Source organism: Watersipora subatra, chromosome 6, assembly GCF_963576615.1.
Source record: "Watersipora subatra chromosome 6, tzWatSuba1.1, whole genome shotgun sequence".
Classification (NCBI taxonomy): Eukaryota; Metazoa; Bryozoa; class Gymnolaemata; order Cheilostomatida; family Watersiporidae; genus Watersipora; species Watersipora subatra.
In genome coordinates this window covers 33,723,087-33,785,056 of record NC_088713.1, presented here as the reverse complement: position 1 = coordinate 33,785,056, position 61,970 = coordinate 33,723,087, and the positions used below count along the sequence as shown (strand labels likewise).

Here is a 61,970-nt window from a genome sequence, read left to right as displayed (position 1 = left end):
GAATGATTGTCACAGGTGGTATTGTGGAGGATGAATGATTGGCGCAGGTGATATTGTGGAGGATGAATGATTGACACAGGTGGTATTGTGGAGGATGAATGATTGACACAGGTGATATTGTGGAGGATGAATGATTGACACAGGTGATATTGTGGAGGATGAATGATTGACACAGGTGGTATTGTAGAGGATGAATGATTGACACAGGTGATATTGTTGAGGATGAATGATTGACACAGGTGATATTGTGGAGGATGAATGATTGACACAGGTGGTATCGTGGAGGATGAATGATTGACACAGGTGATATTGTGGAGGATGACTGATTGACACAGGTGATATTGTGGAGGATGAATGATTGACATAGGTGATATTGTGGAGGATGAATGATTGACACAGGTGGTATTGTAGAGGATGAATGATTGACACAGGTGATATTGTTGAGGATGAATGATTGACACAGGTGATATTGTGGAGGATGAATGATTGACACAGGTGATATTGTGGAGGATGAATGATTGACACAGGTGATATTATAGAGGATGAATGATTGACACAGGTGGTATCGTGGAGGATGAATGATTGACACAGGTGATATTGTGGAGGATGACTGATTGACACAGGTGATATTGTGGAGGATGAATGATTGACACAGGTGGTATTATGGAGGATGAATGATTGACACAGGTGGTATTGTGGGTGGCAAGAAAACTGAATGTTGTGGTTCAAATTTCATACAGCGCAATCTTTTTTCGCAACCTCCAACTATGGCTCTGAACAGATGAGGGAACTGACACGGCTCTTATTATAGTAAATATTATGTTTCTATCTAAACAACGCCGGCCTCAATTAAGTGGCTAAATGTGGCTAAAAGCAGCTTGTATTATAATTGATTACACCTGTTATAAGTATTATAACAGGTTGCTTGGCTTTATGACACTATTTGATGGTCTCCATTCTTGAAATGCAAACATTTTACATTTTTCTACAAGCTCTCTTTACTTCAACCTAATGAAATAATTAGGTGTGTGCGGGCCAAATTTGATTGACGACTTAGAAACAGATTTATACATCTCCGAGTTCCATAAAATTACCTCATGATAGCGGCTTCCCTAGTCAATATTTTTATTGTTTCAACTGATCACCATTATTGATCGGTGAGAGAATCTCTTTTATATCACAAATTCAAGAGCAGTACCCATATATTGACACAGTCGCTAACTCTATTGTTTATAGTAGCTCCCCTGATTGCCATGTCAGGTGATGGCAGGCGATGGGACGGTATCGCCTCTACTAATAACTTTGCGTCACTAGTGAAGTCACTCTGGTGATAAGGTGAAGTGCTGCTGATAACTCTACTCTAGGGCTGCTTGTCACACATCAGCGGCTACTCCTAGCTAGTCTGTAACACTCGACTCGGCGCTGACTGAAAGGATACTTTTGTTTTGGTGAGTCAGCAATTCCTGCCACTACTGGCTGTAGAAAATATTTCATAGCTATTTTATGCTAGCTTCCTGTGTTTCAGCTGGTACAATCTCATTACTAAAGTTAGGCAATACCATTAGCAGCTTGAACAAAAGCAGATGTTTTTATCTGTCTTCTGACCAGGAGACAAGGAGTCTTATTCATTCAAATTATGAAGTTTCCGCACGGTAAATAACAAACATAAAGGAAACTCATCAATTCATTAATTCATATAATGATCCAATGAGTGCATAGGATCACTTGATCCTGTTTTCATATTGATCAGAGTTTTGTCTCTGCTAGTTTATCAGATGCAATCTGATTTTGTTCCCAGAAATCCTGTAGCTTCAGAGTTTATAGTGTGAGTTTCGGAGACAAACCTTTTTGTCATTCAAAAACCTAAAGCACATTTTTAATTGGAATAAAAAGACGATAAAGGCCTAAACAAATCGAGTCTGTCAGACACTGTCTTCAGAGTTTTGGTCTGCCAGACACTATGTCTTCAGAGTTTTGGTCTGCCAGACACTATGTCTTCAGAGTTTTGGTCTGCCAGACACTATGTTTTCAAAGTTTTGGTCTGCCAGACACTATGTCTTCAGAGTTTTGGTCTGCCAGACACTATGTCTTCAGAGTTTTAGTCTGCCAGACACTATGTTTTCAGAGTTTTGGTCTGCCAGACACTATGTCTTCAGAGTTTTGGTCTGCAAAGTTTTGGTCGAGCATATTTTCAATAGAGGACTTGTAATTTGTAAACAAATATTGTTTGAGATGATTTTGTGAGACATTCACTGTGGAAGATGTCCACTGTTGAATATGTCATGTCCACTGTTGAAGATGTTCACTGTTGAATATGTCCACTGTTGAATATGTCCACTGTTGAATATGTCCACTGTTGAATATGTCCACTGTTGAAGATGTCCAATGTTGAATATATGTCCAGTGTTGCAGTTGTCCACTGTTGAATATATCCACTGTTGAATATGTTCACTGTTGAATATATCCACTGTTGAAGATGTTCACTGTTGAATATGTCCACTGTTGAAGATGTCCAATGTTGAATATGTCCAGTGTTGAAGTTGTCCACTGTTGAATATATCCATTGTTGAAGATGTCCACTGTTAAATATGTACACTGTTGAATATGTACACTGTTGAATATGTCCGCCCTTGAATATGTCCACTGTTGAATATGTCAACTGTTGATGATGTCCACTGTTGAAGATGACCACTGTTGAAGATGTCCACTGTTGAAGATGTTCATTGTTGAAGATGTTCACTGTTGAATATGTCCACTGTTGAAGATGTCCACTGTTGAAGATGTCCACTGTTGAATATGTCCAGTGTTGAAGTTGTCCACTGTTGAATATGTACACTGTTGAATATGTACACTGTTGAATATGTCCACTGTTGAATATGTCCACTGTTGAATATGTCCACTGTTGAAGATGTCCACTGTTGAAGATGTCCACTGTTGAATATGTCCACTGTTGAATATGTGCACTGTTGAAGATGACCACTGTTGAAGATGACCACTGTTGAAGATGTCCACTGTTGAAGATGTTCACTGTTGAAGATGTTCACTGTTGAATATGTCCACTGTTGAAGATGTCCACTGTTGAAGATGTCCACTGTTGAATATGTCCAGTGTTGAAGTTGTCCACTGTTGAATATGTACACTGTTGAATATGTCCACTGTTGAAAATCTATTTAATCTCTGATTAATCTATTAATTAAACTGTTCAAGCAAAGCACTTTCTGTTGATTCCCTTTGTATGAGTCCCTGTAGGTCATCTATTGCGCATCGACACCCCTTCCTCTCTCCTCCACATTCAACCTGGCTACGTCTTCACATCTCTACATAGCAATCTGACATCTGACAGATGTTTATGACATCACTAGCTCGTGATAATACTGCCGCGCCAGCTATATTTCGGACAAACAGGAATGAGCTGAGATGATGCTTTTTTTATTTTAGAGCTAATATGATTAAGATTTTTTATTATGAGACATTCGCATGATAAGGAATTTTTGAAAAATGTTCTCAAATTTTAGTGTCATAATATAGCATCTTAGCTATCGAAAACTGCACAAAAGTGTTTTAAAATCAGCTTATCGGTCCGTGATATATGGCCGATTTTGTGACGCTTCGTTGGGTTGGAAATGCATGTAAGAAAAGGACAACATGATAGTCATGAGACACTGATCAACTACTGAGGAACTTGATAGCACACATCCTATGTGACGTAACAGCCTACGTTTACCTTAGTGCACTGTGCTGGTGTTTTGTCTATTTCATTCTTCATCTCTTTTACTTTGGTCTCTTCTCCTCAGTTATATTGCGGATATAATGCATATAACGGACATATTGTATAATGCATCATTCACTAACATGCTATACACGAGTTAGTGTGACGTTCACCTTACAAACATTACTAAAGCGCTGTGATTAATCTATTTAGTGATTCTAGCAGGTCCGACATTTTACAGCATATAGTAGCTAAATCTGTCAAAAACAAAACAGTTATAGACCGACTTCGATTAAACTTGTGCGCCCATAATTAGAAACCTTTTGGAAGATATGTGACACTATTAAATTTTAAATGAGTTACACATATGTGGAATATAGAAAACTATTTTAGTTGTAAAAATTTGACATATTGAATTGATATCTTATCTTGTTTTCTAATGCAATAAATAATAGTTTTGTTATTTATACAGATACTAGTTGAAGGCCCGGCGTTGCCCAGGTAGTAAAGAAGTCTGCGCAGAATCTTGTTTTTATTTAACAACATTTACCAATCCAACTCTTAAACTTCACACCATGAAAAAAGTGTTTCTGTGCAGTTCAAATAAATTAGGTGAAAAAATAAACATTGAGTACATGGAAGTGTGAGTATACAAAAGTTTACTGTTGCAGCAGAAGCTTGTGTATTGTATTGTTGTATTCAAAGTTTGGATAGATGAGACTGGCACCTGTCAATACTGGTACAAATATTAAAATGAGGTATCGGGTTGTCTTTGTCTAATACTTTGTCTGACTGAATGGAGAGAGAACGTAGAGGCAATTCCTACTCCAAGTAATACATTTGTCTGACTGAATGGAGAGAGAATGTAGAGGCAATTCCTACTTCAAGTAATACATTTGTTCACGAGAATATTATTTAGCTTTAATAGATTTACCAAAACAGAAAATAGGATCAAGCAAATTTATAAAAGATAATATTAAAGGTAATATAAAAGGTAATATTAATTATTAATGATAAGTGCATATTTAGCGTGTGCAATTGTAATAAAGATATACCTAGAGTGCTAGTAATGATAAGAAGGGCATACGGTTATACTTAGCGTACTGGTTGTGCGCTTGAATTTGCGATTTGAATGTCGCGAGTTTAAATCCAAATTGCAAAACGGATTTTTAATTGCTAAACTCCAATCGTTATAACTGAACACATGATGAAAACAAAAAGACAAACAAAAGCTCAGAATTATATAGATATTCATAAGATTTCTGGGAAATATGTATTATGTAATGCATGTTCTAGCAGTTCAAGTGTGCTGCTGAAGTATATTTTACCCAATCGCCATAAAAGATTGGCAGATGTAATATGTATGTAGGCCCTACACAGTTATTCTATAGTATGGCAAGTTTGCCGTATCTACTTGGTAGTAGCATGCAAAGATCAACAAAAAGACCAACAAACAAGAACTGAGATTTATATATATATATATATATATATAAATATATATATATATATATATATATATAGATGATCAAACCACATACATTTTTATTGCCTTATTTTATGTTATAAACATGTATTTGACAAGAAATAAGTGGAATTAATCAATAAAATAGACAACGAGGAACATTGTGTGATGTAAAAAGTTGAGCCAATACTGAGGACAGCCAGCCACAAAGAACTTGCTCCCGAGTGCACCATAGGCCAGATGTCATCTAACTAAGCAAAAAAGGGGGAGGAGCCTAAGATTCTTAATTAAAGGTTGACTTGCAACAAAATTCACATTACAGTTATTTGGTATCAAAAGATTCACCATGTCTTACTCTGTTGTGTTGTAGGTACCAAATGTGTGGAAATGTGATTACAAGCTCTTAAAAGCTCAAAAACGAAAAGCCGCCGTAGATTGGAATCTCTTTATTTCTCTGACGTAGTCATTACAGTTTGGTTAGTGCCTTGTCGCGTGATGTTCTCACAGTAATTGAAAGGCCAAGAAAAAGCTCAATATAAAACTTATCATAGCACTAGTTTATGACAAACACTTGGGGTTTTACCAAAGACCCAGTACCAAATATAGATGCTCGCTACTTGACAGTTTTGTTTCGGCTTGGTCTAATCGGCAAGTGGTAATCTGATCATGTGACCCAATACTTCGCAAATGATTTCTGCACCACTTTTCGATTATCACAAGTGACCAATAGGCTCGTCATGATTATCAGACAATGATATGTACTCCTTCGAGCTAAGGTTAAAACATTAAACGAGTTTTTACAGTAAGTTATAAGATATCAGTGCTAAAAGTGACAGCATTACAATGACGATAAAACAGACGCGTAACAACAATAGACATGGTTTTATTAAATGCGTGAAGTATAATTGTGAAAATATTTCGACGAATAAGGTCGCATGAAAGTGTAAACAGAAACCATCTCTCACAGCTACGTCACATTTGAGCCGTTTTGGAAAGAGAATCCAAACTACGGTGGTCTCGTGTGGCTGCAATTAACTGTTCGTTTTTTAGCTTTTAAGAGCTTGTAATCACATTTCCACATATTTTGCACCTTCAACACAACAGAGTAAGACATGGTGAATCCTTTGATATCAAATAACTGTAATGTGAATTTTGTTGCAAGTCAACCTATGGCATCCGCTCATCTATGGACAGGCAGAGTAGCTGCGCTCATGTTTTACACCAGTCAGTACCCTAATTACTAAATAGAAGATTCATAAATCTTAACAAAAGTGAAAATCTGTGTGGAAACTAATGAACTACTATTTGATAAAATCTCTTTTTCCTCAAGCATAGGCATTTTTCTCTGACCCTTAAATTCAATAGATGGTTTTGAGGGTCAAGGCCATTTAAGAGGCATGATGAAGGGTGGCACAAGCACTTTGTTATTTTACATTTTGCAAAGTGTAACAGGAAAGCAATAAACCGCCTTGACTGCTATAACAGTTTTACTTGTGAAGGTACTTGACTGCTATAACAGTTTTACTTGTGAAGGTACTTGACTGCTATAACAGTGGTACTTGTGAAAGTACTTAACTGCTATAACAGTGATACTTGTGAAGGTACTTGACTGCTATAACAGTGATACTTGTGAAGGTACTTAACTGCTATAACAGTGGTACTTGTGAAGGTACTTAACTGCTATAACAGTGGTACTTGTGAAGGTACTTGACTGCTATAACAGTGGTACTTGTGAAGGTACTTGACTGCTATAACAGTGGTACTTGTGAAGGTACTTGACTGCTATAACAGTGGTACTTGTGAAGGTACTTAACTGCTATAACAGTGGTACTTGTGAAGGTACTTGACTGCTATAACAGTGGTACTTGTGAAGGTACTTGACTGCTATAACAGTGGTACTTGTGAAGGTACTTGACTGCTATAACAGTGGTACTTGTGAAGGTACTTGACTGCTATAACAGTGGTACTTGTGAAGGTACTTGACTGCTATAACAGTGGTATTTGTGAAGGTACTTGACTGCTCTAACAGTAACAGTGGTACTTGTGAAGGTACTTGACTGCTATAACAGTGGTACTTGTGAAGGGGTCTCATTGCGCCTGAGAATGAGAAAAATTTATGTATTCTAGTTTTTTTCATTTACTGATGAAGTTCTAGTTTTTACTCATTTACTGTTAGATTTTTTATTTTGAAGTAATATTTTTACCCCACAAAATGCTAAAGCCACGATAGGCGCACCCTGAAATAGAGAGAGATTGTTGTATTCATTGTTTGCGTTAGTAATTGTCTAATTCACTCAATAATTCCTGATTTTTCTGTTTTTTCCCTTTTTCCTTTCTTTTGGCATGTGACGGCATGTGGCGGCATGTGATGGCATGTGACGGCATGTGAAGGCATGTGACGGCATGTGAAGGCATGTGACGGCACGTGACGGCACGTGGCGGCATGTGACGAAAAACATCATTTTGTTGAAGATTACTGATTACTGAAGATTTGCAATAAAAACCCATACATATAACATGATAGACCCATACATATGACATGATAGACCCATACATATAACATGATAGACCCATACATATAACATGATAGACCCATACATATAACATGATAGATCCATACATATAACATGATAGACCCATACATATAACATGATAGAAGTATTATTATTATGATTATTGCATATACTTATCTTGGATCTTATCTTGAACTTTTAGGCTTACAAGTTCAAAGTCATTGACACAGTCCAGTTACTAAACAAGGTTTGTTACTCAGAGCAGGCCCTCACAGAATAAGGAACGCAATATTAGCTTCTGTTCCTTAAAATACTTCAGATATTATGTCAGTTAGAGAGAATTCACCATCAGAGTGTCTCGTGTCATCATCATCATTGTCACCCACAGGTAACCGCCTTCAGTCATCGTTGTTTCTTGTGATTCTACGTGAACTTTCTATGACAAAACATTATTTGATGGCTATGTGTAAAGTTTATTACCCAGATCTCATCTATAGTTCACGTTGTGTGATGTCACTGAGTAGGTAATTGGGAGGTTTGATGATGCTCTAAAAGGTTGCTATCATGCCAGCAATGCCTACTAAAGGACCTTGACCTTGAGCTGTTCAGGAGCTGTTAATATAAGTAATATAAGTTTGCACAAAGGAAGAGTTCACACTCCATGTACACCAGGCAATAATCAGACAGGTTTTACTAAATGCTTGATTATCGAACAATCAAAAACTCTCTAAGCAATTGATCAAAAATTGATTTTGGAATTCAATTTTTTATTGAACTTCAAATAAACAATTAAAATGATACATAAACCTGCTTTCTGCAACTTGTAAAACTAGGTTTTTCAAATAGCATTAAATTAAAACTGTCGGTGTTGTTTCATGTTTTTTGTATCATAACCTACAGGCTCCGATGAATTAGGCTGCTAAGAAATTCTATCAAATGGCTACATGCCATTCGATAGAATTTCCCATTGTCCTTCGTTCTGCAACAGGGCACTAGAAATCAGCAAAACGCAAATAGCAGTAAAAACATATATAATACAAGGGTTAGTGGTGTATGGTGGTCCTGCAGGCATTTACAGTACAAGGGTTAGTGGTGTATGGTGGTCCTGCAGGCATTTACAGTACAAGGGTTAGTGGTGTATGGTGGTCCTGCAAGCATTTACAGTACATGGGTTAGTGGTGTATGGTTGTCCTGCAAGCATTTACAGTACAAGGGTTAGTGGTGTATGGTGGTCCTGCAGGCATTTTCCTTACAGTACTTCAGAGTTTTGGTCATCAATTATTAGTAGGGCAAACTTTTTATTGACCTCAAAATCAGAAAAATTGACCTAATTGTTTTGGGAATTTCACTTTATTGACTTTAAATTTAAAATACATAGTTTTCTAATTAATTAACAAATCGAGCTGTCCATGTGGAGTTTGAAAATAAGATTAATACATGTAGCTACATATTGGATGCATTGCATGCTGCTGGTAAGAACTTTTGCGTTGAATGGTTTGGCTGTTCCACTTGTTTCTTGTGCTTGACAGTTTTCTGATGGCTTTCCACAAAAAATCGTTTTGAAGACTTTACCACACAACTGGAAAGTTTACAATACAGCTCATTGCTGGTGTCTTGGTGAACTCGAGAGGGAACTCTTTTATAATCTGAAGAACCTTCCCATGAGCTGATTGCTTAGGTTTTGGCATATTTGTTAAGTGTAAAACTGACTGCATACTAGTCATATAATTGGGCAGCGCACGCTATAAATATTAATCAGTGGCTTGAGCAGAATTCATCATGCCATGCTGACTCATCCTATACATAACGAATAAAGTGAGAGGAAAAACCCATCAAATTTCCATTAGGAAAGAGAAATACCCAATTACCTTAATAAGGGAAAGTTATGAATTCCCAGTATGCATAAAGAGTGAAAATTGACTCAAAAATATAAAAATTGACCTAAAAGTTCAAAATTGACAATTTATTGACCTTATAACTTGACCATTAATGTACCTAGGGTGCTCATATGTGGTATTTTTGTGTTTTAAAGTTATCCAAACATGTAAAAAAATTGACTTCATTGACAAAAGTTTGCTCTAAATTTATTAGCTTCATGTTGAAACTCGTTTGCTAATAATATTCTTTACCTGTGAATTTAGTGTCCAAAGTGCCTCAAGCCTTCTAGAGCCTTTTTATTACAATACTAGCTGCACTACCCGGCGTTGCCCTGGTAATAAAAAATTCTTTGATCAGAAAATTGACTTGTCTTTAACATATAACAAAATTTGCCATTCTAACTTTCAAACTACATATCATGAGAGAAGCGTTTTGTGTAGTTGAAATAAATTAAAAGAAAAATAAAAACAACTGTGAAGGTTTTCAAACTTTGTCAAGCAACTTTAAAACTTTATATCATGAGGGAAATGTTTCGTGCAGGTAAAATAAATTAAAAAAGTAAAATAACTATAAAAGGGTTTAAATGTAAATGTGAAATAATTAGTAAGTAATAGTTAACGTAAGTCTGTTTTGTTACGATTACAATATGAGATGATTCGGTAATGATACAATTAATACGAACTGAGAAAACAAAATAAAAATCCTGAATATGTAGAACTAATAATAACAATTCTTGCATAGAAGTGTGCGTGTATAAAAAAGTTTACTGTTCCACCAGAAGTTATCCATCAAATCTTTGAATACGGAGACACTCCTACTCTATGGAGAATTTTCCCACGGAGACAATGTAATTGTCAGCGCGGAAATATTTGGCCTTAACCCCAGATATAGTAATTGAACACGAAAAATATTTCTTAACAGGACCTTCGTAAGTGTGGCCGCATTGGTAAAATAATCAGCGTGCGCTATATCTATAGCGGGAATGCGCACAGATCCACATACGGACATACTTTGAGAAATATATATATGGATAAAGATAATAGATAATAATTGTTTGGGCAATGATAAGTACTAGCTGCATATAATCAGGAACATATGTTAGATGCTGGTTTTTCTAGCTTCCCAGTTGATTAATTAAGTGAACATTGTTATGAAAGATAGTTTCCCTGTAGTCACACAAGAATATAGTTGACAAATATATGAAAGTTTAAATTTTTAATTTAGATTTATTGTTTTTTTTTAACAATGGTAAGTTACCAGAGAACATCTTATTATGCTTCTCATCCTTCACATCAAATAATTGCTTTGAATGTTTTTTATGGCGAAAAAATGTTATGTTTAGCTCGTAATCCGTGTTATGGATTTGCTAAACTCAGCTATTTTTAATAGACTTATGCATCAAGCTATTCCGGGATTAGCGTAGTAATAAGCAAGCCAGCTTTCATGGAAAGCCAATGGTCTATTACATAACACTGTATATAAGGATATGTAAGCCAGTGTAGAACAGGATGGGTAAGAATAAGTAAAGAAGTAAGATACACTAATGAGACAGAAGAACAAAGAGCACAGAGCATGAGATACTGTCTACAAGCAATGAAACTATATATGGACATTTGTGGATTATTTGAACATTAATTCATCTTTGTGCAGCTTTAGCTTGCGTAATAAAGAGCCATACTCATTCACCAGTCACCTTGCTTACAACAATTATAGTTGTGCATGAGAGCTAATAATCCTTCGGTATAAGACAACTTGTAACCAGAATCCATTTTGACTAGGTTTCGTCATGAAACATCAATGTAAACTTAAAATTTTTCACTATCAGCCAACTAGTTATGTTTGTGAGTGATACAGGAGCTATGTTTATCCTTCTTCCCTTACAGCTCCAACTTGATTGTAATCCAAAGGGTGTTAGACCTGGCCTACCCACACTAGCTGGTGAAGGGAGAATAACTCCAACTTTAGTGGGACGCCCAAGTTCATAAAAAGTATTTTAGGTCGGGTAGTATCAGTGATATCTCCTGTTGCTAGCTGGTGACACTAATAGCAAGGTATTCGCTGCTTAGTTGAAATAAAAGTAGAGCTTGCACAGAGTATATGCAAAGAAAATAGATGTTTTACTTGCGCTTTGTCTCGAGTGGAAACTGAAACACGAATGGCTTACGTAAGAAAGGTTGTCTGTAAGACAAACAGATTTGGAACTTTTTATGGCAGTCATGTTTACGGTGTAATTGACATGAAATGTAGTCTTTTCTCTGTTGTAGATTTGAGTGAGCAGCCCGCCAAGAAGGCAAAACTGCTGCCACCATGCAGGGTGTGTGGAAACAGCTCGAGCGGTCTTCACTACGGTGTCAACACCTGTGAGGCTTGTAAGGTCAGTAAAAGCATCGATACATACTTCTCTTTAGTCTAGGGTCAAGGTTAAAATTATTTATGAAAGCTTCTGCAAACAAGTTTTCCCTTTCCACTTGCCGCTAATGTGGTGTCGAGTATTCTATCTCAGCTGGTCTGTTAATTACTTTTATCAACGTCACCAGCTAACTAAATGTATTTGATTAAAGCTATATTAGTAGTTGCTACCCGTTATCGAAGCACAAACTGAGGCTTTTCACAAAGATTTTAGACTACAGTCTGTGTGGGTGCAGCAAAAGGTATGGAAGACCAGCGCGCCATTAGTTAATATTTGCCATTTGCGATTTGCCAATGGCAGGGGAGATAATGAGGAATAGAAGAGTATAGTTCGTAATGGAAAAACCTTGTTTCCTATTACAACGGTTCCTTAGTTGACTCGCTGGTCATCCTCGTTGTTATAGATACATGTAAACACTATCACCGCAAAAACGCTAGCAGAAAGTAAATTCACCGTTTCTAATATTGTCGTATGGTGTTGATTGATTGTTGTTTTCTTATAGCGGACACTATTCTTGTTACGACTTCTAATTTTAGAATAAGATGTTTGAAAATTAAACCAAAAATATGTGCCTGGCTCCATGTACTGGGCTAAACAATAAGTTTGACAGGTTTCTGAAAGTAAAGGAGCTCCCTTTATTTTGTAACACAAAACTATTATGTATGTAGTACTTCCTGCAGTAGTTGGTAACTTATTACTAAAAAGTAGTAGGTGTAAAACAATACAAAGTATGTGATAACTATTCACAATTGTGTTTCAACACACAAAAGCAACATTTTGTAACGCAAAAATACTATGTGATACTCATTAATAACAGTAGGCGAACAACAAAACAGAGTATGTGTTATATGTTCATTGTCCACTCTATGTGTATTGTATGTAATGTGATGTAATGTGTATGTGCAAAGTAATACATGTAGCAATTCTCAATAGGTGTGCATGCACAACACAGAGTATGTCATCATCATTTACAGTAGACATAGAACACAATGGGAACTTATTATCAGTGGGTATATGATACAGAGCATATGTAATCTGTTTCAACAAGAAGATAGGCTTGAAAGTATAGATCAGAAGTAACGACAAGAAATCTGCCAAATGAAATGAAAACAGCTACTGCAAGCACCTGTCCTTGTTAATATGGGCTACAGAAATAATCATCAGTTAATTTGTTAGTGGAAATGTGATGATATCTGTTAGCTTGAGAGTTATACATCTCCTGTGGTATCACTTGTCACAAGTACTGCACTGAACCATAGATATGCTATTCTATGATAGTCATTCTCAAGCTGATGCTTGTTGTATGGCCAGTGATATGTAGTAAATCTACAACAAACCAGGCATAATATCTATGAACCACAATTAATAATCTCTCCATCCAGGTGTTTCCAAATGGATGTCATTGTGAGCTATATGACATGCACGCAATGGGAATAACTGAGCAAAGGCAAACTTGTTAACAGAAATCTAGCCTCTTACAGTGAAGAAATAGTAAGGAAAAATCTTGCAAAATAGATAGTCATTTCAGTCTCCAGTTGTGTTTTATGAAATGTGCCACTTTGACCGAGGACTGTGCTCATGTCATCAAAATGGTGCTGTGATTATTTACTATGATTTATACAACAAAGTCTTACCTTTTCACTGATAGTGTGGGCTCTAATCCGTCTGACCTTTGGCCTATGGACCTCCTGAAAGCAAATTCAAAACGGATAACTATAAATTATATCCTCAACAGAAGGCTGCATTCCTTTTTACCTCACAACAAACTACTCCAGGGGCGAGCAACGTGTGGCCCGTGGGCCACACGTTGCCCTTTACCATTTATTGTGCGGCCCTTCCACCCCTCCCAGTATTTTTGCATATATAGATGCGTTTGAATGAGTACAATGCAGTAAATATAAAAAATGCTACATAGTGGTGAGATTTTGTTGAAAGCATAGTGTAGTGTCCCTCACATTAACTAGAATCTTCAGTTGGCTTTAAACTTTAGCAGAGTAGTCATAGATAGTGCTATATAACGTACATACATGTACTTACTGAAAAGACGCCATCTATTTATCATTCAATCCGTGATCTATGATATTTCTATACACGTATTTAGATCACAGTGACAGGTTTGTCTTACACATAGCATACACTGCAATAATGTAGTTGTTTACAAATAGCCATTCCCTTTCAATGATTGGTTGTTTGTTCTTGCCCGTTATTGGTCAATTTACTTTAACAGTTACCTAACTGTTGATTAATAATTAAGTGCTGTCTAGTCATCATGGCTACTAAAAGAAAAAGAACTGTGGCTGAAAAAAACAGGAAATTCAATACTGAATGGCAGAATAAATACTTGTTTACATCAGTACATAACAAGACTGTATGTTTAATCTGCCAGAATTCAGTAGCTCAAACCAAGGAATACAACATTAGAAGACATTTTGAAACAAATCATGGTGAAAAGTATGGCAGATACAACACAGAGAAGAAAAGACAACTTGCAGAAAAGTTGACAAAAAGCCTGAAAGCGCAGCAGCAAGTGTTAACTCAATCACATGGGTTGACATTGCCAATACTATAGTGAGCTTTGAGATTGCAAAGATTCTCACCAAACACCAAAAGCCATTTTCTGATGGTGAAATAGTAAAAGAGTGCTTACTGAAACTTGCTGAAGTTAAGTGCTCACAAATGCTAAAAAGTGTTTCAGATGCATCTCTTTCACGCCGCACAATAGTCAGACGAGTAGAAGATATGGGCTCAGACATAGCATATCAATTAAAGGTGAAACTGGGTGATATTGAATGCTATGATGAGCTGGGTGATATTGAATGCTATACTTGCATTTGATGAGAGTACAGATATCGGGGACACAGCACAGCTGGCTGTATTTATTGGAGCTGTAGATAAGGATTTCAATGTAACTGAGGAACTTCTCGACTTAAACCCGTTGAAAAGTACTACAAGAGGTGTAGATATATTTGAAGGTGTTCAAGCGTCACTACAGACAACGGGAATTGAGGACTTCAGCAAATGTGTGTCACTGTGTACAGATGGTGCACCATTCATGATAGGGTGTCACAATGGTCTTATAGCCAAAGTACGTGAGCTCCAGCCAGATGTTATTGCAGCTCATTGCATGATACACCAGGAGAACCTGAGCGCAAAAATTATCAATATGGATCATGTCAATTCAGTAGTAGTAAAAACAATAAACTACACATACATACGCTCACGAGGACTAAACCACAGAGAGTTTCAGGAGTTCTTGAGACACCTGGACAGCCAGTCTGAGAATGTTGTTTATTTTGCAGAGGTTCGCTGGCTTAGCAGAGCATCAACATTGCAACGTTTCTGGCTATTACTAGATGAGACCATTTTATTTCTGAAGTTGAAATGAAAGGAGGCTCAAGAACTGTGTGATCCTCTCTGGCGAATGGACTTCGCATTCTTAAATGATATCTCTCAAAAATTATCTCAACTCAACGTGAGGCTTCAAGGACAAGACAAGTTGGCACATGACTTGTTTAAGCAACTCCGAACATTTGAAAGAGATCTTCAGCTCTATGAGCAAAGTCTGCGTGAAGAAAAAGTTGATCACTTTATCACCCTTAAATTTGTCTTTAATGGCAAAAATGAGATCCTGGATAGCTATGCTCAGAGAGTGGCAGTACTTTGAGAGGAGATTTCCTCTTGTTTTACAGAGTTCAGAAGTCTCAGAAGTGAGATGACCATCTTCTTATTGCCTTGTACTTGTGAGATAAGCTCAGCAGCTATCCAGCTCCAGCTTGAACTGAATGCGCTGCAGGAGGATGACATTCTCATCCAAAATTTCAAAGAGATGCACCTAGTTGACTTTTATAAGTTCTTACCAACTGCAGATTACTGTAATTTAAAGCAGTTTGCCAGAAGATTTGTCTGCATGTTTGGAAGTACATATACCTATGAGCAACTGTTTTCCAAAATGAAGCACATCAAAAGCAAACTGAGAAGCAACCTGACTAACAGTCATCTGCTGCATAGTTTGCGTCTGTGCACATCAAGAATAGAATCTAACATTAACGAATTGGCTAAAAACACCAAGCTTCTCACTAACTATGAATATTATAATAATATTCTATTTCGTATCTCCATACTTTATCTACTGTCTACTGTCATTTATAAATCCAATACATACTCGTTTATTCTTGTATTGTATTCAAGTTGTATATTATGTGCTACTTTTTGAAATTCTAACAAAGACAGAAAATACCAAATCAGGGTTGTATGATGCGGCCTTCGACAATAGTTACATTTTGCAAAATGGCCCTTTTTATTGAAAAGGTTGCCCATCCCTGAACTACTCTCTCAAACTGTTTGAGAATGTCTCTGAACATTTACAAATGCGCTCAACTAGTATAGGAGAGAATTTTAGGATAAAACAGGTTGTCTACAAATTTGCTGCGCACTTTCTTTAGGAGATATAATAATAAATGTAGTTCCCACATTAAGTCAAACATTTCCTTATACAATAACACTATAAGCTGATTGATTGTTATATTAAGCATACTATATCAAGCTATATTTTTAGACTTTACTGGGCTTATAATAAAAGTCCAAAAAGTTGACATCACTTCTATTATCTAAATTATTTTTATTCTGATCACACAAAAAATCACTAACGATCGCAGGTTCAAATAATCTTTTATTTTACCGTTTGAAAGTTGAGCCGATGTTGACTGGTTTTTTCAACTTTTATTCTTTTCCAAGGAGGCGCGAGTTCTTTAGCTTTTTGCACAAAGCAACGCCTCTCAGATAATCGTTCCATATTGTAGTTCATTGACTAATATCTTGTTGATGATATTTAAAACTTACCAGCATTCATATCCTTTGTTTAACGTTACTAGACGACAGCTTTATAAACATCTACCGAAAGCGTCATAAATTTCGTTTCCCCATGCAACCGACAAACGACATTTTGGTTGTTTCCCCAGCTTAAGGATTAAAATCAAGCAAAAATGACGTGAATTCCGGGATTTGAGCCTCAAAAAATGGTACTGCCTTGCAGTAACAGCAGTATAGGAGGATATGGCCTTGGTCCAGACATAATGAGACCTTTGGTCTGCTGCAGCTGATAGCCCCGCCGCTGAGTGGTACACTTTCTGGGAGTCTACTCAGACTCTTCGTTCCAGCAGGATTCCAGATAACGGTGCCGGTTTAATTGCCGGCCGATCCATGATGCTAGTTGTAATAGTTGTAATATGGTCTTGCTAGTCTTCATGGTTATCTGATAGCAGATATAAGTAGCTAATAGCTAGTAGGTAGTCTAGTAGATAGTAGCTAATCTGACCAGAGTAACCGCATATTCTTGTCTACTTCACAAAACCATTATAGTCTTTTGCAGTTGGGATGTGTACGCATGATATACACATGCCCTCTATATGTACCCTATACACATACCCTATACATATACCCTATACATATACCTGGTACATATACCCTATACATATACCCTATACATATACCCTATACGTATACCCCATACACATACCCTATACATCTACCCTATACGTATACCCTCTACACATAGCCTATACATCTACCCTATACGTATACCCTCTACACATACCCTATCCATATACCCTATACATATACCCGATACATATACCCTATACATATACCCTATACATATACCCTATACATATACCCTAATAAATTTACCTTAAAACATATACCCTATGCATATACCCTATACATATACCCTATACGTATACCCTATACGTATAACCTATACGTATACCCTATATGTATACCCTATACACGATTTTTATACCCTAAACACACAGAGAATTTACACGCACCCTTAGGATCACTCTGTTTATACTTGTTGTATTAGAACCAACTTGGTTGATGATTTCCCAATAGAACTAATAGACACACCAATGCAGCTCAACTATGTGTATATGCAGGGTTTCTTTCGAAGAAGTCACCATAGAGGAGACAACTTCCAGTGTGTATACAATGATGACTGCCTTATACAGACAAACAAGAGAAGCAACTGTCCTGCGTGTAGATATAAGAAATGCCTGGCTGTTGGCATGTCCAAAAATGGTGAGCTTAACTCTTACACCAGAATTGAAATGAATTGTACATTGTTTATTGTACATGTATTATACTACATGTACAGTAGTATTGTACATGCATTATACTACATGTACACTAGTGTTGTACATGTATTATACTACATGTACACTAGTATTGTACATGTATTATACTACATGTACACTAGTATTGTACATGTATTATACTACATGTACAATAGTGCAAGTAGTATAATATGCAGCATCTTTGTAATATTATATTCATATTATACAATTCTATATTATAGTACATGTATATTTACATACAGTGTACATGTATATTATATTATGACTGTCTAGTATAATCCGGCATGGGAGTGTGTTTGGGGGATATTGACAACTTTTTCAATAGAATTTAATATATGTTACTAAAGCACTTTAGCCATCTTAACTAAATACCAATTTGTACAAATCATCTTGTTTATTAAGATTGTTTATTGAGTACCAATTAAGAGCACTTTAGCCTCAAATCATAAATGTAAAGGGCGGAGTCTCGCCCAAATAATAAGATAAACTTTCGTAGTTAATAAAACAACATAAAAGCGGTCAAATACATGAAATATATATATATATATATATATATATATATATATATATAAACTTCAAATACATGAAATGTTCCATGAGTTTTGGCTTTTTAGCTAATTTAGGATGTCATAATGAAATGAGCCACAAATATAGAGTTTTGACTGGGAGTTGTTTGCTCTTTTTAACTCGATCCAAAATAAAAAAGTTCTTGATCTGTCATATTATCTCACTATTTATCGAGCCTACATGATCCCTTATTCACATCAATCAATTATTCAGCTTGAGCCAGGTAACCTTCTTCATGGCTATCACAAGATCATGTTGTAGCGATAAAGATCGGACGTTATACTCATGAAAAACGGACACAAGATATTCAAGAAGTTAGAAGAATTTCAAGGAATGCACATGTATGTTGACTTTATGTGTCACAGCTAAGCTTTGCTTGGATTGTTTGCTAAAATAACTGATCTAATCTATACACGCTGTAAAATTCGCTCTGGCACTGGTCGTTGCACACGCACCCCCCTCACTGATTGACACATAGCACCTTCAGCCCTCGCCATTTGCTTACTACAGGAACAGACAAAGCCACCTTTTTACTTTGGATTAAAATATATGACATGGTAATCACTGTGTTCCCATGTCTCAAATGTTTTCAGAGTTGTCCGCTGCTGACAAATTCACACCCTACTGTTTCAGTGATTCGGAGTTGTACTATTGATCTTACCATGATTCCCGAGATATCTCTCAAAACAAAACTTGTTAATGTGGACTCGCTTTTTCTGTCACGGTCAGCTTTTAATTCATGCATAGTAAATTGGTTGCATTTAAAAGAAATTATTTTGCCATTATCATACAGGCAACTCATCCTTGGCATGTAAATGTTAGTATAAAGGCGGAAGGTCAAGCAGAAACAGTAGTGAACAGCAGTAGAACATTTTCATAGCAGAGACCCGCGTGGTTGTGTGCTGAATTTTTTCCTCCATTTTGGAGAGCTTAGTCTAGTATTATCGATTTGGATCCATCAGCAGTGAGCGTATGTTTTTATGATGTCAAATAGTACTCTCACAGTGAATGTCTTCGCACTAGTTTAGGGAAGCAAATGAATTTGGTTTTACAGTTTTTATGATTTGATATGAGTCTTTATATAGATACTCTTTACATAGATACTCTTTATATAGCTACTATTTATATAGCTGCTCTTTATATAGCTACTCTTTATATAGATACTCTTTATATAGATACTCTTTATATAGATACTCTTTATATAGATACTCTTTATATAGATACTCTTTATAGTATGCAAAACTTTGGCAAACACTGTATTGTCTACAAGGAACTGATTGCATTACATTCATAGTAATGTTTGCAGGAAGGGGCTGTGTGTATACCCTCAGCAATAGAGCCAGCTAGCAACTTCGGAGATAGCGAGTCCATCTCGAGTGGCATGTTGAAACCTCTTTTAATGGATTCATTAAGCTTCCTGCCTTCCATCTGTGAACAAAAGCATGCACTCTCCCTGTCTGTTATGGATGAAATGCAAAGGTGGGGACAACTCTATTCTTGGTTGCAGTTCTTGCATCATATTTTCTTGCTGTTTCTATAATGACATATGTTATATATATGTACCCTAGACGTGGACTGTACTATGAGAGATCGTCATGTGTAATAACTACATGCGTAATTATTCTTTGATGCCACAAGGTGGTTGAGTGCTGCAGTGGGTAGTGTGCTTGACTGTAAAACTGAATATGCAGGTTTGACTACCATATGATTACCATATGATTACCATATGATTACCATATGATTACCATATGATTACCATATGATTACCACGCGATTACCATATGATTACCATTCCATTACCATATGATTACCATGTGATTTCCATGTGGCGCAAGCCTTTGGGGCTTCAGACAGACTGGCAGATATACAGCCTCTTAATTATTAGCGCAATGACTAGATGAATGCTCGGTGTTGAGCAGGTAATTAATTTGAGTACCTACTTGGTAGGCTAGTAACTTTATGTAGTCATCAAGCATGCTAGTTATCAACTGACAGTATTTTCCCAGCTCTTGAAGCGTGAGTATTTTGACAGATGCAATAATTATGTGCTTAATTATTCGTCTCCACTGTCAGTTGAACATGTGGTATAATGGGTTATATTGCCTGTTTGCAGACCAGTCAACTCCGAGTTCAAATCCAGCGCATAGCAGAGTTTTTGCTTCTCTAAACCTTCGTTCTATCACCTAAAACTTTGCTGCAACTGGACTGACAATTGACAATCAAACACTGAGATTGATATAAATTATTACTGTTATTATTAGTAGCCTGGCAGTCAAACAGTAATGCGGGAGATCGTCAGGTGTTTCGAATAAGCACAGACAATAGCTCTTTGCGCAATTATTTCTGGAAGTCATGTGTAGGTTGTATGGTGCAAGTTTGAACCCTGTTTATTGTAATTTGTATCACATGCTCCCCTGGTGATGTATGGGCATGGTTCTTATTACAGTAAAGATCACCTCTCTGTTTAACTGACCAAAGCGTACATACTAGTTAAGCGTACATACTAGTCAAGCGTACATACTAGTTAAGCGTACATACTAGTTAAGCGTACATACTAGTTAAGCGTACATACTAGTTAAGCTTACATACTAGTCAAGTGTAATGACTTGAAAAATGAAGTTATGGCTTAGAAGAAATGCCAGCTAAGTATTGGTATGAAGGTCGGTAGGCTAAATTCTAGCTGAATGTGTATCTCGGCAGCTAGTTCTGTTGGCACTGTTATGATTGGATGATTCACTAACCTAGTTCTGTTGGCACTGTTATGATTGGATGATTCACTAACCTAAACTTTAATGCTTCCAAGTTAGTACTCAGGTTAACCAACATGTAGATGGCTTTGGGGAAGAAGTGTGTTAACAGGAACAGCAGTGGTTCAATGATTAGGGCACTGGCTTATGATCAATAGGTCAGTGGTTCAAGGCACATAAGAACCATAAAGGTCGTGTTATTGGTCGTGTTAGGAACCATGTCCAACCACAATTGCTCCTGTGCCAAATCTGGTCATCTGGTCTCCTGTACCAAACCCGGAGCCATCAGCAACCAAATTTGCGCTCCAGTGTGGATGAGAGGAGTGGCTAGCAGTCTTACAGGACTAGAAACAACATATGTTATGGTTATAGGAAGTGAAAGAGAACCATGTTTGCCTACGTGTTTCACAGGACAAACAGACAGACAGTACTCGCAAAGAGAGAGAGTTTAAACATGCGCTTAAGAAAGAGAGGAACTTGGCAGTATTCTTGCGTTCCTTGTTTCTCCCAGCCGTAGACTTGAAAAACTAGTTGAAGAAAATTTTGAACTTTGATGAACTTACACAAAATTTAAATTTAATTTATGATTGTTTTTGATGTTGGAGGTGATCTGACTACCAGGATGTTTCAAGATTAAAATCGATAAAACTTGATCTCGGTTATACGCTTGGAAGAAAAAGATGTGCCAAATGATGTCAATAGTTGACATTGCGTTCAAGTTGCAGCACTCCGTGTCACTCTGATTCTCTACTGTCTCCGACGTACAACTATAAACATCCTAGTTGCATTTTCTCTTGAATCTAAGCATTTTAACTGCGGTCCAAATTTGTTGATTTTAATCTTGAAACATCCTAGCAGTCAAATCATCTCAAATATCAAAAACAGTTGCAAATGATAAAAGTGTGATAAAAGCTACGAAAACTTTATGTAGGTTTATTTGGAGGATTGCTGCAGTCTCAATATCACAAAAAATGTTTGGCAAGTTTGTTTCAGACCTTCGAGGTTTTTTGTTTCAATTGTTCAAATAGGTAATTATTGGGATATCATAGCAGGAATAATTCACTCTGGTTGGTTGAAAAACATCAAGTTCTACATAGAAGTCTTCAGGTGCTGTGGGTTTGAATATATAGAAAGGACAACTCCCACTAGAACATAGTTAAATGGTCATATGGTCTTTTGCAATGTATAGTTTAGAGAACCTGCTACCGTTAATCCAGTTGTCTAGTTTCCACCAGTTTCCACCAGTTGTCTAGTCAAAATAACACACCCTTCTGTTTTCAGGTATGTACAGCGGCTGTCAGAGGCGATGGTTCACATGAAATACTTCTTTGCTGCCAAGCCAGCTGAGCTTCTTAAACACCTGATACAGAGCAGGCTTGTATGTAATTTGTGGAGGTGTCTCACTACTTATGGATTACCATTGACTTACACTATGTTCTATAAATGAATGTCGGTAAGGAGCGTGTGCAATAAATTGATAAACTTGCATTTCTTAAAGAAAAAGCTTCATATTGAGGCAGTGACTAAAGTGAGAGAAGATATAGCCACTGTGTGTGGGGTCATTGTGGTGTATCGTAATTCTTTTGGTGGTTATGGGGTGGTATAGGTGTTAGCTCAATTTCTTTGATGGCTATGTGGGTGGTCTACGTGGGTGGTCTACGTGATAGCTAAACTAATGCTAAGTAAGAAGCTTTTTGTGCTTTGATCCTTCTGATTTAATCAGAATATATCACTTATATCAGAATATATACATTTGGATCTTGTATCAAATATAAGTACTGCTCGTAATCTGAGATATTGCCATGTTAAGATGCATTGTCATAGTTAGTTTGGCAAATTGGCAGCACAACCTTTAGTCGCTAATATATATGAGCAAATATATTATTTTTTATTTAGTTTGCTTATTTATATCTGATTACTAATATATAATTTACCTAAAGCTGAAGAGATGTTACTATTCCCTGCATAACACACTACTTAGCTTGTAGTATGTATACCAAAGTGGCCGCACCCTATATATAATATATATGCATATATTATACATGCATATATTATATATGTATATATTACATATACATAAGTAATATAGAAGTAGAAAGAGTACTAATCTTGGTTAGATACTGGCAGTTTTGTGCTTGTGCTGTCATCAGGCTCTAGGTGTAAACTAAACAAATAATATATAGGCTATACACATCACTAAAATCACTAGTTTCCTAAAGAACAATGCTGAAAGAACATTTCCTGATCTTTTTTCCAGTTATAAAGCTAACAAATTGCTATATAAATGAAATCATATTCTGTACTCACCAGTCTGATCTCAAGTTACGAATAAACGACTACTGTTATTCAAACATTGAAAGGTCTCAGTATTTCAAACTTTTGAAATAACCACATTTTAAACTTCAAGTTAGTGAGAAACATAACAGTGAGTTATATATATATATATCTATCTATATATTTCTCAAAGTATGTCCGTGTGTCGTCGTATATCTGTTGGGTTTCCGGCTATAGCTATAATTAGAACAGCGAAGCTGGACAACAATGCAGACGCTAGCCTTATTAACTAGCTTAGTGGAATTTTCCATTGGCACTATGCCAGGCTACTAGCTTGAAAGGTACAGCTGTTTGACAAAGTTTTAAAACCTTTAGTTGTTTTTATTTTTTCTTAATTTATTTCAACCACACAACACTTCTCTGATGATATGTAGTTTGACAGTAAGAATGGGAAACGTTGTTACATGTTTAATTGAATCAAATTTCTATCCAAAGACTTTTTTATTACCTGGGCAACGCCGGGTAGTACAGCTAGTATATACAATGAAACATGGATAACTCAAACTTCACGGGTCCGAACGAAAGTGTTTCAGTTATCAGAGCGTTCAAGTTATCAGAGCACAGTCACAAGTGAATGTATTTATCAGTAGATACATATACAAACTACACGTATATATAAAACTAAAGTATAGGTTGTTGTAAGTTAAAGGGCATCTGATGTAGAATTTTAAGGTATTTATCAGAAAGTATAGATATTTTTATACACTTGAGATTTGTGTGTTGTTTTAGGTGATGTGACTGCCAGAACTTTTTCAGATTAAAATTGGCAAAACCTAATCGCGGTTAAAACGCTCGGAAGACATTTTTTCTTCTGAGTGTTTTATTCGAGATCAATTTTGCCAATTTTAATCTTAAAACGTCTTGTCAGTCACATCACCTAAAACTGCAAACAAATCTCATCCCAATAGAAAAATATCTATTCTTCCTGATAATTTTTAAAACTGGACATAAGTAAACATTTATGACTAATGCAATAAAGCATGCTTTACATCTGATCAGTTGTTTCATTTCAAAAACTTATCGAGTGTAGTCTGTGACAAGGTATTTTTTTGACAAAAATCAACAGTGTGACTTATTGTAGAAATAGATTTTAAACAGTTATTATAGTCCTTAAAAACTTGTTAGCCTTTTCTAACAAAATTGGCCCATCGATAGGTACGCCTTCACTACGCACTTGTCTAAACCAAGTCAATAATACACCATCCAAATCATCGTGCTACGTTGAACGATCTCTTAGCCTTGATGAATTTTGGTCACATAACGATCTTATTCTTTCTTTTTGTTTAATCCATGTTGACACTGTACTTTGTGGAAGATTTTCTCTTTTTGATAATGCTGATAGCTTTTGTCCTGCTTCGATTTCCTCGGGTACTTTAAGTTTTTCAGAAGGTTTCTACGCTTTTTTTTGCTTGCGTGATGACATCATAAAGCAGATGTCTGTTGTAGCGGACGCCAAGCCATGAGCCTATTTGTGACATTTTCTTTATGTATCCGCATATAATCACTGTTACAATATGTATTTTGCATGCTGTGTCTATCTTTATTAAATTTTTATCGCTAATACCTTCTAACGTTTATAGCTTAGCCGTAACTATGCGAACGTCTTAGCGACCCTATTAATCATTTTTATACGATTTCTTTTTCGGTTCCATTATACGGTACGGGGGAAATTATACGTACACTATGCGTGTACTAAAAGCGCTTTCGTTAAGAAAGCAGAGTAGTCTCAGCTTCGCGACTAGTGGAAACTTCTTCGAAATAAATTGAACGGAAACCGTTTGTGAATTCGGCAAAAAACTGTTCGAGTTAGCGGTGCCGAGGTCGAGTTATATAAAGCCATTTATCATTGCATGGGAACGGACCAAGCAAATCCATTCGAGTTCACCATGTATTCGCTATATCCGAGGGCGAGTTATCCATGTTTCACTGTATATATATTTCTCAAAGTTTGTCGTATGTGTATTTGTAAGATTGATTGTCTGGCTATAGATCTTAAAATATAGCCGGTCAATAAATACTCCGTACCGAAGAAGATTCAATCTCGGACCCTGTCGTTCACCAGTCTGACGCCTTACCCACTAGACGAGGAAAGTCAAATTGCTAGCCTGCCAATATAAGCCATTATATGAGAGCAATACTTAACCGCTTTGCGTATGACGCGGGTCATAGCATAACGTCACAAGCTGTTTGCTCACATTATTAAACTGCCTTATAGCAAAACTCTCACTACTTCTTATTGTTTATATACATATATATATATATATATATATATATATATATATATATATATATATATATATATATATATATATATATATACCTGTATATAACTCGCTGTTATGTTTCTCAATAACTTGAAGTTTATAATGTGGTTATTTAAAAGGTTTGTAATTGACTCACTATAAACTATATATATAAATATATAGTTTATAGTGAGTCAGGCTACACTAGTAGAACAATATTTTGCTGTCTTATGGTCAACAACTATGTTTTTGTTTTTAAATAGAATGCAATGGAAAAATGGTTTTCAAAAATTCAGGCAGTTATTTTCGCAACTTGATAAGGTGTTGCCTTATTGGAGTTCTTTAAGGTACATGTAGTGTTTTTTTATAACGGATCATGTAGTTTTAATGCACGTGGATAATTAGCATACATTCATTTTTTTTATAACCCTACGTATACTTTAACATTATCAGGATGATAGCAACTTGGAGAGACAGTTGATGGGTGATGATGTAATACCTAGTAAGGAGTATGTCCAAGTTATGGCAGAAACTGGCCTTGACCTCGACCAAAGGAAGGAACTAATGCAACATTGGTTAGTATCATGTACAAGTTACAGTTATTCCTAAGTCCTAGTTGTAATGACAACTCTATACTAGAAGCACAATAAAGATAGATTAATAATTGTTTTCCTAGATAGGCTACAGTGGACTCCCACAAGAGGAGAGTCAGTAATCTGTTATAAAAAATTGTACAAAAAGTTTGACTCAATAACCTTGATATCAGCCCAGTGAACCACAAATACTGTATGGTGAATTGTCAACAATAGTTTATTACAACTTAGTAAACTAAGAGTTGCTTCTTCTTTTAATCTTGAAACAATTGAAAAGAGCAGACAACTCTTTAAAAAAGAGCAGACAACTTTATTTTTTCACAACAGTGCTAATCGATATGTATTGAACATTGTTTAAACTAATATTTTAAATATCTTTAGGTTCAAGCATTGACAGACTAAATTTTTAGTTTCCACTAATATAGTAAGTCGATAGAATTTTCCTGAAATGATGATTTGGGATCATCTAGATTGTCTAGATTATCTTAGATAATAGATACACTATCATCTACTATAGATAATAGATACACTATCATCTACTATAGATAATAGATACACTATCATCTACTATAGATAATAGATACACTATCATCTACTATAGATAATAGATACACTATCATCTACTATAGATAATAGATACACTATCATCTAGGATGAACTATGTAGATCATATAGATGATATACATAGACCATACGAAGGAGGCTAAGTTAGTATCATGTACAATGGCACTATTATGGTTTTCTAACGCTTTTGATAGTAGAGTAGTAATGCTTTGAACACTTTGACAGGGCTGAAGGGATAGAAGAAACGTTTATAGTAGTTGCCCAGTTTGCTAAGTGCACCCCAGGTTTTAAGCACTTGTCTCTCCAAGACCAAATCAGGCTTATTAAAGGTAAATCTCATATACAATGTATCCATCTGTTGAGGCTAAAACAGAAATGTGAGGAAAATATAGGAATGAGAGATGAATTTAAAATAAAAAAAACATAGAGACAAACAGTGAGGCAACTATAAATTATTTTTTCACTTTTTAAATTTTAGCTACTCGATCCCAGCTGCTGTTTGGTGCATCACATCGTCGGTTTGATGTGAAGCATCGCTGTTTCATTGGTCGGTTTAATCGGGTCGATAGTTATCAGGATATGGTAAAGGTAAGTGCATACTAAATATAATTTGTTGTGTAAAACTTATCAGTCCTTTATCTTATAAATTTTATGGCTTAATTTTTAATGTAAGTTAGATAATGCGAGGTAAGGGTGCTAAGGCAAGGTATGATAGTAAGTGAACGTGCTATTTTAGCGTCTTGGACTACTACAAAACAATTTTCTAAACACACAAATATCGTAAGTTAAGAAAAGACAACTACTTATGTCGATTGAATGACCAATTTTACCTTAGTTATATATTCAGCCATGTTGGTTAAGATGAAACTCGGAGTTGTGTGTACAATGAACCGATGACTCTTATAGATTTACAACAATAAAGGCTTTGTGAATATGATGCTTAGTCTGGCCGGAAAACTGACAAAGATTCGTCTCACCGACATAGAGTTGCTCCTAGCTCTTGCTCTGATCATGACATATCCAGGTCTGTGCATTTTTTGTAATCAATTTTGTGACTACCTTTTACTATCTTTCCTATTCATTAGCTGAAATACCCATCTGGTAAGTTTGCCTTGAAGTTATTCGCTCGGTCTCTTCTTTTCTATAGGTATCTCTATTAATCTATCTAACAAGAGGTATCTATCTATGCTCGGCACTAGAACAGCAGTTTAATTTGCGTCTTTACAGATGTATAAATATAAACACTTAAATCGGAGGTGATTAGCAACTATTACTACAGGAAGAAAGACTTGCAGAGTAAATTAATGAGTAAATACGTACGTTATTATATTACAGTCAAACTTTGACTTGCATTTGCCTTGACATGCAAATCTTTTGACAAATGACATGAAATTTGAACAATTATTCACGCGGCGTATCTTCAGCAGTTTGGCAGAAAGTAGAATGTATGATGCTCAAAACTTCTAGAAAAACCTTGTCTAGTCCTCGATGTTGTAGGTATTACTTCATACCTTCCTTGTCTAGTCCTCGATGTTGTAGGTATTACTTCATACCTTCCTTGTCTAGTCCTCGATGTTGTAGGTATTACTTCATACCTTCTTTGTCTAGTCCTCGATGTTGTAGGTCTTACTTCATACCTTCCTTGTCTAGTCCTCGATGTTGTAGGTATTACTTCATACCTTCCTTGTCTAGTCCTCGATGTTGTAGGTATTACTTCATACCTTCCTTGTCTAGTCCTCGATGTTGTAGGTATTACTTCATACCTTCCTTGTCTAGTCCTCGATGTTGTAGGTATTACTTCATACCTTCCTTGTCTAGTCCTCGATGTTGTAGGTATTACTTCATACCTTCCTTGTCTAGTCCTCGATGTTGTAGGTCTTACTTCATACCTTCCTTGTCTAGTCCGCGATGTTGTAGGTATTACTTCATACCTTCCTTGTCTAGTCCTCGATGTTGTAGGTATTACTTCATACCTTCCTTGTCTAGTCCTCGATGTTGTAGGTCTTACTTCATACCGTCCTTGTCTAGTTCTTGATGTTGTAGGTATTACTTCATACCTTCCTTGTCTAGTTCTCGGTGTGTTGTAGGTATTACTTCATACCTTCCTTGTCTAGTTCTCGATGTTGTATGTATTACTTCATACCTTCCTTGTTTAGTTCTTGATGTTGTAGGTATTATTTCATACCTTGTCTAGTTCTCGATGTTGTATGTATTACTTCATACCTTCCTTGTTTAGTTCTTGATGTTGTAGGTATTATTTCATACCTTGTCTAGTTCTCGATGTTGTATGTATTACTTCATACCTTCCTTGTTTAGTTCTTGATGTTGTAGGTATTATTTCATACCTTTTCTAGTTCTCGATGTGTTGTATGTATTACTTCATACCTTCCTTGTCTAGTTGGAGGGATTATAAGAAGACTTGTGCTAGTGATAGTAGAGATAAGAAAAAAAGAATCAACTTTTTTTAGAATTACTGCAAAAAGTTACAGAAAAATGAGCAAGTATCTTTTGGCGCCTGTTATGACAGCCTACTTGAAATCATAGTAGAAAGGTTAGCTGCAGGTCAATGGTTTGAGCTTCAATATAGGGTGTCGGGAAGAGCATCTGGTCGTGCCTCAACAGAACTTGGAGTTGTAGTCCAATTGTGCTTTTGTATGTCAACTGTCTTTGTTAGCTACTGCACCTGGAATTCCCCTCAGATGTATTGGCAGTGCCTTTCCTCTGACTCAAAAAGATTTCTTTGCTATAGACGCCCTTGGTAGGACCACGCGAGGCAGCATAATTAGTCTTGACGATTTGTTTCAAGAAATTGAAACAATTCGAAGATTATCAATTATAACAGAAGCACACCGTACTACTCCTTGAAACCCTCGAATGTAAATGATGTGAAAGAGGGCTTAAAATAGATGAAATTTTAAAGGCTAATAAAAGAATGATGAAGGATAAATGAATTTTAAAGGAATGATAAAGACAAATATTAAAATACATAAAAAGAGAGAGAAATGCCTCTCTATACAACCCTGTCTCCTGTATCACCATTCTTACACTTCTATTACATCGTTACACTTCTATTACATCATTACACTTCTATTACATCATTACACTTCTATTACATCATTACACTTCTATTACATCATTACACTTCTATTACATCATTACACTTCTATTACATCATTACACTTCTATTACATCATTACACTTCTATTACATCGTTACACTTCTATTACATCGTTACACTTCTATTACATCGTTACACTTCTATTACATCGTTACACTTCTATTACATCATTACACTTCTATTACATCGTTACACTTCTATTACATCGTTACACTTCTATTACATCGTTACACTTCTATTACATCATTACACTTCTATTACATCGTTACACTTCTATTACATCATTACACTTCTATTACATCATTACACTTCTATTACATCGTTACACTTCTATTACATCGTTACACTTCTATTACATCATTACACTTCTATTACATCATTACACTTCTATTACATCGTTACACTTCTATTACATCATTACACTTCTATTACATCATTACACTTCTATTACATCATTACACTTCTATTACATCGTTACACTTCTATTACATCGTTACACTTCTATTACATCGTTACACTTCTATTACATCATTACACTTCTATTACATCATTACACTTCTATTACATCATTACACTTCTATTACATTGTAACACTTCTATTACATCATTACACTTCTATTACATCGTTACACTTCTATTACATCATTACACTTCTAAAGACAACAAAAACCTTCCTATTCTTTGATTTTTTATTTTACTTGTAATTTAGTTTTTTGCATTTAATTTTTTATATGGTATTGCATAATGCATTTATTTTAGTGCCAAGTAGAAGTACCTAAAATACTCGCGTCATGGAATGAATAAAAAATCACGATATACTCTTATTAAGAGATTTGTTCCGAAATATGAGCAATTTTACAACTAGAAACTCCCCTGTCATACAGCCCACGACCAAAGTGATATGGGAAAAAAGAAAGGGTACTGATGGTTGAGAAATGCAGTATTAGCAATCAAATTGCACTGCAGTGCAATAGGATAACTGCAATGGTAGCTGTAATGTACTGGGTGTGGGTGTTGTTACGTACAACAAACAGCAATAATGAAAGGAAAGGATTATATGTTTATATCTCTCCCCCTGCAATAGGAGAAATGCAATATTAGAAGTAAAATGCACTGATATTAAAATAACCAATATTATTAATATAGTAATAATAGAAAACCAATGCACAAATTTGTTTACATTTCAAAACGTCATAGCTAACAATATCAAGAAGTTGTGATATTTATATAAATTTTTAGAAAATCTATTTAACAAAACTATTTAGAAAAAATAATAACAGTAACATATTACCCATCATTGATGTTGTTAGTGTAATTATAACACTTCAATTATAGTCATCCAAACTTATAATTAAATATTGTAATAATCTCATAAGAATCGTTAGAAAAAAATATCATCGTCATTTCCTTTACTTTCACTGCGTTGGACATCAGTTAGAATACCAAAGTACTCAAAAGTGTCTAAAATGTCAGTTACTTTGAAATTGGCAAAACAGAAACGATTATATTTCAGTACTCCCACGTTAGTTACAGAAACCTTCAGCAATTCGACATTGCTATAGACTGGTGAAATGTGCAAGTTATTTTTTCGTGAAATGCACACAACTTAATGGATCTATTCTTTGTCGCTTGGCGTTTCAATTGCCGGTCTTAATTTTGATAAAAGTAAGGCTTGGCAAGTTTTAATAACGATTTTCAACCAAAGTTAACCTGTCTAATTGTGTATAATCCGCTCGGATGGGCAAGTTTTAAGATAATGCCGACGGTTTACAAAGACTTGGTAATATATTTAAATAGGTTTGTATGTGTTTTGTATCGTTATTATACTTTAACGACTCCACAGAAAAATGGTTAAATTTGTTGATGAGATTTCGGTACAAAGGTTTGCGACATTGTTGATGAATAATTTTCGTGAGTTGTGTGCACATGCATTTATCATAAAACTCAAACATTCGCTCCGCTCGTTTGGTCGTGGGAATATTTGCATGTATTAAGTTTGCATGTCAAGCCTTGATTAGTTATGATTATATTAATGCCAGTTTGAGGTCAATTTGCCAGGTCAATAAGAGGTCAATAAGAGGTCAATAAGAGCACAACAAACATTGATTAATTCTTAACTTACACTATCACAAAGGTTTATTATATGCGTATTGCGATTTTTATGTCATAAATTTATTCATCTTCGCAATTAAATTAAAAAGCTGCAAAAATAAGAAATTTGCATACAACGTTAAGATATTCTAGACCTTCAGATATCAAATCCACATATCATGATATAATATATGTTTAAAGTATATGTGAATGTCATGATATTCGCATATATTCATGCATATACAAAACGTAACGACATGAGGATTGTTTCACACAACGTCTTTGATCTGAGTAGAATCACTGCTTTAAGTTTGAACATAAATAAAATAGAGGTTTAATTTTATTCAAAATGAGTGATAATGCCAAAAATAATTGCGAACTTTGACTCTTTCTAAAACTTATCTAACATTGTTGTTTCAAGCTAAAATTAGTTTCATCAAGTTCTACTCATTCTAAGCTTTCTTTTGATGTATACTATGTATAGGTTCTACTCAATAGCAAGAGCTTAATGAGGGATTTAATCACCTTGAGTGCTGAGCGCTAGCAATGATCAAGTTTTATAAGGTGGTCCGATTATTTTTCACACCACTGTATATATAAATATATATATATATAATCTTATCTATATATTTTTCTCAAAGTTGGTGTGTGTATTTGTCGTTTTGATTGTCCAGCTATAACTATCATTAGAATAGTGTAGCTGGACAACCATGCTGACGCAATGTCATGTCTTACCTGCATTAGAAGCCTAGCCTTATTAACGAGCTTAGTGGAATTTTCCATTGGCAATATGCCAGACCACTTGGCAATAGCTTGTCACTTGCTGGAAAGTTGCCAGCAAATGGCAGACAGTTTTCATTACTTCTCATTGTTTATAAGTTGATTTTTAATACCGATTTCCATTGACAATGTGCCAGACTAATAGCAAGTGGTAGGCAACTGCCGTCACTTCTCATTGTTTACCAGCTGATTTTTAACACCCGGGCTACGCTGGGATGCACAGCTAGTGTATATATATATCTGTCTGTCATTGCGGCTATAGCTATAGCGCACACTGACTATTTTACTACCGCAGCCACGCGTTACGATGCCTAAGTTGAGAAATATCTTTCGTAAGGTTCGATTACCATATATAGAGTCAAGGCCAATTTTTTTCGCGCGAACAGTCATAACTTCCGTATCATTGTATTCAAAGTTTTGATAGATAGCTTTTGATGGAACAGTAATTTTTTTATACACACACTTTTTGCAAGAGTTGTTATTATTAATTCAACATATTTAGGATTTTTATTTTGTTTTCCCAGTTCATATTAATTGTATCATTACCGAATCATATTTTATTGTAATCGGAATAAAACTGACGTAATTTACCTATTACTTGCTAATTATTTCACATTTACATCTAAACCTTTTTACAGTTGTTTTATTTTTTAATTATTTGACCTGCACAAAACATTTTCCTCATTATATGAAGTTTAAAATTTGTTTGACAAAGTTTGAAAACCTTTACAGTTGTTTTTATTTTCTCTCAAATTATTTCAATTACACAAAACACTTTTCTCATAATATGTAGTTTGAAAATTAGAATGGCAAATGTTGTTATATGTTAAATATAAATCAATTTTCTGTACAAAGACTTTTTTATTACCCGGGCAACACAGCTAGTATATGAGTATATTTGAATATCATGAAGATATTATTGTTTTCTCAAACCATTCCATCTATTGTAGATGAACATATATTCTCGGAGTTGTCTCCTCAGGCTGTTACCCAACTCAAAATAATGCACAACCAGGAACTGAAAGTTCTGGACTTCTATATTAAACTCAACCATCCTGATAAACCTGAGCTTGGGGCAGCTCTACATGGTGTTTTAAAAGGTAGGAGTTTCCTAAATGGAGTAGACAACTCTAAGAACATTTACCTCCTTTGAGGTGGATTGACACCATTTTATGAGGCAAAATGTTTTTTAGGGAACAAGTAAGTGTTGAAAAATGTAAACTTATCTTAGATGGAGATTTCTTTCCGGTAATAGCTTTACCTTTTTGATTAACATGTATAGATATGAAAGGTAGGACAACTCTCAGATATGCTTAATGATAGGATGTAAGTTGCATAATTATCAGTTAGTTAATTACAATCATTTGCTTACTTCAAGTCATATACTGGTCTATGAGTTGAAATACTCGTCTATGACTTGCAATACTTGTCTATGACTTGAAATACTCGTCTATGACTTGAAATACTTGTATATGACTTGAAATACTTGCATATGGCTTGAAATGCTCATCTATGACTTGAACTGAGTGAATAAAAATGTATGTGGTAACACGATAAGTAACAATGTCGTAAATGAGAATTTAAGTTTTATAACAAACGGATCCGGTTTATTTCGCACGCCACTATATTTATGAAAGATTTATAGATTTTAGATTTTATTTTATAATGATTAAGGCTGCTACATAGAATATTCATTGAGAAGATCTCTGTAAGTTAATTGTATTGCAAGGAAGAGTCAAGACTTCTCTGGGTGTTATAGAGATTAGAGAAGTAAATAAAAACCACGATGTGCTGGTGGAAGAACTTCAGGAGGTCTGGGCGGACTATTACAAATTTCCTCCTCTTTTTTCTGAGATAATGCAGAGCAACTTTCAGCAAAGGATTATTCCGCGGCTCACGGTAAATCACAAAAAATCGTACATTAGATTAGAAATGTCAAAAGTTGGTTCGTTGAATTTAGTAACTTTTGTTGCAGTCTGACAATTCATTGTTACTGTGTAATACTCAGTGACTTGAGTGATCAAAGTTGAAAACAGGCTATCAGTATACCGGAACAACCCACGCATGAACCAGTAATATAGTAGGATATTATTAAGAATGAAGTAATGCGGTTTTAATGAGTAATGTTGTAATCTGACAGATCCATATTTTATTTTATTGATATAAATAGATATTATAACATATGGAATTAGATTGGAAAATGACCTCACAACACAATGTTCCACATTAATTGTTGAAGGCTTTATGTTTAGCTAGTATTGCTTAATTGACTAACAAAAGAAAAAAAAGTCTAAAGTTGGTCTTTCATTCAGAGATTCAAGTGGGAGATGAAAAGTAAACAGCGATCACAGTTTAATGAAGTGCCACAAGTTGACAAGTGTTAGCAAGTGCTCAAAACTATCATATAGCAATGAAAGCAAAATGTCTGAAAAGAGAAAGGTGTTTAAATGAATATTTTCTGTGTGTAGCCTAAGGTGTCAGCCCCTGAGCCTGTAAACTCAGGGCATACGTCGATGAGCCCTTCCAGCATTCCTAAGCAGCATTGGAAGAAGTCTACTATAGCCCACATTCTTCAAAGCTCTGAATACTTCAATGTAAGTACTTTGTTGAACTCTACCATCTATAGTTTTACTGGCAAGTAACAAGTACTTACTAATTGCTGTAGTTCAGGGGTCTAGAAACATCACCTGCAAGCAATAGGTCAGAGTTCAACAGGTTAGGGTTCAATTTTTATGAACATGGACATCCAACCTCGAATAGCTCTCCGCAATCGGGCATGTTTCCAGTTGTCAAGGCTGTTAAAAAGACGCACACAGTTTCTGTACAACCTTTCATCTCTAGAGTGCATTAAAATCAACTCAAATAGAGCTAATCATACAACCAGCAAAACACCAAACCCTCGAACCAATACACTGCGAGCTTATACCAAAGCTTGAACAATTACTGGAGTGATAAACCTAATTTACTACAGCATAGGCTGTGTGTTCTCAATAATAATATATTGAGAACACACATTGCTCTCAATATTATAGCAAATCCTAACCTGATAATACAAATTATGTGCTTCATGTTACTAAATCTACCTAAACGAGTTTTGATTTGAGGGATATCGGAAATCATGAAAAATTCTATAGTACAACTCCGAATCGCTGAAACTGTAGGGTGTGAATTTGTCAGCAGCAAACAACTCTGAGTCCACTCGAAACATGGAGACATGGTGATTACCAAAATATGACCTTGGTGTGCATAGCAACGTGCAGTAAGGTTTGGTGACTAGTTTATGAGAGGTTGGCCTTGTTGAGCACGAGTGAACTCATCATGTAGGATGCATACTCATGCTACAGTGATTAGGGACAAGATGAATTTTTTGTATAGAAACTGATGTCAGCAGCGACAGCGAGGTCTAGAGATGAGAATGTGGTACCAAAGACAGAGCAGGTTGTATCAAATTCTTTGCAATTAAAGGTAAATGAGATACTTTCTAACAGCTTCCTATGATTACTAGTATGTATATCATCTGAGCTATAATATGATACTCTACCTGTGATTACTAGTATGTATATCATTTGAGCTATAACATGATACTCTAACTGTGATTACTGGTATGTATATCATCTAAGCTATGATATGATACTCTACCTATGATTACTGTTATGCACATGCTAAGTGGTGATTTTACATGCTGTCATAGACAAGCTCTGCTAATCCTATAAAAAGGCTCCCTTCAGAAGCTAGTAGTCTCAGTTCCAAGCTCAACTCATGTTATGGAGTATCATTCGGGGACCCTCTTCCACCTACAACATATAATAGTGAGTCACTTGTGCTACTGTATTAGTTTCTTTGTAACAAATAAATTCAACACAGAAAGGCAACAGCAGAAGAAAGATGGTTCGTAATTTAACTGCTGTACTCATGCATGCCACACAGTAGTATCCATAACAGCCTTGATGCTATGAGTTTTAATGTATGTGTGCGTGTCCAGCTATAGCTATTAAAACTTGGAATTAAAATTCCGCGTTCTGATGAGTTTGAACTCACGGCGAATACAACCGCAAGATTTTATTCAGGCGCTCTATCACTGAGCTATATAAGGCATATTGATCAAAGATGTTATTGTATACCGTCTATGTATAACGTCTATATACTGTATGTGCACGCTAAATGACGTATTATTTAAAATTCTATGAATTCTCTTAACTCTATGAAACAGGATGCTTTTTGACAAAGTTTGAAAAGCTTTACAGCTGTTTTATTTTCTCTTAAATTATTTCAATTACACGAAACAAAAAAATTACACAAAAAGCTGTTACTTACTAATTATTCCACATTTAAATTTAAACCCTTTTATAGTTATTTTACTTTTTTAATTTATTTGACCTGCACAAAACATTTCCCTCATGATATGAAGTTTTAAAGTTGCTTGACAAAGTTTGAAAACCTTCGCAGTTGTTTTATTTTTCTTTTAATTTATTTCAACTACACAAAACACTTCTCTCATGATATGTAGTTTGAAAGTTAGAATGGGAAATGTTGTTATATATTAAATACAAATCAATTTTCTGTCCAAAGAATTTCTTATTACCCGGGCAACGCCGGGTAGTACAGCTAGTATATGTACATGTATATATACTCATGATACAGGCAGTACCGTTTCGGCTACTGAGCCCTCATCAGTGCAGCTCACAGCCAGCAAGGGATATATATATATATATGTATATATATATATATATTTATATACAAATAAATATATATTTAAAATATATATATATATATTTATATACAAATAAATATATATTTAAAATATATATATATATATATATATTTATATACAAATAAATATATATTTAAAATATATATATATATTTATATACAAATAAATATATATTTAAAATATATATATGGGTTTTTCCATAGAACTCGCCCACAAGTGTGTCTATGAGGTCAAAATCTCAAATCACATCTACAATAAATTTAGCATTACTTTCAGGAAGTCTAGCTATTCAAATTTTGTAAACAAAACAGTTATTTGCTGTTTTGTTTTGTAAATTTTGCAGTATATTGGTGTTTCTACAACAGGTCCGGGAACGGTTGCCGATGTAACAGGGGACAGCATATCATACCTTTTCATCAAACAAAAAGACAAACGAAAAGCTTAATCATCTTTCACCTGCTTTAATACTTGGGTAATAAGGTTGCAATGCCATAAGAACAGTTAACTGAGTGCAAACAATATACTTTACATAAAACAATTGCCTGTCATACCATACGTACAGTTTGCCGATGTAACAGAGACACAAGGGGACACCATTTCCCGGTTACACTGGTAATATTGCCAAATGATAACACTGTCATTAATTTCAGACCCCAATGCTTTCATGTCACGTGTTTTGCAACAAAAAATGTCGGGAACACCACATAATAATGCTTTTTATATCAATAAGTGTTGGTCGCTGGAAGTCGTACTTTGTGCCAATTGATGTTTGGATTGGTGCTATCCAAGCAAACATTGATCCATTATGACTCTGTTTTTACTTTGTGATAATTTAAACGTGAAACATTTGATTTGTTTAATCACACTTGGTGGGTGAGATCTATGGAAAGACCCATATATATATTTTATATATATAAAATATATATTCAAATATATATTTGAGTATATATTTTAAATGTTAATATAGGTATATATAGATATAAGATATTTAAATATATATATATTTATACATGAATACTTGTATATATATATATATATATATATATATATATATATATATATATATACTAAGAGAAGGCCCACGTTCTATGGGTATTAAAAATCAGCTTATGAACAGTGACAGGTGATGTAGTTGCCTGCCACCTGCCGTTAACCTGGCACATTGCCAATAGATAATTTGAGTAAGCTAGTATTCCTATTGTTAAACTTACTAATAAGAGCCGTGAGAGCAAGCTTTAATCACGTTGTGTAATGGATAGCGCTATGCGTATTTTCACCCAGATGTCGATTCATATCGCCCATTGAATCCATTAATCTAGCATAGCTCAGTGGTTTAGCATATTGGTCGGGAGGGGGAAGGGGAACAGAAGGTTCCGATATGAACTCTTATGTTATATGGATTCTTCGTTCCAAGATTTTAATAGCTATATCTGGACACACAGAGTCACACACAATCTTTGAGACATATAGATATATCCTTCAGAGGTTATGTTTGTCACTATTCATATTTGCAGCATATCTAAATATTGTCATAAGCTAATTTATTTCATTCATTTATTTTCTACAATTAGCTGAGCCACTTTCAAAGTGTCTTGGTCAGCCAAAAGAGCAGTATGACACAAACAGACAAGTGGTTGCTGATGCTGAACCTGAAATGACACCCCTGATACCATTTTCAGCTGGTGTTGGTATGTGATTTTATTTGGTGTATTATTTATTGGTTTGTAATTTAACTAGCTGTGCTACCCGACATAGCCTGAGTAATAAAAATGTCTTTGGACAAAAAATTGATTTCTATTTACCATATAACAACATTTGCCATTCTAACTTTAAAACTACATATCATGAGAAAAGTGTTTTGTGTAATTGAAATAATTTGAAAGAAAATAAAAACAACTGTAAAAGTTTTCAAACTTTGTCAAACAAATTTTAAACTTCATATAATGAGGAAAATGTTTTGTGCAGATCAAATAATTAAAAAAATAAAACGACTGTAAAAAGGTTTAGATGTAAATGTGAAAGAATTTGCAAGTAAAGGCTAAATTGAGTCTGTTTTGCTACGAATACAATAAAAGATGATTCGGTAATGATACAAGTAATACGAACTGAAAAAACAAAATAAAAATCCTGAATATGTAGAAATAATAGCACTTCTTGCATAGAAGTGTGTGTGTATAAAACATGTTACTGTTCCACCAGAAGCTATCCATCAAAACTTTGAATACGACGATACTGGTACCTCTCGATACCGGTACAAATGTAAAAATGAGACATCGCACTGGTTTTGTCGGACCAAACAGAAAGATAATGTCGAAGCTCTTTTCACGGAGACGATATAATTGTCCGTGTAAGAAGAATTGGCCTTGACCCCAGATATAGTAATTGAACCTTACAAAAGATATTTCTTAACAGGGGCATCGTAACGCGTGGCCGCATTGGTATAATAATCAGCGTGTGCTATAATGTAGCTATAGCCGGAATGACAGACAGACATACTTTGAGAAACATATACATATCATATAGCTCAAGTCTTTTGAAAAATTAAGAGAAATTTATTTTTCGCTAAAACTTTAATTGGGTGCCAAAACAATAAAATAATACATGCTGTATTTTGAGAAGATAGCTAATTTTTTACTATACAGGCAATGATATTGACAGAAATCAATTCTAGATTGTCTGTGTAAGACACCTGCTCAAATCTGCCGCTCACTATACATTGCGACAGCAAACATGCATGCGATGCTGTCATTATGTAGAAACACCACTTATTGCTGAGAGTTCGCATTCAGAAAGACATGTGCTGAACGCTTACCATCGCTATCCTCCTCCTTCTCTGGCTCAGCCAATCATAAGCCGCTATCCACATCACATGAGCCGAGGCAAGGATGACAGCATATTTAGGATGAGTGAAGCCATATCCATAGACAGCTTTAGCAAATCAACAAGTGATGGTTAGTGGATGCTGGATTGATTTTTATGCCGACCAATTGATCTCTTCACAACATTACTAATAGAATTTATAACCTAAAAGTTTTACTAATAGAATTTATATAGAATTATATATATAATTTTATAAATTTATATATATTTTGCAAGATCAAAAGTATTTTTGTTAATATATTTTTTATTTGTACGTAATTGTTCATTTACTTTCTAAATATATCTGTTTGATTGAATTGAGCCTTTAGTTTTGAAACCAGTAATAAAAATTAGGAAATTAATGTTTACTTCTACATGAACAGTCAACACAAAGTAGTTAATGGCTGCTATTGGTTTCTTAGCAAAGGCTAATGATTAGAATGTTTAAACTGCTCAAAAAGTAAGCATTGAGTAAAAAAAAATGCAAGATCAATTTGGGCATTCTCTACGAGTTGTGGACTCTTGCCTTTTGAACAACTACGATATAGCAAAATTTCAGCTAAGCTAGGCATTTGTATGTTGTATGTTGAATTGTGTGTAGAACTGGTGCAATAGTGGCTCTTCATTTCCATACGAAGCCTCTCTTCTCACTTGTTATCAAATCCGACCTGTAGTTTTTGGCCTTTTTTAGTGGAGTGCAGATAAAAAAATGATCAAAAATGCATATCAAAAGTGGCGACAACTCTGTAACTGATAGAGTTTTAGTTTGTAGCAGCATCAAGAAGTGGAAAGCCAGTGAACTTTGACACAGAGGAAGTTAGATGCAAAAGAAAGAATAACTTCACCTATCGCTGACAGTATTTATTAAATATTCATCCGAGTCATTAAATTAATTAAACATAATCACTAACTCACTGATGAGCAAAATATGACAAATATAAAGGAAAAAAAAGAATGAAAATGATATGTGGTACTGAGAGTGAAGGCTTATAGAGTAAATATGTTGATATGAAAATAGAAAAGTATAGAGCCAAGTTGAGGTTATAGAGAGGAGACAATTACAATTTTGAAAAAGCTGTCATATTTTCCATAAGATCGATAGCTATAACGCTCCCGGTATATTACATAAAGGCTAAAAACTGCTTTGTTCTAAACATTATGAGCAGACATTGATATAACCTCGAATAAATAAGATTATTTTGCAACAATGACTATTAAGAGAAAAAACTTGAATTGACAATGACCTCCTACACTATAATGGAATATATTCCTCATCTAAGCGCATAGAAGTCAATTGCTTTGGCGCTGAGCCATTCTGCACTGGTTTGCTAATATTAGCATTAGATAGGTCAAGGTCGGTGCTGCGTTTTTCGTAGTCCTCTCCATCTGATGCAGAGTCTATGTCAGTGCCCTTGTGAATGTCAAGGGTTGAGAAGGTCATCGGGCTAGAGCTATGCCGGAACTGGCGCTGCTGTAATATCAAGAAAAGCAACTTGATATCCGGGTATACTCAAGTTTTAATTAAAAAGTATCAGACACCCTCTACACCAGTCATTACACACCCTCTATACCAGTCATTACACACCCTCTACACGAGTCATTACACACCCTCTACACCAGTCATTACACACCCTCTACACCAGTCATTACACACCCTCTACACCAGTCATTACACACCCTCTACACCAGTCATTACACACCCTCTACACCAGTCATTACACACCCTCTACACCAGTCATTACACACCCTTTACACCAGACATTACACACCCTCTACACCAGTCATTACACACCCTCTACACCAGTCATTACACACCCTCTACACCAGTCATTACACACCCTCTACACCAGTCATTACACACCCTCTACACATTACATTACGTCATTACACACAAACATTTTACGTCCTCAATGCTCCATCAACGACATCTTCGAAATAAGAATGGATGAAAATGAGAATTACCGTAAAACTAGATGCTCAGAGGGCAAGTGGTCAGGCAATAGCCCCCAGTAGGTCAACAAACTGCCATATATACTAAGTTTTGACACAATGATAGAGTAGCGACACACTCCCACATGGCGCTGCAATAACATCAAGGAAACAGCCTTGTCACTCTCATTCTGTTGTGACTTACTGTCGCTGCTTGGAAACAACACACCCGCGTGATGCACCATCTTTGTGCCATAGAAACGGCCTTAGCGCTGGTGCATACGCAGCGGGTCTTACTTTCCTGTTGCTTCATATGTGCTTCATTAGGTGTCGCACGACCATCACTCTACTAGAGCACTGGCGCACCAAGGTCTCACTACACTATGACTGTAAGGAGACTTAGTAAAGTCCAGCCACACTTCCAGTCATCAATATATGAAACTCTTTTCATGATTAGTCCGTATAACCCTATTAGCAACAGTGATTAGTAAATATAGTTATTCTGTTTATGAGCTTATAAAATGTCGCAATGTATAAACATAAATGACAAACATAAACTTAATTGTCTTGACCTCACACATCGGCTAGTCCACAGCAGTGACATTGGTAATTCGCTGTCTGTTTTGTCGAAAAATGGCAATCACTTCCGCGAGATTGCCTAGCAAATGTTTGTCTCAAACACTGGTTATTTCTCTGATTGAATGTAACTTCAAGAAGCCATCAGTTATGCTTTAGGAACAATTAGCTAATTAGGAACTGTCACCTATATATTCTATAGCTGCCTCGGCGCTAGTTCCTTTAGCCCTAGCTCCTTTCGCCAGTCGCTAATACCACAGCTTTAAAATAATTACCTCATCAGTGAGTCTGCCATTCTCTAAAGGGGGAGAGAGATGCCCAGCACCACCAGTTCCTATTTCCTGGCTAGCCTGGAATTCCTGGTTTGATATCTCAAGCTCAGCAATCCTCTGCCTCAGCTCTGTCACCAGCTGGGACTGTTCAGCTTCATTTATCTTGGAAGCCATCAAATCTTCTTTAGCCTGTGAACATATCAACAAGACTTAGCCCTAGATCTATCTAACAAAAAGAAAAATGTGTATCGCAGCAGAAGGTACCCCCCTTGATGCTCAGAGTTACTGTAATGTTTAGTAAATTAACTCTAATACAATTTATGTATATAATTGTATTTATATGTTAGAGTTATCCTCTTGTTATTGTCAAACGACAGATTATTGACCTCCGATTGGAGAGGTTGATTGTCTTCACTTGAAAAAAGTATTAAAAATAAATCTGTTATAGGTTAAACTTAAATCTAGAACTGTCTATTATCATGTACGACCAGATACTACAATGGCTATTACTGAATTGTCTAGAAAATGTCTAGAAAACAAAACTGATTAGTAGTTACATGACATGAACATGACTCGACCATGACATGAACAACCCCCCACCCGTATCAGTTACACTACTAATAGTAACAATAAACTTCATTGACATGTGAGAAATCTTACTTTGAGAAACTTTGGGACAAAAACTACTTTTCCCAGAATTAAAACTGGGTAAATGATAGCAAAAATATTTTGGCAAAAAATAATTATGTCATAACAGTAAAACAGTCTATAACGAAAGAGTCAGTGTGTTCTCAAGAAGAGAGGTTATCAGCGAGTGTGCTGACAACCTCAATCACAAAGTGAGCTCACCCTCCGCCTCAATCTCCACCTTATATGTCAAGTTCAATCGCTGCCATAGACCCTAAAGTCCACCCAACACTTCCTTATTAGAAATACCACAGTCTCACCATCTATGACCATTTTCTACTAAAACCTCAATGCCACCTTCAGTCTTATATAGCCTTAGGGCACCTCTACTCAACATCAATAAGTTCTAGGGTGAAATAAAAAGGCCGGGAAAGGGGATTGAAGACATAAAACTCTCACGTTTCAAACATAGTGAAAATTTACACACCTTGGAGTCCGACTCGATGAGTTTGTTGTTGAGATCTAAAATTTGATTAGATAACTGTTGCTCCTTGTCTCTGTTGGTGACAAGGTCACTTCGTAGTTTCTCATTCTCATCCATTAACCTTTGAACCTAAACATATAAACTGCCATCACAGACACTCACAACCAGTGTAGACTACATATAAAGGAAGAACCTTTGTATCTAAACATTTAAACTGCCATCTCAGACACGCACAACCAGTATTGACTACATATAAAGGAAGAACCTTGTATCTAAACATATAAACTGCCATCTCAGACACTCACAACCAGTGTAGACTACATATAAAGGAAGAACCTTTGTATCTAAACATATAAACTGCCATCACAGACACTCACAATCAGTATAGACTACATATAAAGGAAGAACCTTTGCATCTAAACATATAAACTACCATCACAGACACTCACAACCAGTATAGACTACATATAAAGGAAGAACCTTTGCATCTAAACATATAAACTACCATCACAGACACTCACAACCAGTATAGACTACATATAAAGGAAGAACCTTGTATCTAAACATATAAACTGCCATCTCAGACACTCACAAACCAGTATAGACTACATATAAAGGAAGAACCTTTGTATCTAAACATATAAACTGTCATCAGACACTCACAACCAGTATAGACTACATATAAAGGGAGAACCTTTGCATCTAAACAAATAAACCGCCATCACAGACACTCACAACCATTATAGACTACATATAAAGGAAGAACCTTTGTATCTAAACATATAAACTGTCATCAGACACTCACAACCAGTATAGACTACATATAAAGGATGAACATATGAATCTAAACATATAAACTGCCATCACAAACACTCACAACCAGTATAGACTACATATAAAGGAAGAACCTTGTATCTAAACATATAAACTGCCATCACAGACACTCACAACCAGTATAGACTACATATAAAGGAAGAACCTTGTATCTAAACATATAAACTGCCATCTCAGACACTCACAACCAGTATAGACTACATATAAAGGAAGAACCTTTGTATCTAAACATATAAACTGTCATCAGACACTCACAACCAGTATAGACTACATATAAAGGGAGAACCTTTGCATCTAAACAAAAAAACCGCCATCACAGACACTCACAACCATTATAGACTACATATAAAGGAAGAACATTTGCATCTAAACATATAAACTGCCATCTCAGACACTCACAACCAGTATAGACTACATATAAAGGAAGAACCTTTGCATCTAAACATATAAACTGCGATCTCAAACACTAACAACCAGTATAGACTACATATAAAGGAAGAACCTTTGTATCTAAACATATAAACTGCCATCTCAGACACTCAGAACCAGTATAGACTACATATAAAGGAAGAACCTTTGTATCTAAACATATAAACTACCATCTCAGACACTCACAACCAGTATGGACTACATATAAAGGAAGAACCTTTGCATCTAAACAAATAAACTGCCATCTCAGACACTCACAACCAGTATAGACTACATATAAAGGAAGAACCTTTGTATCTAAACATATAAACTACCATCACAGACACTCACACCCAGTATAGACTACATATAAAGGAAGAACCTTTGTATCTAAACAAATAAACTGCCATCACAGACACTCACAACCAGTATAGACTACATATAAAGGAAGAACCTTTGTATCTAAACATATAAACTACCATCTCAGACACTCACAACCAGTATGGACTACATATAAAGGAAGAACCTTTGCATCTAAACAAATAAACTGCCATCTCAGACACTCACAACCAGTATAGACTACATATAAAGGAAGAACCTTTGCATCTAAACATATAAACTACCATCACAGACACTCACAACCAGTATAGACTACATATAAAGGAAGAACCTTTGTATCTAAACATATAAACTACCATCACAGACACTCACAACCAGTATGGACTACATATAAAGGAAGAACCTTTGCATCTAAACATATAAACTGCCATCTCAGACACTCACAACCAGTATAGACTACATATAAAGGAAGAACCTTTGCATCTAAACATATAAACTGCGATCTCAAACACTAACAACCAGTATAGACTACATATAAAGGAAGAACCTTTGCATCTAAACATATAAACTACCATCACAGACACTCACAACCAGTATAGACTACATATAAAGGAAGAACCTTTGTATCTAAACATATAAACTACCATCTCAGACACTCACAACCAGTATGGACTACATATAAAGGAAGAACCTTTGTATCTAAACATATAAACTGCCATCTCAGACACTCACAATCAGTATAGACTACATATAAAGGAAGAACCTTGTATCTAAACATATAAACTACCATCACAGACACTCACAACCATTATAGACTACATATAAAGGAAGAACCTTTGTATCTAAACATATAAACTGCCATCTCAGACACTCACAATCAGTATAGACTACATATAAAGGAAGAACCTTTGCATCTAAACATATAAACTGCCATCTCAGACACTCACAACCAGTATAGACTACATATAAAGGAAGAACCTTTGCATCTAAACATATAAACTACCATCACAGACACTCACAACCAGTATAGACTACATATAAAGGAAGAACCTTTGTATCTAAACATATAAACTACCATCACAGACACTCACAACCAGTATAGACTACATATAAAGGAAGAACCTTTGTATCTAAACATATAAACTGCCATCTCAGACACTCACAATCAGTATAGACTACATATAAAGGAAGAACCTTTGCATCTAAACATATAAACTACCATCACAGACACTCACAACCAGTATAGACTACATATAAAGGAAGAACCTTTGTATCTAAACATATAAACTGTCATCACAGACACTCACAATCAATAAAGACTACATATAAAGGAAGAACCTTGTATCTAAACATATAAACTACCATCACAGACACTCACAACCAGTATAGACTACATATAAAGGAAGAACCTTTGCATCTAAACATATAAACTACCATCTCAGACACTCACAACCAGTATAGACTACATATAAAGGAAGAACCTTTGTATCTAAACATATAAACTACCATCACAGACACTCACAACCAGTATAGACTACATATAAAGGAAGAACCTTTGTATCTAAACATATAAACTGCCATCTCAGACACTCACAATCAGTATAGACTACATATAAAGGAAGAACCTTTGTATCTAAACATATAAACTGCCATCTCAGACACTCACAATCAGTATAGACTACATATAAAGGAAGAACCTTTGCATCTAAACATATAAACTACCATCAGACACTCACAACCAGTATAGACTACATATAAAGGAAGAACCTTTGTATCTAAACATATAAACTGTCATCACAGACACTCACAATCAGTAAAGACTACATATAAAGGAAGAACCTTGTATCTAAACATATAAACTACCATCACAGACACTCACAACCAGTATAGACTACATATAAAGGAAGAACCTTTGTATCTAAACATATAAACTACCATCACAGACACTCACAACCAGTATGGACTACATATAAAGGAAGAACATATGAATCTAAAAATATAAACTACCATCTCAGACACTCACAATCAGTATAGACTACAGATAAAGGAAGAACCTTTGCATCTAAATAAATAAACTGCAATCACAAACACTCACAACCAGTATAGACTACATATAAAGGAAGAACATTTGCATCTAAACATATAAACTGCCATCTCAGACACTCACAACCAGTATAGACTACATATAAAGGAAGAACCTTTGTATCTAAACAAATAAACTACCATCTCAGACACTCACAACCAGTATAGACTACATATAAAGGAAGAACCTTTGTATCTAAACATATAAACTGCAATCACAGACACTCACAACCAGTATAGACTACATATAAAGGAAGAACCTTTGCATCTAAACATATAAACTGCCATCACAGACACTCACAACCAGTATAGACTACATATAAAGGAAGAACCTTTGTATCTAAACAAATAAACTACCATCTCAGACACTCACAACCAGTATAGACTACATATAAAGGAAGAACCTTTGCATCTAAACATATAAACTACCATCAGACACTCACAACCAGTATAGACTACATATAAAGGAAGAACATATGAATCTAAAAATATAAACTACCATCTCAGACACTCACAATCAGTATAGACTACAGATAAAGGAAGAACCTTTGCATCTAAATAAATAAACTGCAATCACAAACACTCACAACCAGTATAGACTACATATAAAGGAAGAACCTTTGTATCTAAACAAATAAACTACCATCTCAGACACTCACAACCAGTATAGACTACATATAAAGGAAGAACCTTTGCATCTAAACATATAAACTACCATCAGACACTCACAACCAGTATAGACTACATATAAAGGAAGAACATATGAATCTAAAAATATAAACTACCATCTCAGACACTCACAACCAGTATAGACTACAGATAAAGGAAGAACCTTTGCATCTAAATAAATAAACTGCAATCACAGACACTCACAACCAGTATAGACTACATATAAAGGAAGAACCTTTGTATCTAAACAAATAAACTACCATCTCAGACACTCACAACCAGTATAGACTACATATAAAGGAAGAACCTTTGCATCTAAACATATAAACTACCATCAGACACTCACAACCAGTATAGACTACATATAAAGGAAGAACATATGAATCTAAAAATATAAACTACCATCTCAGACACTCGCAACCAGTATAGACTACATATAAAGGAAGAACATTTGCATCTAAACATATAAACTGTCATCACAGACACTCACAATCAGTAAAGACTACATATAAAGGAAGAACCTTGTATCTAAACATATAAACTACCATCACAGACACTCACAACCAGTATAGACTACATATAAAGGAAGAACCTTTGTATCTAAACATATAAACTGTCATCACAGACACTCACAACCAGTATAAACTACATATAAAGGAAGAACCTTTGTATCTAAACATATAAACTACCATCACAGACACTCACAACCAGTATAGACTACATATAAAGGAAGAACCTTTGTATCTAAACATATAAACTGTCATCACAGACACTCACAATCAGTAAAGACTACATATAAAGGAAGAACCTTGTATATAAACATATAAACTACCATCACAGACACTCACAATCAGTATAGACTACATATAAAGGAAGAACCTTTGTATCTAAACATATAAACTACCATCACAGACACTCACAACCAGTATGGACTACATATAAAGGAAGAACATATGAATCTAAAAATATAAACTACCATCTCAGACACTCACAATCAGTATAGACTACAGATAAAGGAAGAACCTTTGCATCTAAATAAATAAACTGCAATCACAAACACTCACAACCAGTATAGACTACATATAAAGGAAGAACATTTGCATCTAAACATATAAACTACCATCTCAGACACTCACAATCAGTATAGACTACATATAAAGGAAGAACCTTTGCATCTAAATAAATAAACTGCAATCACAAACACTCACAACCAGTATAGACTACATATAAAGGAAGAACATTTGCATCTAAACATATAAACTACCATCACAGACACTCACAACCAGTATAGACTACAGATAAAGGAAGAACCTTTGTATCTAAACATATAAACTACCATCACAGACACTCACAACCAGTATGGACTACATATAAAGGAAGAACCTTTGCATCTAAACATATAAACTGCAATCACAGACACTCACAACCAGTATAAACTACATATAAAGGAAGAACCTTTACATCTAAACATATAAACTACCATCTCAGACACTCACAACCAGTATAGACTACATATAAAGGAAGAACATTTGCATCTAAACATATAAACTGCCATCACAGACACTCACGACCAGTATAGACTACATATAAAGGAAGAACCTTCGTATTTAAACATATAAACTACCATCACAGACACTCACAACCAGTATGGACTACATATAAAGGAAGAACCTTTGTATCTAAACATATAAACTGCCATCTCAGACACTCACACCCAGTAAAGACTACAGATAAAGGAAGAACCTTTGTATCTAAACATATAAACTACCATCACAGACACTCACAACCAGTATGGACTACATATAAAGGAAGAACCTTTGTATCTAAACATATAAACTGCCATCTCAGACACTCACAACCAGTATAGACTACATATAAAGGAAGAACCTTTACATCTAAACATATAAACTACCATCTCAGACACTCACAACCAGTATAGACTACATATAAAGGAAGAACCTTTGCATCTAAACATATAAACTACCATCTCAGACACTCACAACCAGTATGGACTACATATAAAGGAAGAACCTTTGTATCTAAACATATAAACTGCCATCACAGACACTCACAACCAGTATAGACTACATATAAAGGAAGAACCTTTGCATCTAAACATATAAACTACCATCTCAGACACTCACAACCAGTATGGACTACATATAAAGGAAGAACCTTTGTATCTAAACATATAAACTGCCATCACAGACACTCACAACCAGTATAGACTACATATAAAGGAAGAACCTTTGTATCTAAACATATAAACTACCATCTCAGACACTCACAACCAGTATAGACTACATATAAAGGAAGAACCTTTGCATCTAAACATATAAACTACCATCTCAGACACTCACAACCAGTATGGATTACATATAAAGGAAGAACCTTTGCATCTAAACATATAAACTACCATCACAGACACTCACAACCAGTATAGACTACATATAAAGGAAGAACCTTTGCATCTAAACATATAAACTACCATCTCAGACACTCACAACCAGTATGGACTACATATAAAGGAAGAACCTTTGCATCTAAACAAATAAACTACCATCTCATACACTCACAACCAGTATAGACTACATATAAAGGAAGAACCTTTACATCTAAACATATAAACTACCATCTCAGACACTCACAACCAGTATAGACTACATATAAAGGAAGAACCTTTGCATCTAAACATATAAACTACCATCTCAGACACTCACAACCAGTATGGACTACATATAAAGGAAGAACCTTTGTATCTAAACATATAAACTGCCATCACAGACACTCACAACCAGTATAGACTACATATAAAGGAAGAACCTTTGCATCTAAACATATAAACTACCATCTCAGACACTCACAACCAGTATGGACTACATATAAAGGAAGAACCTTTGCATCTAAACATATAAACTACCATCACAGACACTCACAACCAGTATAGACTACAGATAAAGGAAGAACCTTTGTATCTAAACATATAAACTACCATCTCAGACACTCACAACCAGTATAGACTACATATAAAGGAAGAACCTTTGCATCTAAACATATAAACTGCAATGTCAAACACTCACAACCAGTATAGACTACATATAAAGGAAGAACCTTTGCATCTAAACATATAAACTACCATCTCAGACACTCACAACCAGTATGGATTACATATAAAGGAAGAACCTTTGCATCTAAACATATAAACTACCATCACAGACACTCACAACCAGTATAGACTACATATAAAGGAAGAACCTTTGCATCTAAACATATAAACTACCATCTCAGACACTCACAACCAGTATAGACTACATATAAAGGAAGAACCTTTGCATCTAAACATATAAACTACCATCTCAGACACTCACAACCAGTATGGACTACATATAAAGGAAGAACCTTTGTATCTAAACATATAAACTGCCATCACAGACACTCACAACCAGTATAGACTACATATAAAGGAAGAACCTTTGCATCTAAACATATAAACTACCATCTCAGACACTCACAACCAGTATGGATTACATATAAAGGAAGAACCTTTGCATCTAAACATATAAACTACCATCTCATACACTCACAACCAGTATAGACTACATATAAAGGAAGAACCTTTACATCTAAACATATAAACTACCATCTCAGACACTCACAACCAGTATAGACTACATATAAAGGAAGAACCTTTGCATCTAAACATATAAACTACCATCTCAGACACTCACAACCAGTATGGACTACATATAAAGGAAGAACCTTTGTATCTAAACATATAAACTGCCATCACAGACACTCACAACCAGTATAGACTACATATAAAGGAAGAACCTTTGCATCTAAACATATAAACTACCATCTCAGACACTCACAACCAGTATGGACTACATATAAAGGAAGAACCTTTGCATCTAAACATATAAACTACCATCACAGACACTCACAACCAGTATAGACTACATATAAAGGAAGAACCTTTGTATCTAAACATATAAACTACCATCTCAGACACTCACAACCAGTATGGACTACATATAAAGGAAGAACCTTTGCATCTAAACATATAAACTACCATCACAGACACTCACAACCAGTATAGACTACATATAAAGGAAGAACCTTTGTATCTAAACAAATAAACTGCCATCACAGACACTCACAACCAGTATAGACTACATATAAAGGAAGAACCTTTGCATTTAAACATATAAACTACCATCTCAGACACTCACAACCAGTATGGACTACATATAAAGGAAGAACCTTTGTATCTAAACAAATAAACTGCCATCACAGACACTCACAACCAGTATAGACTACATATAAAGGAAGAACCTTTGTATCTAAACAAATAAACTGCCATCACAGACACTCACAACCAGTATAGACTACATATAAAGGAAGAACCTTTGCATCTAAACATATAAACTACCATCACAGACACTCACAACCAGTATAGACTACATATAAAAGAAGAACCTTTGCATCTAAACATATAAACTGCCATCACAGACACTCACAACCAGTATAGACTACATATAAAGGAAGAACCTTTGCATTTAAACATATAAACTACCATCTCAGACACTCACAACCAGTATGGACTACATATAAAGGAAGAACCTTTGCATCTAAACATATAAACTACCATCACAGACACTCACAACCAGTATAGACTACAGATAAAGGAAGAACCTTTGTATCTAAACATATAAACTACCATCACAGACACTCACAACCAGTATAGACTACATATAAAGGAAGAACCTTTGCATCTAAACATATAAACTACCATCTCAGACACTCACAACCAGTATGGACTACATATAAAGGAAGAACCTTTGTATCTAAACATATAAACTGCCATCACAGACACTCACAACCAGTATAGACTACATATAAAGGAAGAACCTTTGTATCTAAACATATAAACTACCATCTCAGACACTCACAACCAGTATAGACTACATATAAAGGAAGAACCTTTGCATCTAAACATATAAACTACCATCTCAGACACTCACAACCAGTATGGATTACATATAAAGGAAGAACCTTTGCATCTAAACATATAAACTACCATCACAGACACTCACAACCAGTATGGACTACATATAAAGGAAGAACCTTTGTATCTAAACATATAAACTGCCATCACAGACACTCACAACCAGTATAGACTACATATAAAGGAAGAACCTTTGCATCTAAACATATAAACTACCATCTCAGACACTCACAACCAGTATAGACTACATATAAAGGAAGAACCTTTGCATCTAAACATATAAACTACCATCTCAGACACTCACAACCAGTATGGACTACATATAAAGGAAGAACCTTTGTATCTAAACATATAAACTGCCATCACAGACACTCACAACCAGTATAGACTACATATAAAGGAAGAACCTTTGCATCTAAACATATAAACTACCATCTCAGACACTCACAACCAGTATGGACTACATATAAAGGAAGAACCTTTGTATCTAAACATATAAACTGCCATCACAGACACTCACAACCAGTATAGACTACATATAAAGGAAGAACCTTTGTATCTAAACATATAAACTACCATCTCAGACACTCACAACCAGTATAGACTACATATAAAGGAAGAACCTTTGCATCTAAACATATAAACTGTCATCACAGACACTCACAACCAGTATAGACTACATATAAAGGAAGAACCTTTGTACCTAAACATATAAACTACCATCACAGACACTCACAACCAGTATGGATTACATATAAAGGAAGAACCTTTGTATCTAAACATATAAACTGCAATGTCAAACACTCACAACCAGTATAGACTACATATAAAGGAAGAACCTTTGCATCTAAACATATAAACTGTCATCACAGACACTCACAACCAGTATAGACTACATATAAAGGAAGAACCTTTGTACCTAAACATATAAACTACCATCACAGACACTCACAACCAGTATAGACTACATATAAAGGAAGAACCTTGTATCTAAACATATAAACTGCCATCTCAGACGCTCACAACCAGTATAGACTACATATAAAGGAAGAACCTTTGTATCTAAACATATAAACTACCATCACAGACACTCACAACCAGTATGGATTACATATAAAGGAAGAACCTTTGCACCTAAACATATAAACTGCCATCACAGACACTCACAACCAGTATGGACTACATATAAAGGAGGAGAAGACAAGCGAGAGTCACCACGGTCTGAGGTAATTTAAACTGACCTGATTTGATGTGATTTGGCTGCTCGTTTCCAACTCCATGACTCGAAGTCTAAGCTGCTTGTTGCTTGTGTTGCCCTCGGCAACCTTTAGCCTATTGCTCATCAGCTCTGAATGAAGAGTCTGTGATTGGCTGTTGCTCAGCTTGTCCTTTGGAGTTCGTTCCATCTGTTTCTGTTGACATAGTAACCATAGTAATCAAACAAAGAGTGAGTGGGAATGTTTAGATTTATTATAAGTTTTCCCACTTTGAGCGGGTTTGAAGTTGCTTCCATTTCAAATCATAGAAACTGTAAAACCAAATGCATTTTCTTTATTAAATTTGTGCAGTCATTCGCTGTGAGCGTACTGTTTGGCATCATAAAAACGCTCACTGGCTGCAAATCCATAATACTCTTAATAAAATAATTTCAGCCCACAACCATGCGGGTCTCTGCTATGAACATATTCTACTGCTGTTCACTACCGTTTCTGCTTGACCTCCTGCCTTTACATTAACATGCCAAGGATGGGTTGCCTATACGATATGGGTTGCCTGTACGAGGATGGGTTGCCTGTATGAGGATGGGTTGCCTGTACGAGGATGGGTTGCCTGTATGAGGATGGGCTGCCTGTACGAGGATGGGTTGCCTGTATGAGGATGGGTTGCCTGTATGAGGATGGGTTGCCTGTACGAGGATGGGTTGCCTGTATGACGATGGGCTGCCTGTACGAGGATGTGCTGCCTATACGAGGATGGGTTGCCTGTACGAGGATGGGTTGCCTGTACGAGGATGGGTTGCCTGTGCTAACCCGAATCGTTGAAACGGTAAAGTGCACACGCGTCGGCAGCAGGCAACTCTGAACCCATTCATAGTACGGAAAGACGGTGTAGGGGTGCAGTTTTGAGCAATGTACTTTTCACCAGCAGAGGAGCATTCACGAGCTGGGTATCATTCTACACCTAGCAGCATTTATGTGACTTTATGGTGACGCGGATGATACAGAAGAGCACTATATAAATAGAGGTTTATTGAACCTAGCGCTGATGCAATCTGAGACAGCAACAGCGCTAATGCAAGCAGAGACAGCAACAGCGCTGATGCAACCAGAGACAGCAACAGCACTGATGCAATCAGAGACAGCAGCAGCACTGATGCAATCAGAGACAGCAACAGCACTGATGCAATCAGAGACAGCAGCAGCACTGATGCAATCAGAGACAGCAACAGCGCTGATGCAATCAGAGACAGCAACAGCACTGATGCAATCAGAGACAGCAACAGCACTGATGCAACCAGAGACAGCAACAGCGCTGATGCAACCAGAGACAGCAACAGCACTGATGCAACCAGAGACAGCAACAGCACTGATGCAATCAGAGACAGCAACAGCACTGATGCAATCAGAGACAGCAACAGCACTGATGCAATCAGAGACAGCAACAGCACTGATGCAATCAGAGACAGCAACAGCACTGATGCAATCAGAGACAGCAACAGCACTGATGCAACCAGAGACAGCAACAGCGCTGATGCAATCTGAGACAGCAACAGCGCTAATGCAAGCAGAAACAGCAACAGCACTGATGCAATCAGAGACAGGAACAGCACTAATGCAATCAGAGACAGCAACAGCACTGATGCAATCAGAGACAGCAACAGCGCTGATGCAATCAGAGACAGCAACAGCACTGATACAATCAGAGACAGCAACAGCACTGATGCAACCAGAGACAGCAACAGCACTGATGCAATCAGAGACGGCAACAGCACTGATGTAATCAGAGACAGCAACAGCGCTGATGCAACCAGAGACAGCAGCAGCACTGATGCAAGCAGAGACAGCAACAGCACTGATGCAACCAGAGACAGCAGCAGCGCTGATACAGTCAGAGACAGCAACAGCACTGATGCAATCAGAGACAGCAGCAGCACTGATGCAAGCAGAAACAGCAACAGCACTGATGCAACCAGAGACAGCAACAGCACTGATACAATCAGAGACAGCAACAGCGCTGATGCAATCAGAGACAGCAACAGCACTGATGCAACCAGAGACAGCAACAGCACTGATGCAATCAGAGACAGCAGCAGCACTGATGCAATCAGAGACAGCAACAGCACTGATACAGTCAGAGACAGCAACAGCACTGATGCAAGCAGAAACAGCAACAGCACTGATGCAACCAGAGACAGCAACAGCACTGATACAGTCAGAGACAGCAACAGCACTGATGCAAGCAGAAACAGCAACAGCACTGATGCAACCAGAGACAGCAACAGCACTGATGCAATCAGAGACAGCAACAGCACTGATGTAATCAGAGACAGCAACAGCGCTGATGCAAGCAGAGACAGCAACAGCACTGATAGTCAGAGACAGCAGCAGCACTGATGCAACCAGAGACAGCAACAGCGCTAATGCAAGCAGAAACAGCAACAGCACTGATGCAAGCAGAAACAGCAACAGCGCTGATACAGTCAGAGACAGCAGCAGCACTGATGCAACCAGAGACAGCAACAGCACTGATGCAACCAGAGACAGCAACAGCACTGATGCAACCAGAGACAGCAACAGCGCTGATGCAATCAGAGACAACAACAGCGCTGATGCAAGCAGAAACAGCAACAGCGCTGATACAGTCAGAGACAGCAACAGCACTGATGCAATCAGAGACAGCAACAGCACTGATGCAACAAGAGACAGCAACAGCACTGATGCAAATGATCGACCCCGAAAACGGGGTCCTTGCCACAGAAAATAGTATCAAAACATGTTTACAAGATTGTCATGGGACTACTGGTAAGTTGCAGACTTCACTAATCACTCTAAAGACTGGTTTCCAGATGACAGTGCAAGGTTCGCAACAAGGCGCTTGACGTCGTGCATAGACCGGTTGTGATGTGGAAACGTCAACGCACAACGATTGCGCGACGCGCGTACGCTGATCGCAAGAATCCAACAGAATGATTCCTTGCGACGGGTGCGCGCGATGATGTATCCCACAATACACCACTCGACCTTTTCAACCTATCCCACAATTCAAACGGAGGACTGTTTTCCGAAAAATTGGACTCCCGTACAAAAGGTAAGCCTGGATTTCATATGACAGTGCAAGGTCGCAACGGAGGGCTGTTTTCCGAAGAAATCGGTCTCCCGTACAAAAAAGTAAGAAAAGTACCCACCCTGTCCAATGCAAGCATGACGCCTACGCACGCTATGGAAACACTACATCGCAGCCCAAGCAATCACTGGGCCACGCATGATCATTGTGCTGTCATATGGAAACCAGGCTTATCAGTCTAACAGGGAACACAGTCTAGCTATTGTGATCACACAACTGTTTCATCAACCTTCAAATATCCATTACTTGACTTATATGCACATAGAGCATCAGCGCAGCAGAGAAGGCAGTACCTGAAATGTTAGTTCCTGACAAATATAAAACTATTTGTTCCTCAGAATTATAACAATAAAAATGGTCAACAAAACGTTTTACACTGTTGTGATGGTGAGTTGTTACCATGGTGATGTGACACCATAAGGCGAAAAGCAATTGGCTTTATAATAACTAGCCTGTTTTGACAAACTGTTGCTTTTGCTGAGCTGTTTCTCTGTTGAGCGGGCGAGCAAAACAACAGCTTGTCACAAGACGCACTGCACCTGATGCATCAGCTGCACTTAAAGGGAGTTGTTCTCTTCTGCCTATGCGGTTAAAGCATCAGACTTTTACATTTTGCGAAATTAATTGTATGAAACAGATATTGTGAGCCACAGATCTCAAAATCAAAGGGGCTTACTTCGAAAATGATTCAATTGCGAATATAGTTCATTTGTATTTACATGTGGCTTGCACGTTGGATGGAAATTATGGATGGTTAGTCAGGAACAATGTTAGCTGGCTCTACTAGTAGTAGTGGTAGCCCGTATTTCCTAGTAGTAATGGTAGCCCGTATTCCCTAGTAGTAGTGGTAGCCCGTATTTCCTAGTAGTAATGGTAGCCCGTATTCCCTAGTAGTAGTGGTAGCCCGTATTCCCTAGTAGTAGTGGTAGCCCGTATTCCCTAGTAGTAGTGGTAGCCCGTATTCCCTAGTAGTAGTGGTAGCCCGTATTCCCTAGTAGTAGTGGTAGCCCGTATTCCCTAGTAGTAGTGGTAGCCCGTAGTCCCTAGTAGTAGTGGTAGCCCGTATTCCCTAGCAGTAGCGGTAGCCCGTATTCCCTAGTAGTAGTGGCAGCCCGTATTCCCTAGCAGTAGTGGCAGCCCGTATTCCCTAGCAGTAGTGGTAGCCCGTATTCCCTAGCAGTAGCGGTAGCCCGTATTCCCTAGTAGTAGTGGCAGCCCGTATTCCCTAGTAGTAGCCAGTATTTACTGGGGCCGCTCAACTTTTTAGTAAGTTTCGGCGGCTGAGTACTAAGAATTGAAGTCTAAGCTCATTCACTTGGAACTACAATATTAACTACTAATATAATAACTAGCATGCTGGTAGTCATGCGCCGTGAGAGAGATCATCAGGTGTGATACATATGTGCACAATTATTCCGCGGTGGTTGAGTGGATGAATGGGTGGTTCCAAGATTAAATCTTGCGCTGTACAGATTTTTTACTACGAGATTTTAATTGTTATAGCAACGACAATTTGTTATAACAATTTATAGCAACGACAAGTTAGTGAGTTACAGACAAATAGTTACAGACAACAAGTTTTGTGATTTATAGATTAGGAAACTCAGTTTGACCTAAAAACACTGTTGCAAGCACTTGTTTATATACACCTCTAGTATGATCTCCTACCTGCCACTCCTTGTCTAGATCAGCCACATGATTGGCCAATTCCCTTAGTGCTAGATTGGACTCCGCCTCTCTCAATTTCACAGCAATGAGCTCTTCCTGAAGTGTTTGAAATTTCTCATTTGATTCTACATCATCCTGCAAGTCATGTGTTGTCATAAAAAATTGGGCAGTAATCATGTTGAGAAGCCGTTGCCAAGTTGTCCACCTTTCATGCAGGAGGTCGGAAGTTCAAAACTTTGTGGCTCGCTTGCAGATAGCGTAAAAAAATTATTTTCAATTGTGCTAGCAATAGATGGATGAAGTCCTTTTTGTTATGTCATTGCAGTTTTCAGGGTTTCCAACAAAATGATATTCCCTTTTTCTGAGGGCTGAAAAACAGCGATATTTATGCATTTCACCATCAGCCAGCCAGACATTGTAAATTGTTTACACTGTATGTAATCCTTTCTTGCTAGAAAATCTGAGCAGCTCTAAAGGGAAAAGTAGCTCAATTTGCCATTGAAGTTGTCTGACTCCACCTAATTACTGACGGACCATGAACACTATCAGACCAATTTCAGAGTTTATTATTCCTATTGAGGTCACACAACACAATTTGTACCGATTCCGACATTTTTACGACATTCAATATATTTAAAATGTATCAAATTGTAATGCAATTGTGTCTAAATGTTTTCTAATGTTTTTTATTTATTTAAAAATAATCATTGCAAAATGGAAGTACTTTAAGTTAGATAATGTTTGATAGACTTCTTAAAATCGCAAATGTTTAAAATTATATTTTTACTCTTGACGAGAGCAAAGTATGGTTATTTAGTGTTCATAACGAGGCTGAAATGTTGCCATGTGAATTCAAAACATTATAGATAGTGAACCGTCATCCCTTTAAAAGAAACTTATATTTTGCCAAGTCCAAGGTGCTGGATCCAATGTGAGATTCAAGCGAACGGGTGAATTCAGAAAACAGAATGTGTAGAAGTTTGCTAAAGACGTGAAACAAAAAGTAAAAAAGAGAAGATTTATAAGTTTCACATGTGATATCACATAGTATGGTTTGTTAGTAACTTGGCTCTTTCAATTACATTCAAGTCTGTTTGTGAGAAAACAACTCGGAAAAGTAAACTTGTCTCAACCAACGAAACACTGAAATGAGTGAAAATAGGAAACATTACTAGTTAGAGCTGAAAGATAACATCTACCCCTTTATTGCAAATGAAAAGGTATATGACAATATCTAAAGTTAGAGTCATCTGCTACATGAGAAAAGTGAAATCTGATTAGCTACTATGATGAAAAGTGAGATCTGATTAGCTACTACGATAAAAGTGAGATCTGATTGGCTGCGATGATGAAAAGCGAGATCTGATAGGCTAGTACGATAAAAAGTGAGATCTGATTAGCTACTACGATAAAAGTGAGATCTGATTGGCTGCGATGATGAAAAGCGAGATCTGATAGGCTAGTACGATAAAAAGTGAGATCTGATTAGCTATTATGATGCAAAATGAGATCTGTTTGATTACTATGATGAAAATTGAGATCTGATTGGCTACTACGATAAGATGAGACTCAACACTAAGGTTAACACGAGCACTTACAGGTACCTTCACATCATTCATTGACCTGTGAAGGTCATTTAGAGCTGAATGAAGGTTTTTCACATGGCTGTGCAAACTGTCACGTCCGTGTGCAGGAAAGGAGAGGCTACGACTATACATCGGCCTGTTGGCCAGAGGCTAATAAAACAGCAGAAGAACTAAATACCCTCTCCACCAGCAATGTGGAGAAAAATGCTTGTTAGAAAGTTTACTAGAATTCAAAAAATAAAAAATCATTGAGTATTCAGTGGGGAAGTATATCTTACTTACTACTTACTAGTAAGTACATTCAATGGGGAAGTAAATCTTACTTACTACTTACTAGTAAGTACATTCAGTGGGGAAGTATATCTGTTAACAACTTATTAGAGATCAAATATGAAAAGGTGTAAATGGAAAGAGATTTATGCAAAAATTTAGTT

The 61,970-nt window shown here is 36.2% G+C and overlaps 2 protein-coding genes across 3 annotated transcripts in view; one reads left to right on the top strand and one right to left on the bottom strand.

The window, feature by feature from the left end:
• Positions 1 to 1,318: 1,318 nt before the first annotated feature.
• On the top strand, positions 1,319 to 41,016 carry LOC137398669 (vitamin D3 receptor B-like). Its single transcript, XM_068084852.1, has 18 exons — positions 1,319 to 1,448; positions 7,887 to 8,072; positions 11,827 to 11,936; positions 17,906 to 18,047; positions 18,932 to 19,011; positions 19,977 to 20,149; positions 22,699 to 22,795; positions 26,448 to 26,569; positions 27,377 to 27,480; positions 27,630 to 27,739; positions 28,058 to 28,175; positions 34,091 to 34,240; positions 34,900 to 35,039; positions 35,609 to 35,734; positions 36,516 to 36,605; positions 36,832 to 36,949; positions 39,423 to 39,539; positions 40,608 to 41,016. The coding sequence occupies exons 2-18, from the start codon at positions 8,009 to 8,011 to the stop codon at positions 40,805 to 40,807; spliced, it is 2,061 nt and encodes a 686-aa protein (XP_067940953.1). The 5' UTR covers positions 1,319 to 1,448; positions 7,887 to 8,008; the 3' UTR covers positions 40,808 to 41,016.
• A 540-nt stretch (positions 41,017 to 41,556) lies between these two features.
• LOC137397921 (ecotropic viral integration site 5 ortholog-like) overlaps positions 41,557 to 61,970 on the bottom strand; it is a 145,850-nt gene continuing 125,436 nt past the window's right edge. For both annotated transcript variants that reach the window (XM_068083995.1, XM_068083994.1), the window contains exons 16-20: positions 59,951 to 60,085; positions 55,180 to 55,350; positions 44,602 to 44,727; positions 43,491 to 43,676; positions 41,557 to 42,181 (exon numbers count right to left, since the gene is read on the bottom strand). In XM_068083995.1, the coding sequence (XP_067940096.1) occupies positions 41,963 to 42,181; positions 43,491 to 43,676; positions 44,602 to 44,727; positions 55,180 to 55,350; positions 59,951 to 60,085 (837 nt within the window). In that variant the 3' untranslated portion in view covers positions 41,557 to 41,962. The remainder of the gene's footprint in view (positions 42,182 to 43,490; positions 43,677 to 44,601; positions 44,728 to 55,179; positions 55,351 to 59,950; positions 60,086 to 61,970) is intronic.

What these genes read in the sequence shown, in the direction of transcription:
- LOC137398669 (XM_068084852.1), top strand. Translation starts at nt 8,009, where the DNA reads ATGTCAGTTAGAGAGAATTCACCATCAGAGTGTCTCGTGTCATCATCA. An exon ending in ACACCTGTGAGGCTTGTAAG is followed by an intron (nt 11,937 to 17,905) that starts GTCAGTAAAAGC and finishes GTGTATATGCAG; the next exon opens with GGTTTCTTTCGAAGAAGTCA. An exon ending in TCTACATGGTGTTTTAAAAG is followed by an intron (nt 34,241 to 34,899) that starts GTAGGAGTTTCC and finishes TGGGTGTTATAG; the next exon opens with AGATTAGAGAAGTAAATAAA.